Source organism: Amphiprion ocellaris, chromosome 19, assembly GCF_022539595.1.
Source record: "Amphiprion ocellaris isolate individual 3 ecotype Okinawa chromosome 19, ASM2253959v1, whole genome shotgun sequence".
In the NCBI taxonomy this organism is placed as follows: Eukaryota; Metazoa; Chordata; class Actinopteri; family Pomacentridae; genus Amphiprion; species Amphiprion ocellaris.
The window spans coordinates 18,091,782-18,163,870 of record NC_072784.1 but is presented as its reverse complement, the minus strand read 5'-3'; the positions used below and the strand labels follow the sequence as shown (position 1 = coordinate 18,163,870).

General features: G+C 40.6%; 3 protein-coding genes and 1 long non-coding RNA gene across 4 annotated transcripts; 2 read left to right on the top strand and 2 right to left on the bottom strand.

The window, feature by feature from the left end:
- Window positions 1-29,126: 29,126 nt before the first annotated feature.
- Window positions 29,127-55,909, bottom strand: LOC111576409 (uncharacterized). The gene is made up of 3 exons (XR_008599842.1): window positions 55,425-55,909; window positions 29,567-29,626; window positions 29,127-29,306 (listed from the first exon to the last, which is right to left on the bottom strand). It is a non-coding gene; the product is annotated as an uncharacterized LOC111576409 (long non-coding RNA).
- A 139-nt stretch (window positions 55,910-56,048) lies between these two features.
- Window positions 56,049-59,056, top strand: ccdc43 (coiled-coil domain containing 43). Its single transcript, XM_023282071.3, has 5 exons — window positions 56,049-56,250; window positions 56,819-56,912; window positions 57,626-57,761; window positions 57,935-57,990; window positions 58,184-59,056. Exons 1-5 carry the CDS (start codon window positions 56,077-56,079, stop codon window positions 58,369-58,371), a joined length of 648 nt encoding a protein of 215 aa, XP_023137839.1. The 5' UTR covers window positions 56,049-56,076; the 3' UTR covers window positions 58,372-59,056.
- Window positions 59,057-59,209: 153 nt separating this feature from the next.
- moto (minamoto) lies at window positions 59,210-65,142 on the bottom strand. Its single transcript, XM_035953651.2, has 7 exons — window positions 64,501-65,142; window positions 63,971-64,143; window positions 63,655-63,756; window positions 62,004-63,495; window positions 61,432-61,566; window positions 60,580-60,757; window positions 59,210-60,435 (listed from the first exon to the last, which is right to left on the bottom strand). Exons 1-7 carry the CDS (start codon window positions 64,561-64,563, stop codon window positions 60,245-60,247), a joined length of 2,334 nt encoding a protein of 777 aa, XP_035809544.1. The 5' UTR covers window positions 64,564-65,142; the 3' UTR covers window positions 59,210-60,244.
- Window positions 65,143-67,618: 2,476 nt separating this feature from the next.
- On the top strand, window positions 67,619-70,290 carry fzd2 (frizzled class receptor 2). Its single transcript, XM_023282063.3, has one exon. It carries the CDS (start codon window positions 67,799-67,801, stop codon window positions 69,440-69,442), a length of 1,644 nt encoding a protein of 547 aa, XP_023137831.1. The 5' UTR covers window positions 67,619-67,798; the 3' UTR covers window positions 69,443-70,290.
- The last annotated feature ends 1,799 nt before the right edge of the window (window positions 70,291-72,089 follow it).

The following is a 72,089-nucleotide window of genomic DNA, read 5'->3' as shown; positions in this document are numbered from 1 at the left end:
CTGTTGTCACAGGCAGCAGGTGCTGATTACTAAGGATGTCACCCATTGCGCCCTGTGGTATCACACAAAGGTCTGTGATCATGGGGAGTGCAGAAACTCACACTGTGTGCTCAATCCAACTGGGTGATAGAGGAAAAATTGCGAAATGTAGGCAGCTAATTTGCAGCCGTCCTCACACTCAGGTACTACATCAAACCAATTGTTTGCCCTTTTATCTATTTGATCAGTATATGATGTATAATATAGGACACATTTCTTTAAACTCCTAATATATTAAAACCATCTGGTGTGCAGTCAGAGCTGCACAGTGGTCTGGTGGTTAGCACTGTCGCCTTGCAGCTAGAAGATCCCTCGTTCATGTCCCAGCCTGGGCCTGGGATCTTTCTGCATAGAGTTTGCATGTTCTCCCTGTGCATGCGTGGGTTTTCTCTGGGTACTCCGGCTTCTTCCCACAGTCCAAAAGCACGCTGAGGTTAACTGGCGATTCTAAATGGTCCATAGACGTCAATGTATATGTTTCCTTGGGTTCTGTAAAGTGTCTTCAGACAATCAGAATTGTAATTGCCGCTATATAAATAAAATTGAACTGAATTGAATTGAATTGAATTGAATGTGAGTGTGCTTGTTTGTCTCTATGTGTAGCCCTGTGATAGACTGGTGACCTGTCCAGGGTGTCCCTGCCTTCACCCTAAGTCAGCTGGGATAGACTCCAGCCCCCTGCGACCCTAATGAGGATTAAGGGATGGATGGATGGATGGATGGATGGATGGATGGATGGATGGATGGATAGGTGGATGGATGGATGGATGGATGGATGGATGGATGGGTGGATGGATGGATGGATGGATGGATGGATGGATGGATGGATGGATGGGTGGATGGATGGATGGATGGATGGATGGATGGATGGGTGGATGGATGGATGGATGGATGGATGGATGGATGGATGGATGGATGGATAGATGGATGGATGGATGGATGGATGGATGGATAGATGGATGGGTGGATAGATGGATGGGTGGATGGATAGTGTGCAATCACACCTGAAAGCCGCACATAGTTATTTGTGCATCCTCTCAGTGGTGACTTCTTAGGAATCCTGTAGCACCTACTGCTGGTTGCGATAAGTTTTGTTTGTGAAGAAATGGAAAGTCCGACTAGTAGTGCTGCTCTGGGTCAAAATGTGTCACTTGGAAGGTGTGAGAGTGGATGTGGTAGCCATTTTGGTATTGAAATTTGCAGTGCTATAAGCTTAGCCTGTAATTCATCAACAGCACAATTTGAAAACAAGAGTTGAATATCACAACAACTTGGACAGATTGTGGCAAACTACACATTGAAATTAGCAGATTTCCTCCAGTAGTTTTGCAGTTATTAAAGCTTGCATGGCCAAGGCCTTCGAGAAAATGATGCATCCCAGTAGGATGCTGTTCACAGAAGTTTTGATCAGAAAGAAAAATACAATTCTTGTCTGTTTTCTGAACAAATTGTAATCTTGGTTCTTTTTACCGCTTGCTGTGCCACAGTCCAAACCTGTGTACAAAATGTAATCACATTTTCCTTGAAACAAAATGCAAACAATGAATTTGTGTATAACTGCAGAATCATCGTGAATAAAGCTCAAAGCAAGAGAAGCAAAATTAAAAATGCAGAGAAGGAACATGTGCTAAAGTTACAGCACAGGCAGTCCATTTGCCTGTCCCTGACATACAAACATAGATACTGGCTCGGTATTGGTGTTGCTTGGGGTTTGAATTCTAAGCACATTTTTAAAAAAAAGACATATCTTTACAAGAAAATGCATACACTTGTGGTTTAAAAGCAAGTACAAAGGAGACTAAAAGACAGATTCCCGTTGTGGACAGCTCTTCTTTTTAACTCGTAAGCATCAAGCATGATGTCTCGTGATATATAATATCACAGACTGATGTAAATGTAACTAATCAAGATTTCTGTTTAGTACTTCTTATTACACAGTTTGTAACTTTAAATTTTCAGTCAGTGCTTAACAGAAAAACAATGTTTCCTTAATGCAGAACATTTATTGGGAACAGCCTGATCAGCTGTTCTGAATATTTGTGTCTGCCCTGAAAGTTCAAAAGAGGCTCCACGTAAAGTTTCCACTATCAGAATTTTAGGTGCAAAAAAAGACTATGAATAGTGCAGTGCACAGTGTAGACTAACTGTAACAGATCATAGTGTTATAATGCCAATTTTAAAAAAAACAACACGGTGTACAGTACACTTCTATGTGCTGTGAAGAAAGCCAATATGATGGCAAAAAGAGCTAAGAGATTTTAAAAAAAAAACTGTCATGCGAGGTTTTGGTATATTTTTGGGAGTGACAAAACTTTCTGCTGGAGTCAGTAAGTGAGAAAGTTGTGTGACACCAGCAGGGGTGTGCTCAGCACCATTGCACATACAGCAGCCGGTAGCCAGAGCAGTCGACTGTGCCAAGCACCACAGAACTCTGCAGAGTGGTCTGATGATGAAGCTATCTATGGCATTGTCTGCTGTCACTGAAGAATAGTGGGTGGCTGCTGTCCTTTGATAAGGGCAGCACCCCGAAGGACTGAAGAGGATCATTCAGATAGTCTGAACATGGACCTGAGCGACTAGAAGAGACACTGAGAGACACTTGCGTATAAACAGAAAATATAGATTTGACTTTTGATGATTCGTCACTGCTCCTTTTAGCTTTCCTATCCCCCTGTGCTGTGCTCCTTTAAACCCAGTCCTGTGAGGTGAAATCACTGATGCACAAATGTCTAATCAGTGATGACATGGAAATTCTGCCTATTGTTTTGCTGCCATTCTGTTAAAACTGGCCCATGTGTGTGTGTTTGTGTTGACTAGAGTGCATAAAGTTCAAAGTAAGTCATCAAGTGTTTCCTGAAGTGTGATACACGCTTGGCCAATTGCAGTCCTTTAACTGAGTCCAACATACTGAGTCAGTTGTCATGACAAAAGCAGCAGCACAGCAGTTGATGTCATGCTGTTGCGTTTGTCGAGGTATGAACAGTGAAGAGTAGATGCGTAAAAGTCACATGGAATCTAAAAAAGGAATAAAATTACTCATCCTTTTACCCTGGTTCTTCATGAGTCACTAATGTAATGAATCAGCCTGAGCTGAGATAGATGGTTTTTTTTGCAAATTTGACTTTTACAGCAACTTTACCATTTTTTAATCAAATTTTTATTCTTCTAATGTGGTGAGCATGTGTAAAAATTGAAGAAATAATGTCCTGTAACATCCTCCTAAAAGAAAAACTAAAGTTTAGCCCATGTACAAGGAGCATTTTAACCCACTCTTCCTTTTTTTTTACTGGAAGTATCATTTCAAAGTCACTAAATGTAGTATTAATGACAATAAAAGGCAAACTTGGGATCGGTTTATCCATAAATTAATCTCCTCTAATTGACATTTTTACGAAAAACCTCAAATTCAAGAACAACACTGACTATCTCTACTATTGCATAATCAAGTGTATAAATGATGAGGAGGGGATTTCTGCATGTTTGAGTCAGCACCGTCTGCCCATTTCTGCAGTTAAATCTTGGCTGAAGTGCTGGAGCTCAAATCCCCAAACACAATAGCTTCCACGCTCTGACAACCACACACTTCTTATTTTTATTAACTTTTTATTTCAAGTGGCAGAGCAGTAGATATTGAGGTTTATCATCGTTATTCATGAGGAGGAGAATGTATGTAGCAAGGCCCCCTCAGCTGAGCGGAGAGAAAACGTGAGACAGAAATAGAGGGCCAAGAATAAGGGCCCCATTTTCATTTTAATCATTCAGCTTGTTGATTCAGTTGGCTATGAGCACTCTACAAACAAAACCAAATGGCAGCTCCTGGCACTGTCTGAGGCACAGAGGCTTTAGGAAGAGAGATGAGAGAAGAAACATACAGAGAGGGAGTTTGGGAAATCAAGGTTTCATTAAGCTGGCCAAACAAAGTAAAACTCAGCACTGACCAGCCACTCCAACGCAGGACTGCTGAAGACAGAAGACTGCACAAAAAGTGGACATTTCTCTTCTCTGAGCCCTGCAGTGTCTGTGGCAATAGCAATAGCTCAGTACAAACTGAACGCACAGCAGGACCTAAAGAAACTGACATGGCAGACAAAACAGAAGCGTTTTATTACCCTGAATGAAGAAGTGAGATAAGGCAGTTTCCCCACTGTCTGTTTGAATTGCCCTGTATGGTCAATAACGGGAGTAGCAGATCCCATGTCTGAATGACATGTTTGGAGTCATAATGAAGATAAATGCACTCCTTCAAAGCTAGTCATGTCTGATAACCTCTTTTATTGATAACAGCTTCATTATCCCTCCTCCTCTTCCCTCCACAGCTCTTCATTTTAAAGACAGCGCCGAGGCCTCCTTCACTCGTACAGGCACAGAACTGGAGCCTGATGAAGTCCACGTCAATCACAGCGCTGCGATGTACCGAGTGCTTGCGCAGGTCAAGCTACTCGGTCATTTGACTACATGTTAAACAATTAGGGAATACGCCGCCTTTGCACCTCGGCTTAATTGGGAAAACGTCAAGCTGAACAGCAGAAAGCGGGCTGATATTTTACCCAGATTACTGTCTCTTTCGAAGGCTTCTCCATTAGCGAAGGCATGTCTTCTCATCTCTTTCTCCCTGTCCTCTCACTCCTCTTCTGTCTTTCAGCGTTTCTCTCGCTATCTTGCTCCTTCATTCTGAGATCACTCTTTGCTTCCCCATGTCAGGACCACATTTATACACACCTGAGAAACAAAGATAGCAAGCTGACAAAGTGTTTCCATAGTACTCCTAGCTGCATTATACCTGGCATAAATTATGGACACAACTTCCAGGGCTGGTTTTACTTCAGATAGACAAATGTATTTGTTGCACAGAGCTGTTTTTGTCTCTTTTAACTAATATAAATTTGCTATGAATTCTGGATAAAATATTCCTTTTTCTAACTATGAAACTGAACATGTCACTGCTCTAAACTGTGTAGCTCTGTTCAACATCAACAGCCCTGTTGAACATCTCCATTCAGAAAGAATTTAACGATTACAGGGAGAAAATTCAGCATACAACAGTGGCATGAAGAAGATGCAGACGTGGTCCAAGATGCAACAGAGGACATAGTCAAAAGAAGAAAAACAAATCCTAAAAACAGAAGCAGAACTGCAAGAAAAGCTGAAAGACACGACTGAAATGGTGATGAAAATTTACATGGGCAGACGTCTCTGTTTTAGGGGATAAATGGTGGATGTGAAAGCAGAGTTCATGGGGTCAACAGTGATGCTTCTCTCAGCATTCTTCCAAATTGTCCAGCGCTGTACTGACAGCTCTGAGCTGACAGAGAGTGACAGAAGCAAATGACAGCCAAGAGGTGAAAAGATAAGGAGCAACCATTTTCATGGTTACATCAAATTAGGAAAAGACAAAAAAAAAATGCTTTGTGGTGGTTTCTTTGGGAGGATACTATTAAGAACAGTCTGGTGAACAGTTTAGGGGCTGCCACATTACTGTAATCACACTATATCTATCTGTAATGCAATAATACAATGCATTACTGACCTGAAATTCAGTCATCGCATTACAGTTACTAATTAGTTACAGCTAATTCTATTTGTGCCACCTTCAGTATCTTAGATATGCAAATGATCCTTGTTCTTGCCACAATATTTGACTGTGAAGTGTTTGTTGGGCTTGTTTTCACCAATGTTGCTATTGAATTTGAAGTAATACTTCATAAATAAGTGGACATATGCAAGATTTAACATTTTGTTTGTCTGGAACAAAATCTGACTACAGTGGGTACATGACTACATAACATAATTATAGTTAAGGAAAAATTAGGTCAACAAATTTTTTTTGTGATATCATTAAAGACCAAAAACTGGGAACAGTCACACATTATATTACACCATACATAACTATTGTTCGCTGCTGGTATTGTGGGATATTAAGTTCTGATCTGAGTCTGTTTCCAGATTGGGGGGGGGTCCTGTTCCATCTCCTCTAACAAAACACACCGGACCTTCTTACAAAATACTGATCAGTCTCTGAGCTTCTCAGATTGTTCATCGCTTCACCAGTGGTAACAAAACAATCAATAAAGCGGCTAAATACACCGATCTCAGGAAAACTTTTCAGGTAATCCTCCCATCCCCTGGAGCATCATCCTGTTTAGAGCAGCAAACAAACTGAAAAGCTGGGTCCACATCAGTCAGCAGCTTCTACAGTCCAGTTATTCTGAGTTGAAGTAGGTCAGAATAAAACAATGTTGTGATATAAGTGTATATTTATCATAGTCTTCAGGTATTAACAGATGTATATATATAAGGAATTTGTTTTTCAGTCTAATGAGTTAAGCCAAATCAGCCACAACAACCAAACCACTGACAAATGAAACAAACAACATTCACTATCTTGTTACATTTGCACCTTTTAAAGGGTTGCATATATCAGGCAGCCATTGAACAATCAGTTCTTAAAGATGGATAATGGGAAAAACGGGTAAGTGGTGGCTTTGACGAGGGCTAGATGGCAGGTTTTGTGGGGTGTCTTACAACTGACCTGTGTGGTATGGTAGCACAAATGACTGAAAACCTTCATGTCGCCTGTGATAGAAAGATGTCAGAACACACAGTACATTGCAGCTTCATCTGTAAGAAGCAGCTGCAGACAGGTCAAGTGCCCATGTTAACCCCTGTCCACCTCTGAAGGCGCCTACAATGAGCCTAAGCATCAGAAATGGTGTATGAAGCAATGGCAGAAGATGGATTGGTCTGATAAATCAGGTTTTCTTTTCAACCATGTGGACGGCTGAGCATGTGTGCATTGTTTACAAGGTGAAATGATGGCAGTGGGATGCACTATAGGAAGAAGACGAGCCTGCAGAGGAAGTGCGATGCTCTGAGCAATGTTCAGCTGGGAAACCTTAAGTGCACAGGTTCACGTGGATGTCTCGCCAAAATATTGCTGCAGACCACGTACACCTCTTCAAAACAGCAGTATTCTCTAATGGCAGTGCCCTCTTTCAGCAGGATAATGCACCTTGCCACACTGCAAAATATTATTCAGGAATGATTTGGGGAACATGACAAATACTTCGAGCACTTAAACTCCCCAGATGTCAATTTGATCAAGCATCTCTGGGATGTGTTGGAAAAACAAGTCCGATCCATGGAGGCTCCACCTCACAGCATCCAAGACATAAAGGATCTCGTGCTGACGTCTTGCCACCTGATACCACAGGACACCTGCAGAGGTCTGTGGAGTTCATGCCCGGACTAGTCAGAGCTGTTCTGCCAGCACGATTGGGGACCTACACAATGTCAGGCAAGCGGTTTTAATGTTGTGGCTGATCAGTGTACTGCAATAAGTCAAACTGTTTCGTGATAATTTGACTCTCAGACACATTTAATCAGTTTTGTAAGACAACAAACAAGCATATTAAAACCATCAGTGCTGCAACAGCTGTGGGTTTATTTACGGTATTCCCTATCCAAAGTCCAATCTCATCGTAACCACACAGTGCCGCTGTCAGAAGCGATGTCCCACCACGATAAACATTTTTAGACTCTGAACTCTTTGATAAGCAACACAGCACAGTGTCTGAAGTCTGATAGCCATTTATATAACAGGGTGCAAATTGCCGGGACAGCTACATAAAATCTGTGCTGATCAAGATGAATTTGCAGCAAAAACATAGATTCTTCTCTACTGATTACATAGATTGTTTGTTTCCATGTCATATTATGCCAGTTTCAACTTACTCTGCCCAAGTTATTCAGTACATTTGATGCTACCTCTGCAAAGTATTAACTGCCATGTTATGGATATGCATGTTAACAAATGAATGGCACCTGCAAATAAAGCTCATAACTTCTCAGTTGTCCAGATGATACACTAGTTAGCAGGACTTACAGATGGGTGTCATGTTGCTGAAACTATCATCAAGTTTCAAGGTTTTGTTTTGCAAAGACTTGAACACTTGGAGGGGTGAGGACAAGGAATTGAGTACAGAGGACCAAAGACATCCTCTACTGAAAAAAGACAAGCATAATACACAGTCTTACTAAGTGCTTGGATCTATTTAAGTTTAGGGGAGGCCACAGAGAATTGTTAAAAGGACCTTGGGTCTTTTGGTTCTGTAGTTGGGCCTTTTCATGTTTCTTTTACCTGTTTGTCAGATTCAATGAATTCAGTCATGTTTGGACAAAAAACACAATCTTATGATTGTGAAAAGGTTTATAAAAAATGCTTCAATTTGTAAAATGAAAAGGGAAGCATACAGTGGTCTGATGTTTTGTCGATCCATCCATCCACCTCGACCTCGCCCCTACATGAACTTCACTCTGTACAACAATGGCATCGATTTATGATAAACTAATATTCTTTCTGGGAACTTGTTAAAACAGCTGATACTGTTTTTTCCCCCTTTTTTTGTCAGTAAAGGCTCAGTAGACCCAATATTTATACCATAAATACATGAACATTTGAAAATGAGCCCTTCTTCACTTGTTTATTCTGTCCAGGGCTGCAGCATTTCCTCATCAGTTGTCAGATACAGACAAATGTAACTCAACAAACATTGTTTTGATTTGATTTGTTTTCTTTTTTTCTCATCTGTCACATTCAATCTTGAGAGTAATAAAGACTACAGTTTAATAAATCTTCCTTAGGCTACAGCTGCACTCACTCAGTAGACTCTCCACTGTCTAAAGAAACTTTTTACTGACTTGACACTTTGAAGGGAGGCGAGTTGATAGAGGATAGGAAAGGCTTGGGGCTGAGGCACACACAGACAGTTGATGGACACTTCTTAACCCCTCAGGGACTTGCTGCATTTGTCTACTTCAGCTTGTTGTACAAGTCATTGCTTTTTAATCTTAAAGTCAGAACTAATGTTGTTTCTTGCGGTTGTTAGGGGAGGCATAAACACAAAAAGATATAATGCACATCTTAATTTGTTGTGAGAACTTAGCGCTGTGATGTTGTGTACAGTTTTGGTGGGCTCACTTTAAATGTGAAAATAAATTAAATCCAAAATAATCTTACTCCTAGAAAAATATTGTCCATTTTATGTTGCCAGGGTGATGATCACTTGTTCACAGATACCATAAATAAATAATGCCCAAACAGGAATAAAAAGAGGTGGCCGCTTCCGCACATCTGTGCAAGGTTACACAACAATGATCTCTTTGGACAAACTAGCAAAGGGAAATAAAAATATTGTTCCTGCTGTGTGGTTTAGCAGTCAAAGCCTTTTATATAGTTGCAAACAACACTGTCACACATTGGCTGTGCTTAGATAAACAGCATACGACTTTGTTTTAAAAAATAAAAAATTAACTAAAATGACACTTGCAATGCAGATCTAAATGCAGATTCAATACATTTCACATATTTTCAACATTTAAAATATCAAATTCAGCAAAGAATTGCGCAGCAACGTCTTTGCTTTCCTGCAGCTTTGCACAGCTCAGCAAGAAAATCAGTTTAGACAGTAACAACCTGTGCAAATTATTTGTCTTTTGCAGTTTTTGTCATTTGACAAGTACAAAGTAGCATTGGGTATGCACTGGACACAGGTTATAATGCCTACTAGTGTGATGCACTGATACTTGTTTTGTGAGATTTATAGCATGAGATCACATAAGTTTATGTCTCCGTGTATTACAAGAAAAGGTTTTCACAATTGTCTCTGCATGTAAAATATTTGTTTAGGTATAAAACGACAGCACACAAGAAGCAAACAATGTCAGCTGTTACAGGCAACATTTTCAGGCAGAATTTTTTGGAGGATACTGGGGAGAACTTCAGGGAAATAAATAAAATATTCTGGATTTACTTAAATATATTTTTTGCCATCCATAAATTCCCAAGTTTAATGCATAAAACATAAATTCATGTTATTTATTAAGCTTCTGTTTCTGTTTTGTTAAATGCTTTTCATTTAATGTTAATGAAATGTCCACTTGCCTTATTTATTCAGTCATAATGGTGCTGCAGAGAGGCTACAAGAAAAACTAAAACGGTGTTGGATTTTACATTCAGCTCAAACATGGACTTAGCGGACAGCTAAGTTGTCCCAAGGTGTTTGAGATTTTCCACGCCAAGAACAGCATGACCTTTGCACTGTCAATTAGCAAACATTTCATAAGCCAGCCTGAAAAACCCAGTGTTAGATTACTTAATTTCTACCACTGCCAGCTCATTGCACACACAATTAACCTTATAATACCCACAGTGTGTATTCATTAAGCCTTAAAGGAGCACGCAGTTGGAGCAGTTCAATATGCTTGCATTGTCAACAAATCAATTTACATACGTGTTTCTGAAAATTCGGGGATTTTTATTTTTTTTTAAACTGACATCTGTGGCTTCTTAACTTCCCTGGCATAGACAGTACACACAGCAGATTGAAGAGAAGCCCTGAATAAATGTCAAACTGCGAATATTTTCTTGGCATTACCCACTGACCCATGGAGAAGCTCCTCTCACAAAACATTTCCCCATAATGTAGTGTTCATCCTTTCACAGCAACTGCCTTTAGAGAGTGGGACTGTTAACATGCTGGAACGAACATCAGATTCCTTTTAGGGGAGCTAAAAACCTCCAATAGTGCCATAAAGGCCTGTCCTTTTTTTAATCACTATCTGAATCCATTTTTAACTATTATTTTCCCAGTGAATAAATGGTAAGTAAACCAAGTCGAGTGACGGAAATAGCTCAACGCAGAACTCACGTCATTTTCCTCCAGTTTCTTGATGCCAAGTGTGAAGGGCTAATGAGTTTAGTAAGGGTGAGAAACACGTATCCAACAGAAAAGAGCAGGACCGGGCCTTGCATCTGTAGAATCTGCCTCCAGTTCCAAATAGCACTTCATGTTATTTTTGAAATTCACCACTTGAGAAGTTCTCTCTCGCAAAAGCCTGCGCACTTCTCCTCCGCCTTATCTTCTTGTTGTTAGAGTGGCAGATTGGCACAATTACTACCAGCAGCACGTTTGTAAGTTGGCTTAATTAATATGTGGAAATGGCTGTGGCGGGTAAGGAGGGATTTACATGAGCGCACGATCCTCCTCAGCCAATAACCCCTGTCTGCTCTGACAGCCAGCCAAGAATAAACACACTTTTGGTTACAGACTATGTGAGAGTTTTTTTTTTTCCCCTTGTAGATATAGAGGATGTACAGCATGTACTCTTAGGTAACTGGCCTGTCTTTTAGTGTATCTTCTGTAGGTAAAGCCAGGCATTCATAGCAGTGGTAATATATGATTTTAAGATGTATCATGTTTAAGCTCTGGAAATGAGCAAAGGTTCTTCATGGTAAACTAACTATGATACTCCTGGTGTATTGCTGTAACATATGACTCTGGGAAGGCAAATGTTAAGCAAATTTTTAGCTCAATCTCCAAGGCAACAAAAGTCAGCGCATTTTTGATGTCTCCTGCCACAGACAACACAGAGCATAGAGAGAGAGTAACGGGAAATAACTGAGGAGTGTGTGTGTGTGGTCGCTAATCTGTCATCAGTCAGTGGGGACTATCTGTTACTGCAGGTTGCTCCCGAACAGCATGGACGAATTTCATCACTGCAACTGAGCCAACTAATGTAGGTGCTTGACAGCAAGTGGAACAACTGATAATCAAAGTGAAGTCAGCTGCAGACTACAGACTGACATTGTTGTAAATATAGCCAATGTGTAGGAGGTCCAAACTGCTTGCAAATGAAATACAAGCGCAGACATGACCCAAGAGAATCAGAGAAAGAGCACGGGGGTACTGCAGCATGAAACATGGCTCGGTTAGCAGCTCACGGGTCTTCTTGAACAACACTCTTGCCTAGAAAAAGATGGGATAAAACAGGAAACAATGCTGATAACAAACAGAGAACTTTATTGGTGGCATCCCCTTGTGGGCAATGGCATCGCTCAGCCATTTAATTGGATGGGACTGACATTTGCAGAGCAGGGTGTCGCAGCGTTTGTGTGACTGCAGAGGCCCAACTTGCTGCCATACAGATGCATCACGCTCCAATGATCCAAGAGGCGCCATTTCCCTCCTCCGAAAAGGAAACTCAGTCACACGCAGCGGATGCAAACACACTCGCTCGCACATTTCAGCTAATGGGCAACTTGGGGAGACATCAAGGTGCGGCTCGGATAACATTCAATAAGCATGTTCAACAGGCCCACACACTTTCACCCACTGGTGTTTGAAGACATTCTTAACTATCAACTCAACACAAATGCCACAAGGCTCATTAATCAAATTAAATAGATATTAAAGTGCCTCTGACTTATCTGCTGTATCATTCTGTAATTAGAGTCCTTAGTGTCAAAGATTAGAAGGAGAAATGCCACATGCTTATGGTGTGCATCTCAGTTATTCCAGTCAAACAGACCAGATTTCACCATAAACTGAAACACTCTTGCATTATCTAACAGATACAGATCCTTCCTCTGGTGCTCATGTGTAACCAGAAAAGACAACACGCATGAAAAACATCCATTTATGCTGCTTGACGAACACAACCAAGCCTCTTCACTGGCAAAATAACTATGGCTCAAATTTAAAAATGCCTCAAATTAATTCCTGCACACTTGTCAGGAGTACTGCCATTGCACCTTAGTATCAAGAAAAATCAAGAAAAACCTCAAGATGTACATGTTTTCAATGGCTTTTGGTTGTTCTTAAGAGTCCTAATATTTTAGATTTACATCCTACAAGTTGCTATCTTGCTTTAAGGCTTTTAGTTTTGTACTGTTTTATTTAGTGTTGCAAATGGATTTTTACAAGTTTTCCATTTTTTCTCCTTGCTGCCTGTCTGATTACGTGTACAGCACTTCGATGAGCTCAGGTTGTTGCTATATTGATACCCTTGATTTGATTTAATTAGCGTGTTCATGTACATCATTAAGGCATAAAATAGCTTTCTTTGTGTGCAGGATTTGTAGTTTCACAGCATTGTAACTAGATGATCCCTTTTATTCACTTAACCTGTCAGCGGTTTTCATGTTGTAGCTCATCATTATATTCCTGATAAAGGGTTTTATTATGTTGGCCCATTATTAGAGAGACATATTTTGTTGCTATTTCCATTCATAAAGATTTTATTTGGAAGATAAGAAATCCATTAAAATGAAGCTCTAAAATTAATGAGATTTCAAATGTAGCCAGTAGATACAACACACAACCTCCCCGTGATTCCAATTCCACGTTGCCACCCCAAGAGAACCATCATTAACCGCTGGATTACTGTTTTAAGTAACCATCATCAACAATCACGGAAGCAACCAGTCGAGTTAAATCCAGGTAACAACTCCCTCACGACTGCTGCTATTCTAATCTCCTCTGGAGGAAAAGAACGGAAAATAGAGAGAAAGACGGAGAGAGAGACGGGGAGGCAGCACAACAGAGGCTGAGACACAGACAGCAGCAGTCAAAGAGACACACAGTTTAATACGTAATGACATTTATGTGTAGTCTGTGAATATAGGATGACCCCGCGTTTTCATGTGTAATTTACTGCGAGAGAACACTGTTATATTGGTGCCCGTGAGATGTAACACATAGACGCATGATGTGAGAGAAAGTTTAATGCCTTATACATTTCCTCCTCTATTTCATCCAGTTCTGTGGCCCCTGTTGTTATTCTCACCTCAGCTAAAACATCCTCCCTGCACACAGCTGAGGCACAGACCCTCAGCTTTTCTCTGACAGCACTTGTCTTAATAAACTTCATCTTTTGGAAAATGAAGTTTGTCCAATTCTATTTCAATGTCCTTATTGTGTTGTATTTCATTTTAACAATGGCCCTGGTGGCTTAGGAGTGAATCCTAACATCTCTGGTTTGTTTTTAGATGTGGACCTTTGTTGCATGTCAATGCCCTCATTTCCTGCCATTTCAAAGCACAAAAAAGTCTAGATTCTGACACAAGTGTTAAAGAAAATAATTAAGTACACTTAAATAATGTAGGTCTGTATTTTGAGGAGTTTTAGCCATGCTAGTGGCATAATTCTATGTTGGTCTTTTTGGTCAAGACTGAAATATCTCAACAATCTCACCAATTCAAACACTGGCTGGTACAAAACTTTGTGCAAATATTCATGGTTCCAGTGTTAACTTTGGTGATCCCCTGATTTAATACATTAATGTCCCTTTCAAAATAAAATATTACCACTTTGATTATTTCATCAATTTTCACAAAGCAGCATTATGTGGTCACAGTTTAATTTTGTTGAATATGAGGATTTTTTTTAATCAAATATTTGCAAAACTAATTAAATTCCCCTCCTTCTCAGTTGTACTTTTTGCTTAATTGTAGCAGTTGTTTGACATGAGCTTTTACCTACACTACCAGTCAAATGTTTGGACACACTGCTCATTCAATGGTTTTTGTTTAATAATTTTATTTATTTTTTATATATATATATATATATATATATATATATATATATATATATATATATATATATATATATATATATATATATATATATATATATATATATATATATACACAAAACAATACAAAGCATTGAATGAGAAGATGTGTCCAACTTTTGACTGGTAGTGTATGCAAGTACAGCTTTACAGAGCCAGTCTTCTTTGTGATTAATGACCATGAAAATTATTTTCCCATTATGTCATGTGAATTACTAAGAGTATGTAATTATGGCGTAATGTTTTTCCTGAGTAAAAATCTTAAAGATATCAAATTGCAGGTACTGAGAATTAGTCTTATCCAGCTAAATAGCAACACCTTTGGTGACATTATCAATGTTTTGAGCAGATTTTATATGAAAAACTACATTAAACATTAAAATTTAACATGCAAAGCTTTCATACCTCAGAAATAAATATGTGAGTATGGATATATAAGTCTTTGTGTATGTGTGCATTTGCAGCTGCTTGACAGTCTCAGGCTGTGTGATTACATAAAGTCTGCACACCAGCTGTAACTGACATTGCTGTATGCCTGGATCTAATAAAGCCAAGCTCATAGGCTCAGTGTGTTTCCTCTAGCATGCAGTGTACCAGGGTGTGTATAATGCCTTCTGTACAAGCACCAAACACTTCTCCTCCTTCCTGATCCCACATCACCTCAACTCAACTTCCAAGATCGCAAAAGTTGGCCTTGCGAGAATTTCTTCACGGCATAACTAGAGAAAAGAGGTGAGCAAAACGTGTGGCAGTAAGGTACCAAAGTCAATAGCCAGGATTTTAGTCCTTCTTTCAGTCCATGCTGCCTGGAATTGTTTGGACTCTTTATATTTCATTATATTTTACTTCCTTACATGACAATCTAAGATAGCAAGAAATACATTTTTTGTTAAAAATGATGTACAGTTGTTCTGTTATCTTTAATTATTGCTGGATATTTAATGCTATTTCATCTTCTACAAAGTTGCTGCCCTTCTTTTATCAAATTCATTGTGCTTTGTGTTTTAAAATGTGCTTTATATGTACAGTGCATTACTGTTGTACATGTCTTGTTTGTGCTGACTTCACAGGCTGACATCACTTTGGGTGTAGCTGATGTCAGCCTTGGAAGTGAGCAGAGACAAGATTTTCAGCCGTTGTTAAGTTATTCTTTAAAAGTATGTGTTGCTCAAGTGTTAAAGATTCCTTAATCAGTGGCCTCCCCAACATTTATCTTCCTGAAAAAAGAAAACATCACAATTGCTCCTCCTCCAGGCCAAACATCTTCACAGGTGGAGATGATCTTATTAAGGGACAGGACAGCATGACAGACAGCCTGTCCCCTCCAAGCAACGAGTCCCCTGTCAAAGTGCTGCTCTGTTTATTGTATGTAATGAAGCATAGCTTGAAGTGTTACTGAATAGATAATGCAAAGGAGCGACTGAGCACTGGATGTACACTATTCAATGTAAACTAGCAAACAGAAAAATCCATCATCTTACAGAAATAAAAAAATTCTCCCTTGGCAGAGACAGAAGAGACCCTGAGGGGATGCAGAAAAAAGCAAATGAATTGTAGAGTTATTGTAACCAAACAGGCCAAGTGGAAGATATGGGAGCTCCATGATTTATAAATAAAGATGTGTACTTTCTCACTTCGTAAATGGAAGGCCAGAGTATGGCCAGGAAAAGTAATGCAGGGAGAGGGAGGGAGAGAGAACTTCACAAACGTTTATCCCTCCGTAAACATGGAGTTTCACTCAGCTCACACATGTGGAGCTGCCTCTCTGGTCAGCAAGACGCACTGATGGAGATAAACCAAAGTGACATTACTGCTGCATTTGTGACAGCTCAACATTCTCCTCCATCGCTTCCTCCGTCTTTCTTTGCCTTTTCTGTCTCTGTCCTCTCAAGGGCACCTTGCCACTGCGAACAGAGACATCTCTATTGTTATCCCCCCTCATCCCTTCCTCCCTCCTTCTGCTCCTCTCTCACCCCGTATCTTGTTGTCTGTCCACTGATTATCAATGCAACACCTTTAATAAGATCCATCAGCCCACTGCCTTCCCGCCCTCTCACACCCACTTCATTTACACGGGGAGTGAGAATCAGAGACGGCAAGTAATTTGGGATAAAAAGAAGATGGATGTGCCTCTGTGTGAACAACATGCTCAAGAGCCCCACTGCAGACAGTAGATGGAGAGGAGAGGACCTTTGGGTTAGGGACTTGTTAAATCCTCGTGCTATCTCCATCTTCATTCAGGAAACATTACCTGCTGTTGTAACCTGTTCAGACATTGTTAAATTTTGCTGCAAAAGCTTTGCTTCTACAGAATTGGAAATATCCAACACCAATTATCAGCAGCACCAAAGAGATATCTTGTCACTGAAACAAAAAGAAAAACATGGGAAATGTGAGATTTATTACTGGCAAACATGCTTCTAATTGCCAAAAATATCCAAACTTGAAATTAAATTAAGGAATTGGTATTTCCTCACCACTCTCCAGTCAGGCCAGAAAAATAGAATATTTGAAATGAGTCAGAGCCAATCTATTATGTTATTAATATGCTTTTCCAGCATGATTATGGCTTATGTTTGCATGCTTTTGATCTATTATTTCAGAAAATTGCCCCATGACAAACACATGAGCCAGGTGGACAATCATGACTAACAACATTTCTCTCCTCTAGCGATGGGTAGACAGGAGGGTTCCAGTTGTTTCTCAGCATCGAACAGATCCCCAAAAATGACATGATGGCTCAGTGTCACCGTTTGTGTGACTATTTTTAACACGGCATGGCAAGCAGAGAGAAACATTGAAGGAGATCCCCTCCTAGTGCCATCGGCATTCTGAAAAAAAAAATAAATAAAAAACACTCTGCCACTCTGGCAGCTAATCTGTCTTATTGTCAGTGTGAACGCATCGGTAAACAAGTAGTTGATAAACATACAGTGACACCTATCAAGAAATGTCTGAATATCCGTGCTATTTCTTTAAAAAAAAAAATCAATATCCCATTGTTCCACACGCTGAAAATACACAGTACAGTATATTCCTCTAGCATGTGCGTGCTCACCTGACTGCAAACATTATGATACCAAAACAACGGTGGCAGAACAGAAGACAGGAATTTTATGGTCTCCAAGCCTTAAAACAATACCTACAATCTATAGCCCAGTCCACACTAAGCCATTGTTTGATCCAGTTTCTGAGACTAATGGTATCGTGACTAGATGAATGAAGGTTTCTCAGCAGCTCATCCATAAGCTCAGGGTCAGTGTCTTCTCAACATATTAGCTGCCACCATTAAGAGAAGGAGGTTAGCAACACCACTGACATCAAGGCTGGGGGAATACCTGGCTTTTTCTTCCTCACAAGGCTCCAATTCAATGTATGCACATGTAAAGTAGGCTGCACCTTGTACGAGCTCAGACAGCTTGGAGGAGAGAGTGCAAATAAATAATACACTTGGAAAATGAAGCTTCTCGGAAACAGAGCAACTGTTGGAGCTGATCTGCCATGTTGGGTCTTGTGGTAAGAAGTGCAACCCCCACAAGGCCCTGTGACATGGACAACTGCTGAAGGGCTGTCCCCAACAATTACATCTTCCTACAAAAGGCCTAGGCCAGGGAAATGAATAACACACAGGGCAACAGCCTAAAAATAATTACCATCCCTGTAAAGGTTCGCTACTAAATATGGCAGCAGTGAATGATCATCATCACAGCTCTACATTAAAGGAAACCACGACTTGTTACGGACAACGCTGAAATATAGCACATAGTTTAGTGTCATATACCCTTTTCTTGCTGAGCTGTTTCTTATGCAGTCTTTATCACTGTACAATTGTTGCACTTTAATTGGAAGAATTGTTTTCAAATCACACCAACACTGGGAATGGAAAAACTGTTGTTCCTCTGCAGAATTAACCTGCAACAATCTCTAGCTTCACTTTTTTCACGCTACCTCCACCGCTCAGCTTCCACCCCCCCTCCAACATGCACATATATCCCGCTGCTACCCTCCCGTGTTTGCCCGTGGACACTTATCATCGATGCACACAACATCTTTTCCTGCATCCCCATCGATCCCCTTATTGAAACAAGCCTCATTTGCAGTCTCCTTCTTGACATTTTTTCTCTCCTGTCGCTTTCTTTTCCAAACTCTGACAGGCTGTGCAGATTTTGGCAGTTTGCTGTTCTCCCCTAATCCTCCGCCAGACTTTCCTCCTTCACAAATATACAGGGATTTCAGAGGAAATGCAGTCAGACGTCAGATGGCCACAAAGACATACCAGCTTGTGATATACAGTTTTTAAAATTGTAAAGAATAAAAAAAAGCCTTTTCACTCGCAGTCCCTGAAATGATGCATAGACAATGAAGCACATCTACATATTTTGATAACTTTGACTTCCATGGTTAACAAAGAAAGCAAGGGAAAAAAAATCTTTTGACTTACATTGTGCCTATTCTTGGCTTAAGAAGTGAATCTAATTATGGACATAGTGTAATGCATCTGTATGAAACCATTATGGTTCCATTTAAAGTCATATAGAGCAGGCTGTCAATCACACAGACAAGTATTGAAAATGTCCTGATATTTAACATTAATGGACATCTGACAGCTGGTATTCATGTTGCTGTATTATGACATGTGCTTTTAAAATTTCAAGAACAACGTCTCAGTACTACCTAGAGGATCTAATACTTTAACTCAGGCTGTATGTAATGAACTGAAACGCAACTGATTTTACACATTAGTCTTTTTACAGGCCTGGAGGAGCACTAGAAAAAAAAAGTGGTGTAAAGCTTATCAAGGCTCCATTGAGACCAGTGCAAAATCTGATAAACTGCCTCCAGTTATGTCACTTGAATCAGTGTTACTGCACTACAGCTTTGGAAATTAAAGTACCTTTGGGGCAATGTGCATCACGTGATGTACGCAAAAGTCTTATGTATGGGGTATACCTGCTATGACACAACTGATGCATAGCCTAGGGCTGTTATGACCTCAAAGGTACATTTACTTCTACTAGTATAACATTTCCTACCTACCTGTTGGCAATTTAGTTGTATGGTGGCTATGGTGGTTTTAGCACGGAACGTCGATTCTGTCGGCTCATCAGCAATCAAATACAGTCATGTGATATATTGTTGATATAAAAATATTGACTGTAGTCACATACAGAGTTGCAAAATGATGTTGCAAGATGTTGACACATATTGAGAGATTGTGAATACATGGCATGAACAGGTACACCAAGCGTAACTAAACAGCGAACAGAAGAGATGCACATCTTCAATTACAGCACCCAGAATTCCCTAAAAGAGGGGACACTGGAGAAATCACTAATCTGCAAGCTGACACACATTGCCTACAGCAGAACACTGCCAAGCCAACCAAGATACTTCCACCAGGGAGAAGAGTTTTTCTCTTTTCTCCATTTTCTTTGTACACAAACTCCACAGATGAGATCTCGTACCTACAGACCCACTACAGCAATGTCCTCCATATTTGTTTTCCTCCTTGCCTTTACTGTAATCCAGAAAAAGCATTTTCACCCCGAAGAAACACAGGGGCAAAAGAAGAGAGTGAGCGTGAGAGGTTGGGAGAGAGTGAGATTGAGGAAGAAGAGAGCAGGTCTTGCATCTCAAGCCCTCCAGAGATCAATTGTACAAACTTCTCCATGAGTGCTCTCTCTTGCCCCTGTACACTCTGAACTAGCCAAATCAATGCCCAGGCATGTGTGTTGCGTGTGTGTGTGTGTGTGTGTGTGTGTGTGCATGTTATTTAGACAGGAAGGGGAGCAGGGGGAGCACGGAAGGAGGGGAAGAAAATGGATGGAATAAGAGAAGCAGTAGTAAACGATAAGAAATTCCTCAGATCAGATATTCTTAAATGTCACCAAGCTGAAGTGTCTCTCGACGGTGTCGTGTGGAATATAAAGGCATCCTGGCAGTGGGGACGGCTCTCATTGCTTTCAGCGTCGCGTCTCACACTGGGTATTGCTCCTTAACATGCCAACAAAAACCTTTTCATGTGCACCCCCCCACTTAGGATCACATCTCCTCCATTTTCAACGACTACGTCCTAGTTAAGAAAAATGCTTTTGCCAAACCAAACTCAGACATAGAAAACATGAATATTGACAAGTTCCTGCACAGAGCTTCAAACGGAGTCAACATTTTTGATGTCACAACTGCATTGTTACTATAACACGGAAGAAGATGCATTATCTGTACCCTCCTAATTATTACATAACAGTTTTCTGAGATTTATGTCTTATGAGTTAATAATGATGGTGGAACTATTTATTCCTGCATGCTCTCAGTTTAAATATTGAAGGGAATTTCTTAAAAAGAAAGCTAGTTTCATATCTCTGAGGAAATGTAATCACCATTTCCATGTTTACATTTACAACAATTGTCTCAAATGTGCTTTTATTTGTTGTTGTTGTCGTACTCTGGTAGAAAAACTTGAAGTATGCATATATTACACACTCTTCTTTGTCATTTTTAGAACTTTCCACCGAAGAAAGCAAACGATAGAGCATGGTGTCTCCTTTATTAGGGCCCCTCACACTGAGACTTAGTGGGAGATTTTGGCTTCACGCCTCCCTGCCACGGTTTCAGTAAATCGGCTTTCTGTGGCCATGACAGTCATTAGCCTTGCCCCTGGCAGTAATCCTCTAGTTTCTGTCTCTAATGGAAGCAGGAAGGGTTAGTAACATTCACTCCGTTACTGGTTGTGCTGCTGGGCCCCGTGGGGAACCTACAAGCTGTCCAAAGCCAAAACCTGATGCACCTCTCTACATTACAAAGCAACACCTAAACACATCACAGGCCTCGACGACACTTGGTGTAAGTTGTTGACAAGTTCTGGACAAAGGTACCTATGAGGTGTGGTGGAAAGCAACCAAGTTCTATTACTTACATTTTTTTCAATTCATCTATTCCTATATGTAATAAATGTGGCGCTCACTGTTGACGGCATTTGGTATGTGCACGAACCATGCAGGGGGCTTCGAGAAGAACTGCACTTAGGTGATCAGGTGTATCTGGTGACCTTCATGATGGGCCTGACCCCTATGTTGGACACCACTGGACAATGCTATTTAACTTACATTGGATTTTAAACACAGAACTTCTTCTTGCAATGGAATATTTTTACTCAAGTGCAACATGTGACCAATAGAAATCTACCGAAGCAAACATTAAACCCACTATACATTTAAATTCGTCCCCAACGTATCTGATAAGTTCCAGCTGCTCATGTTTATGTTGATAGTCAAACATCATAGAAAACCCACGGCAAAGAAATGTTAGAAATGGAGAGGACTACTGGTAATGAACAGCAAACAGAGTCAAAAATATTTGATCTTTACAGTGTAGGCAGTAAAGTCAAAACAACTGGGAAATATTACTGCACGCAAGAAACTGCTGATGCTGCCCATACTATAACAGTAAAGCCACAATTTGATGAAATCAAGAAACAGTTTTGCCTCAAGTTAGAATGTAAATGTTGACGAGAACTCAAAATAGGCTGTTTTTAGAGCTGCAGATGGAAGGCAGAGCACGCACAGGGAGAATCAAAGAAAGAGACTGTCATCATAAGACACTGATTTAATTTAAGCAAGACACCCATCAGAGCACACACCTAAGGCCATATACTGATGGTGTTGATTTGAACTGAAACACATGACAGGACCTTTCTTGTCTGCAGTGTCCGAGCGAGTCCACCAGCTGTCCGTGAAAACCTACGATGCAGTTGGTGACAGAGTGTAAATTGCACGCAAGCGTGTCCAAGAGTGGGTCAGGGCTGTCATCAACTATAACTTCTATCACCTAGATATATGTATGACATGAGCATACAGTGTTAGTGTCTATGTAGTATATTACTGATTTACACTCATTTGATTACAAACACCATACTTATATGGAGTAAGGCCTCACTTTGCTCTTAATGCACCCACTGTTATTGGTATCATGACTCTAAAGAAGGAGATTTTGCTCGATTTTGACATGACTGCATCACATATGCTTTCAGATTGGTCAGCTGCACCATAATGCAACTACTTCTCTGTTCTTCCACCTTGAAAAGGTGTTGTATTGGATTCAGATCAGGTCACTGAAGAAGCCCAATGAAGTCACTGGCATGTCAGTGAAACCAGTTTAAGACCTTTATTCTGGTAAATTGTACAATTTCATAAAAGTAACCATTAGAAAATAAATTATATATGTAGCCATAAATAGATGTACACCAACGCTGAGATAGGATGTGGCATCCAAACAATGATTGACTTGTATTAACGGGCCTAAAGCGTGCAAAGAAAGCACTGCCTGCAAAGTGACACCACTACCGGCTTGGACTGTTGACACAAGGTACGGCAGGTCAGTGAATGCATGTTATTGAAATTCTGAGCCTACCATCTGCATGCAGAAATTGAGATTCATCAGACTAGGCTACGTTTCTCTTGTCTTAAACTGTCCAGTTTTTGATCAGCCTGCGCCTCAGTGCCTAGAAGTTCTGTTTCTGGCTGACAGGAGTGGAACGACGGAGTCATCTGCTGCTGTAGCCTTTGTATCTTAACGTTTAGTGAATTGTTTTTTCTGCTCAGACATATTTTTTTTGACTAACTTGATGTTTAATGTCAACATTAACTGAAGCTCCTGACCTGTATTTGCATGATTACACGCCCTGCACTGCTGTCACATGATAAGTTAATTGGATAATTGCATGAATTAGCAGGTGGTCCTGATAAATGTCTCCCTGAGTGTACATTCCACTTCAGCCAGCCTTTTTGCACTTTGTGCTGCAGCACCTATATGAACCCAAAGAGCAAGTGTGCTCAAAGACACCTACGCGTCTGTGGCCAACATACTGATTTGTACTTGTTTCAATTTGGCCATTAAAGCAGGGCCATTATCTTATAATTATGTTACTGAGAAATATCTAGGATTTGAGGTAACATTTTCAGGGGCTTTTACTTCCATTCAGTCAGTGGAAAGTTTACCAATGTGCCCTCTATCTTCAGGTCTACTCTTCAAGGGTCCCATGCTGTTCTGCAGCATCGAGTTGTGGCATATGTCTGGCCAGCAGGAATCCATATTTAGGAAGTACAAGTTGATGTCACGGAATGAATGCATGTTTACTGCTGTTCAGTTAAGTAGGGAAAGACTCAAAGGGTGCATTTTAATGAGCAGGTGCACTGTCTTTTGTGGTCTTTGACTCTTCTTGACTTGTGTCTATTCTGCTGCAGAATATGGGAATTTGATATATTATCATGCCACCTTTAATACCACCGACCACATCTGGGAGTATGTGGCTGACAGATGGCTATGATATGCGGCCCACTCACACATCTCTCTGTGGACAGTCCAGGAAGGAGAAAGCAGACAGCATTAGGAAATGTGAAGGGGGTGACTGTGAACCTTTTGGACCTCTGCAAGAAAATTTCAGTCAAAGGCACATCACTTTACTTTACTCAGCTCTTTAAAAAAACACTCCCTCTCTCTCCTCTGGCCACATCAGTTATTGTAGCATATGCACTGCTATCAGTTCTGAATGCATGCTCTTGCATCAATGCACATTTGTAAGATATTATACATAACAAATGTTATTCTTATTAATTACTGTGGTAAATCAGTTAAGCACATGCATCCATCTGAACAGAGCTAAACATTAGTTTGTTCATTTTGCCTTACATTAAGGTTAATAAGTAGAGTTGATATCACCAGCCCACACACTATGCAAAGTAGTATCCACACACTGGTGTATTCATAGAAGGTTCTTTTAAACTTCAGTTTAAAGAATAAAAATTGCACAAAAAAAAGGCAAACAGAAAAGATTAAACATAGACTTTTCAAAGTGTAAAGCAAGACGATATAGAACAGGACATACTACTAGCTGTGCAGACAACAAGTTTCTTAAATCTTGCATTTTGTATTTATTGGTACCACTTGCTTTATTTTGTCGTGATGCTAACTGTGTGGCTCAGTAGTGAGATAAACCCAGATATGTTCATCCAGTCGCAAATTCGATCTCTCAACAATATGACTCAAAAAAAGAGAGAGAAAGGTAGCATTACTTTAAGCAATTCTACTATGACTAGAAAGTAAGGGGAAAAAAAGCTACATGGAAGCACAGGTACTTGTATTTGTTAGGCATTGGTGCCTTATGCATCTCTGATGATGTCATTGACCAGTTGTAGAAACCAACCCTCCACTGATTTTATATCCCTGGAACAGCAGTCTGTGCTCTCTCCTGAGCTAAGCCCACAAACTCTCTTGCTCTTCCTCCTCCGCCAGGTCCTTAAGTGTCTCCTTGAGCCTGGAGCCAGTAATTTCAAAGGACTTCAGGAAGTGCTGAGTGGAAGTTCCAAGGGAGCCTCTACAGCCGACTTCCACAACATAGAGGACTGTCATCCTGCCTCTGTGCACACGTTTGCCTGCTCTATGTACAATACTTCTTCTTCCCTCTAAGGCAGCCTCCATTCCCTCTTCCTATGGGAATCAGCTAAGCCCTGATCATCGCCCTGGCAGAGGTGAACCAGAGGATGATGTGTGGCTGCGGAGAGGCTGTGGCAATCGGGGTCTGCTCTCAGGCTTCACTTGCATCTGGGTGACAAGCAAAGGGTGACTGTTTCTCGTTGTGCCTCAGCCCCTTGTTTGACAAGGAGGATCAGCCGTCTCAATGTTACAAGGCTGGCCCTCTTCGATTGTAGTCTGCATGCCTGCGAGACCTTTGCTAGCTGTCGTATAACCTGATCCTGAGGAAATTCGTACCTGCCTGGGGTCAATGCTTCTTTGTATTCAGAAAGAATGTGTGGCAAGCTTTGGATGTAGGTGTTATAGAGTCAGCAAGTTGTTTCTGAGCCGAAACAAAGGTGCAGGTTTCGCGTGTCACGTGGTCCTAACAAGAAAGCTCAGTCTTGCTTCCGGATTCTTACACGTCAGCCCATGTTACTGTTGGTCAAAGCTTCCCATGTTGCTCTTGATTCACTGCTCTTTCCTCTCCATTTTTGTGGCTTTAGACCACATCAGAAAAACAAGGAACAGCAGATGGTCAGAAGATGTTGTAAGATAAAATCTGTCTACTATGCAACACAGTTTTATATCCCAGCAGTCTCAGCCAAAACTACATTAAGAAGTAACATGAAAAATACAACTTTATTATAACAAGCTCACTATAGTTTCTAACACATCCTTTGACACCAGCCTTGTGGGAAATTAGACAGTGGAACTGCTCAGACAGCGAGACAGCTGACCAAAATGTCTGACATGCCAGAAATTCATCTGTCTAAAATGCCCATCGCTGATCAGGCAAGTCATCAGGAACTGTGACCCGTCTCAAAGTGCATGTCAAATGGCAACTGATTTGATTGGAAGTGCAGCCTGATTCTAATTTAAGTTGGAATTCTAGTGTCTGCATCAGCTTTATATGCTAATAGGAGGTGTTTTCAATCAATTCATCGTAACAGAGCAAATGACGTCCGGGTGTCAGACGCTAATTAGTATAAAACTAACATCTGAGAGAAAACAAGCAAGCAAACAATAACTGAAAGCAACTGCATTCCTTAAAGGAACACTTCAAGTATTTACAATAGACTGGTGTGATGCATGTATAGTGCTAAACTGTACAAGTGTGCATCATAGAAGACTTTTTTTGTCTAAACATTGGGTTTTAAACAGGAGTCTTTAACAGTGAGAAGTAAAAACACTGATTGGTGATCCTCACAGGTAACAGACATGGGAATGAGAAAAAGATCAACAGACATTTATACACTGTCTACAGGAAAATTTCAATATTCAAAAGCCATCTATGACTCTCATTATTTTATGTCGCTAAATTGCTATGCTTCCCCGAATAATTGCAGTTTAAAAAATTTGAGCCACATAATATGTTCACTGGAATTGTAATGCCAGACATTATCTAAAATTTTACAAGCAGGATTCTCCAAAAACAGCTCACAAAAGTAGACAGGAGTTGCATTTACCTCTATCATGGGGTTTTGATAGTGTGTATGTTACAAGGTATTATAAGTACTGATTATTCAGTTGATCATAAGTAAAATTATTACCTAAACAATTGATTACAAGCTGGTTAAATCCATCAAAAAGATCCACGTGTTTAATTCAGTTTGGTCTTTTTATTATTTTACTCTTGAATTTACCTTTAGAACATTTATCAGCAAAACATTTGTGCCTTCCAAACTACTTGTAACACTTCCCCTAAGAGACACGTTCAGAAGATAGAGCACATTAAAAGCACATTCTTGTTTTATTCCTACTTTGATGAGTGATTAAACAATGCCTTTTGCTGTCAAAGTAAAGCATCCTGTACATTAAGAAGAAAGAGAAAACTGTGATTTTGAATAGAGGTTCTGCCCTGGGAGACTACAGGCAAACAGACTGTGACTGATGCAAACACACTTTGCTCATCCCTATACTAGTGGCTGTAGTCCATTCATTATTTCATTTATTTCTTCAATCAGTTGTTTCGTTGCTCTTTTGCTTTTGGTGGCTCATTTGCCTGTTCTTTGTTTGTTCATTCATTTGTTCCCTTTTTGTTTTATTGTTAATTCATTCAACTGTTTATCTGTAACACACCCTGAAACAACACTGATCAGATTTTAATGAAACTTGAAGAAACAACTGCAATACATCTAAGCACTATGTCTTGGTTGTAGCACATCAACCGCCCCTAATCTCGGCTATCTTGAATTACAAGTCGATAAAAGCATAGATTCTTGTTATTTATTGGTCTAGTGGGACAGTCTATCATTTGAAAATGACAGGTCTGCTGTTGAAATGTTTGTTTGTCACTGCATTTAACTGTTTGCGCTTCCTGGTCTGTGTAATCAAATTGATTCTTTCTTTCTGGGTTTATTTTCTTTTTCACTGTCATATCTGAATGGGATTTCTAGAGCGGGGTCCCTTTGTTCTTCTTCCCTTTATGTTTGAACTGTTTCTATCTCTTTGCGTGGGATCCATGAGAGATAAGTCTTTGAGGTTTGTAAGGAAGCCTTTGTTGTATCTGCTGAATGCTACAGACCTGACATTATTGAACAGATTCCTCGCCAGAACAGGACATACAGAGCTCCAGGCAACACCACATGTGAACACAAACACATATTCACTGAAACTAGGGAGGAAAAAGAGCTCCAGAGAGGTGACCAGGGCAAGGACAAAGTGTGGCTCTACCGAGCATCGCAGATGAAAGTGGGATTCTTGGATAAAAGGAGGAACATATTACAGGAGCCACACGAGCTCACCTCTCACCCTGTGGGCTTTGACAGCCCAAGTCAGACCCACTGCTGACTATTCATAATCAATCACATCTCAGCCCAGGCCTGCAATTAATCAATCAATTAAAAACCCACACAAAGCCACAGTAGTGTAATCAATCAATCCAGCCTCTGTGGAGGGCTGTTACTGAGAGCCAAGCATCAGATCTATAGGCGCCGGTCCCAAGATGCCACTGGCCTGAGTCGCTTTGCCTTAGTGTGCATAGGAGGAAATAAAGAGGAATAGAGAGGTGAGTAAAATGCTTGGGTGTGATCCACTATTGGGTAGAGAAGAGGCTCTCAACACTCCCATGATACACTACCAGTGCCTGAATATTCATGCTGACGAATCGGGCACCATGGAGGCGCTCAGTTATTCATTATGCTTCTGCAAAAAGAAACAGACCATCGTCCCACTGCGATGGAATATTAATAGTCCCCATTAATAAAATATCCCACTCCCATCTTAAGTCTTGTCTTCAACTTTCTTGGCCAATGCACATATCAAGGCCAGGGACTTTTGGGATGTGACCATGAAAGTAAGCCAGTCAATTGATATTTGTTATATTAGTGAAGTGAAAAAAAAACATTTACTACACCCCGACCATCTGGTCCAAAGTGAGAGACAGTGTATTGTTTCTCATTTGGACAAATCCTTATATGTAAAAATAGAAAAATAGTGTGGGAGGGGATGGCACGGCTAGTTCTATAGCTGTATACTCAGAAGGGATGAATGTTTAATTTAGAGCAGCCTGAAAGTATGCTGACATTTCGCCATTGTTAGGAGAGATGAATACATGGGACATTGTCTGCAGGAGAAATGGAAATGTGCATCAAGGCTGTTAAAAATTCAGCTGCATACCCCACCCCGATCTAGGTTCAGAATAAAGTAGGTAACCCAGCACATGTGCCACTGTACGTCTCCCTTGATTTAGTCGTCATCACGTTACTCCACATCAGCAACAAGACACATGTTTATGCAGCTTGAGCCCCAGACTTTGCTTTTACTTATCTACAGAGCAGGAATCCATCTCTCCTTTCTCTCGTCTTCTCCTGACCTTTGACTTTAGCTCACCCAAAAATCCTCCCGAGACCCGAGACCTTACCCTCTGCAGTAATATGGCAGAGCATGCATGACTACACACCAGCAAGATCAACAGTACCACATGGCTTCCGCAGTTGTACTTATGGAAAACAGTGGGAGTGAACAAACAACAAATGCAGCCGCAGCACAGCGGACTGGGACTGTTAGCTCTCTGACAACACCCAAGAGGCTGGGGGCGAGAGTGGTCAGCCTGTGGCCAAGCAGCGACACCGAGCAAGAGAGTGTGAGAAAAGAGAGAGAAAGAAAGAAAGAAGAGCAGAAGTGAGAATGAGGAAAAAGCCAGAGAGAAGGTCAAGTACCTGCCACTCCTGTCAAACACTTCTTATAACAGCTGAGCTGTGTCCAGCAGGGTGGCTGGCTGCTTCCAGGGCCTTTCATCTCACAGAGGTGATGGGTGATGAGAGCTCCTCTTCCTCACATTTAAAGTCTGTCACAATACATCCTGCAGTCCTGGTAACTTTAGGACACTGCTGGGCTGCATGGACCTGAGGGAAAATATGCATTTTGTGCGGCATAACGACAAAAAAATCTCGGATACACACACAGTCTTGCATGTTAGTCTCAGAATAAAAGTTCCTCCATGGTTGCTGCATCAGAGAGTTTTAGGATACAAATCAAAGGAGGTATTTAGCTGTTGTTTATGCTACTACTTTGCAGCAAGTGGCTTAAAACTCTGCTGCGTGTATATGCGAATGTTTTTATGCCTTTGTGCAAGCAGAACTATCACTGGGCTTACAGGCCTTACCTGAAGGCAGGAGGAGCAGCTGGAACGGTGGTGTGACCAGTTCAACACAGAATCACAGCCCTGGATCGGAAACAGAGGAAGAAGCAGAGACTGAGGTTTCAGAGTTGAAAGAAGTGTCTGGCCGTCAGAGAAACATTCAGACAAAGACACCAGAAAAGAATGAACTCCTGCCTGACCACTGGAGCTGCAGACCAGCAGACTGTGACTGACTGACAGACTCTGAGCCGAAGATGGCGATGCGGTCACTGCGCCACACCAAGCCAACTGGCTCACTGAAACAGGATCTGCTTTTCCGACCCCATGGGGACCCACTGAAGAACTCACTGCCATCCCTACATCTCAACCCCTCTCTGGGCTAGCGCAAAGAGGAATTAGGAACGGGGGTTTAGTTTTGGTGGGTTGTGTTTTGCCACATGTCAGCCAACTTCAGGGAGTTTTCGGGAGAGTTTTTCTCAGAGGTAGCTCCAGATAGCCTCATCTTTAACCCCCCTCTCCTCCCCTGCTCTATCCATCCCCAAGACAGAGTGTCAGAGGACATATGGTTGAGCCAGAAGCACCTGGCATCCCCTTCAAACCGGCAGGCAGATTGAAATTGTAGCAATGGGGGCTGGGAGCAAGAAGAAAGCCCACAGATATCTCCAAAGAATGGTCTGGAATTCATGGGCTTACTGCCACTGAGAGCACAGGGATGAGTGTGTGATGACGGGAGCAACAGACTGGGAAAAAGGCAAAACAGAGTAGAAATGAATGGCAGTTTAGAGGATAGGGAACTCAACAGAGCCTGTTGATAACCACTTCATTAATTAGACAGACATAGATAAAGATTTCTATTAAATAAAGTTGTTCACAAAGAGAAATGACACATTTTCATCTGATAAACTGTTGCAGGGCACACATATCTAGAATTTTGAAATGTCATGGGCTACATCAACGACCAGCGTGACTGGACAGTGGCCACGTTGCCATGGTAATACATGCCACTTGTTTTAACAATTCAAGCAAAGACGAAGACACAGAGGAAGAACATATTGTCACTTGAATGACTGATCACGAAAAGAAACTGCAGCAGGTTAGTTCTATTTTCGAGTTCTACATCCTTACTGTCATAAAGGTGCACATCTATTTGTTTTTTCAGGGTTACAAACAGCGATATATACAATCAGGACTTTGGGGATATTTGCATCATTACTTATTTCAGTATATCGTGCAATCCATTGTACTCTAATAGGATGGACGTCAATTAAAAACACTTTGTTAGACGCATTTCCATCATCATGTTTCAATGTAGCCTTTGTCTGTATTGTAAAACTGTGAAATACAGAGAATCACAATGCATATTTTTCACTAAGTTTAAAGACTGCAACAGAGTGTGACTCCAGGAAAGACATTTTTTTTTCCTCTGCAGTGGTTAAAATGAAGAAAATTGATTATCAATATGCACGTCCCTAAGTTTGTATACTATATAGCCTCTTCTGCCATGCATCATCAGCATCACACCCTGCTGTTTAAAATAGATTACTGTGTATACTTGTCATAAATGATGGATTGTCATGAACTGGATCCATACTCTCACCAAGCATTTCACCGATGAGAGTGATAGGAGGGAATAGATAAACACAGTAATGCTGACAGAGGAGGCAGTTTGCACGAAAGCATTTCTTTGTTTTTACAAGCCGCACAAGATAGACTAAAGAAACCATAAGCTGAGGGAAAAGATGTGCATGTTTTGTCTCCACTGTCTTAATCTTGCAAGGTGCTAAGTGCTGCTATTCACATGGGATATTATTGTTAGCTTGTAGTGAAATCACTGAATAGATTTATGGTAGAGATTAGTGAATGAAGAAATGGAAGACTGTTGTTTGCTGTAGGTGCACTGACAAACCAAGGCAGACATATCAGCAGTGCCCAGATATGTACATTATACCTTTGGGATGTTAACATGGATGACATTGCTAGTTTTCTTTTTTGAAAAACATTTATTTTTCAATTTTAGATTTAACAACATCTGTAAGAGGCATCGCATATGAAACACATTTATTACAACCAAACAAACAACATCATCATCCCTCGCAAGTGTAGTATCTAATTATAACAGTGTTAAGCATAAAATCATGCAGTTAAGAAGGTTAATAATGGCAATAACGATAACAAATAAAAATAATAATACAAAAAACTAAAGCAAAAAGGACACAATAAAGTCAACTTGCACTATCAACTTTTAAAAATGATACTGTAGTAATAAAAAAATAAATATCATTATCATAAATGACATATAGAATTTCCAAAACCAGTGGATGTTGTGTTATTAATGGTGTGTTATTTTTATTTTCACTTAGTGTGTGTATTTTCTTTTACTGTAGCTATTTTTCTACTGTTGCACATTAGGATGGTGTGTTATTGGACAGCTACACTGAAAGACAGCTATTCTGTATCCTGGAACACAACACTCAATTCCTCCACTACTGGCAACTATAATCAATATTTTTTAACAGTAACAATGTATCAAATGCCACTGTGGAAAACATTGTTTTGGTCTTTCCCTCTCTCTGCTGTTATAGCTCATTTTTGGCCACAGAAGGTATTTGTTTTCATTGAAAAATACACAATAGTACAGACATAGGTAGTGACTTGCTGTACATTTAGCTTAAGAGTCAAAAACAAAAAAAACAAAAACTAAACTAATACAATACTGGTGATTGTTTGATAAATAAGCAGCTGTTTGCAACAAGTTTGCCACATCAGCCAGAGATGGATCTGCTAAAATAACAAACTATTTATTATCAAACACAAAAATGTATTCAACATAAAATGCGAAATAAAACCCTCAGTGCACCGAAAAACAATACATTTATGTGCAAGAGACCTTCCTCCAAGTGGACAGTGCCTCTTTTGGCAGTGTCTAACCATGTGGTGCTGGTTCATTTCACTCTGACCAACCCTCTCTTCCATTTTCAATCAATCAATCAATCAATCAATCAAACTTTATTTATATAGTACTTTTCATACAGGTAACACAACAAATGCAACACAAAGTGCTTTACAATATTTAAAAACATTAAAAACAAGAAAACTCATCCCTCCCTCCCACCACCCATTAGATGCACACAACTACACACGCATGCCCACACATACACACACACACACACACACACACACACACACACACACACACACACACACACACACACACACACACACACACACACACACACACACACACACACACACACACACACACACACAAATGCACACACACTCTCACCACTGACAGTAGGGAGACATGGCATGGCACTGACAATTGTGGAAAACGCCTCCATTGGGGTCGTCCACACCGGGAGGAGTCGCAGGCCATGACCACCGGGGGCGCCGGCACCCGGACCCCCACACCCCCACACCGAGGTGGGGAGCTCCCCAACCAGCCGGGCCGAAGGGACCCGTGGACAGCACCCCCAGCAGCAGACCAGATACAGCCCCCAGTGTGGAGGACCCCGAGGAAACACTAGAGTTAAAAAGGAAAAAAAAACAAACAACTTTACAGTATAAGATTATGATGGATGTGAAAAGGCAAAACCAGGCACCCCCATCAACCTTTATAAGCACTAAAGATGGGGAGGACCCTATCCTCCTCCCAAATAGTAGTCTTAATAGGAAACATTCCCATAAAGTCATGGCTATCGCCGCTCGCAGATTGCCTTTGGCTGTCTGTTATTTGCCAGCCCTCAGGGCCACTGTGTCCCTCGGCTATGTTTGTGACTGTATTTCTAAACAGAGTGACAAAGGCTAAGAAAGTCTCGAGACTGAAACTTTTAAAAAGGAAAGCCCTTGTTGCTGAGTTCTGTTCTCCTCTATCCCTCGTTCCGTTTCTACAAAACGCTTCACTTGTCACCACAGACTCCCAAGCTCCTTTAATAAACGCTGCAAACGAAAATGTCTGGCTTTGAGTGGCAGAGTGTGACTGTTTAAAACCACTGGGATTCTGGTGTAATCCTACGGAAGACACAGGCGTAACCCGACTTTAAAGTCGCCCTGTCGCTCCACATCCAAGTGGCGAACCTGGAGAGGAGAGGCTAAGGATTGTGAGGAGACACTCTCGTGTAAGAAATCAAGTGTACATGTTGGCTTTCAGGGAAATAGTCCATATTTGATACATGTTGAGGAGAGAGACCCATATGTTTTGGTAAGACCTTACATCTGACATTAAGCTTAAAATAGAGTGAAATGTGGGTTACTTCCACTGAGGGGGTCCCATAGATGAAACTTTGAGGACTGTCAGTCAGTAGTTGCAGCTTGCGTCAAGTGAACAGGTTGCTTAGGAACCGATCAAGTGGAGAGTACAATTGTTCCGTGTTTGTAAGCAGAGTATTGTCATTAGACAGAGGAAATTTAACAATACAAGTGTTTTTAAAAGCATTGCTGAGACCCATGGGTCAAGGACTGAGAATGGTCACAGGGTTTAGCTGAATGTAACTGTCGATCACTGTGCAGTGAATGCATCCACTTAAGTTGTTTTTCATGCTAAAAGGGGGGGAAAACAACTTTTTCCAAACTTTCCTTTTCCTTTTTGTTTTTTTCTCTTCCCTTTGTCTTTTTAGCAGACAGCTGTCTGAGACAAGATGCTGCTTCCACTGGAGACCTCACTCTTTTCGCTCACACGCTTGCTGGATCCTAGTTGCCATGGAAAAGCCCAGAAATGGGGCAGATAACAGTTCAATGAGGGAGCAGAGACTGGAAGGTCTGGAGGGATGCGGCAAGTTTCTAGGGCCCGTCCTGTCAAACCATCAAGCTCTTTTGATGCGTGAAAATGGAAAGGCAAGTGAGAGAAAGATTTAGAAAAACTAAAAATGAGAGGAGGGTGAAAAAAATGGGAGAAGCTAACTAATCTGTTGACTGAAGTCAAATTTGTGTGTGGAGAGTTAACAGCATTTCAAATGAACTGATATATGACTAAAAGAATGAAGATCTATCTGTGTTGGGAATACTATAAGCACCAGGTGTAATTTTAAGGGAGGAGAAAAAACAGATAGAAAGCCTGATGAAATATGAACAAGACAGTCAATATTTCGCAGCCAGAGAAATGACTCACTGAAATACTGAAGAAATCCACGATATCCTGTCTCCTATCTAAGAATTAACTGTCTATTACTAAAGTATTAATAATCTCATAAGTACAGGGTTGGTGATTAATTACTACACGCTGTCGGTCAGAGAAATGAGACTGGCTGGCACCAAAAGCCTATCTATCACACCAACAAATCAAAACGTAATCATAAAAGCCAGAGAAAGGCCAAATGTTCTAAAGGAATTTGAGTAGGTTCACTTTGCCTAACAGATGAAGCTTCAATAAATGTCAGAGGCCAGAGTATCTTTAACATCCAGCAGCAATGGTGGCTGCAGACAGGATCGAACTTCTTACTGGGAGTTAAAGGTGTGAAATCATCAATGGACACTAATGACAAATTGAGAATTAATCACCCACTTTTTGCCAAGATGAACTCACTGATTACGTAGGGTACCCGTAACCCCAAAGCAGAAAGCAGACAGTATGAAATATGCAAACAAACAGATACGGATGAATAAGTAAATACTTACAAATGCGAAGCTTCGTGACACGTCAGTGGGGACTTGCTAGTGACAGCCCCACCTCACTTTTTACAAAGGGTTTTGAAGTTACGCTGTCAGAGAGGCCCCTCAGAGGTGTTCGAGTAAAACACCTGTCTGAAATCAAATTCCCTTTCATTTCCCTGCCTCACTGAGACTAAGCAGCAAAGACACAGGACTCGCCTGCCTGTTTCAAACATGCAGCACTATTACACGTCCAATGAGCGCAACAGCCATTCAGTATGAGCCTGATAGCTCAAAGTTGTAATCTACAAGATCCTCATTTTTGAAAATGTTTGTTGCATCCTCCAGGCTAAGTGATTATTGCTGCAGGGTTTGGGCCATGATTTTCTTAGATAAATAGTGTGTATAGTTCTCTGACGTGCTTTTCCATTTCTTTAATGCAGTTTTTCTTTGACTTTTCAGACTCTGCGGCAACTGCAGGTAGTGTCACCTGCTGAGTTCTTGTACTGATGAGTTCTATGTGCATGGAAAAAAAACATAAACTGTAGCTGCTGCTGCTGGTAATGTAAAATGCATCACTTCCTGTGCACAGCAGTTACTTAGATAGCAGCAGTAAAACTTTTATGAGTTGGGTATAAGAGTGAAAAACAAGCTTTATAATAATGGTCAGTCAAAAGAACCAAACCAAAAATGTAACAGTATTTCATGTGACACTGGTGGCTTTGGGCCATAGGTGTCAGTGTTGGTGAGTTGATCCACTACTATGATCTAGACAGAAATATCTCAGCAACTAGGACATTATAACCTGTACACATTATCAGGTGATTGTCTGACTTTCGTGATATCACTATCAGTACATCATTTCAATTTATTTCCATGTAGAAAATCCGACACAAAGTTTTGTTCGGTACAGTCATGGTGACCAGATAACTTGTTACGTTGATTTGAATGATTTTCTGACTTTTCTTCTATCACCACCAAGAGGTTGACATTTGTGGTTCTGAATGGATTTTTAGAATGCATATTCATCAGAATCAACTATGATCTCTTGGGTTATCCTCAACCAAATGCCCACACTGGCACAAACCTCCTCAGCCTCAGCTTTACTTTGTGTTTGCTAATTAACAAAGCCTAATACAAACACTATACCTACAAGACATAAGCAGATTAGAATTATATTTTTGATGCTAATTTTAGCATTTTTTTTGCCAAAGAAAGTGCCAAAGTATAAACTCACAGAGCTGCAAGCTGGGCTGTAAACTCCAACACTACGTCCATGAACAATTTTTCATTTTAAAATGGCAATTTAAAACAAATACAATCCCTATTTACATCATCTTAGTATATTATCAATAATAATCTATATATATACTAAAACACCTGCAAATACATATCACATGACCATTCACATACACTGCAGCATGCCAGTGTAAAGAGGAGGCAGAGGGTTGGCTACTTAGCTGTAATATCACGAATCAGGGAAGGGCACATTTTGACTGAAAAGACCCAATCAGGATGCAAACTCGTGCTTCTGGGTCATCGTTTCCTAAAGCCTCCACCTTGTCTACATGTCAACAATGCAAACAGAGTTTCTGAAAGATTTTCCTCATGGAAGGAGTTTTCTAAAAGATCTATTTGCAGTAACCAAAATCTATGTATGCATAGGAGAAAGCTACATTTTAAAAAATAACAATGTGCATGATGATAAGCTGCTAGCATTGTTAAAGTATAAAAAGTCATTTGAAAGTTTATGTAAGTGTGTGAGTGTCAAGAGTTTGGAAATATCACATGGAAAAACTAAACTCAAACTAGACTGTCACTTCGAAGCCTAACTTCTGGTAATGATTAAGATGAGAAGAGGTCAAAGAGGATGGGTAGGAGGATGAAGTCGGATGATGAATGACATGAGAAAATTGAGTGCATTTATAGAACCGAGAGATTGATTCTTCTAAGAGACCTAGGAGATCCGGGTGGCTCCTTTTCTGACACTAAAAATCCTTCAATTCTGACCGTATTCAACCCCTGTTCCTCAACCAAGGCCACCAGACACCATGATTGACATCATCCTTCCATCTCCGTGATTACAGCATATCTCCTTCCCCACCTCTGGACTATCTGTCTTGTATCTAAGTCTTAAACGCAGCTGTCTGCCAGGCATTTTCTGGTGCCTCTGTCCGAGGAGCAAAGCTGGAATCAAGAGATTGTTTGAAAGAAAGGCGATCAAACAGGCTGCGAAGATTCAGAGCCTCTGAATTTGTGAGTTTGACACAAACATTTAATGCAACAACCACCAGGCCATCCCCGACACTAAAACTGTTCACGTAACCTCACAGATCGGGTCAGCTGTAGTCTTCCATGAGGGGCAAAACAAGTAGCTGTAAATAAAACCTTGAATGATCTCTCAACCCCACAAACCTTTTTTTTCTGTTCTCGCTTTCGTACTGTTTAAAACAAGCGGGAAGCCCTCACGTGGTGACAGCAGGCTCTGGGGGAAAGAAACAGAGAGCAAATTTGATGAAAGACCACAGACGAGAAGAAACTGCCAGCCACGGATGAAAGAAAAATGTCATACTGAGTTGTCATGGGACCTTCTAACAGGCACGCATTGTCCAGCAGGCTTGGTAGTCCATGTGAGAAGATGATGGAGAACACAATGCTGGTCTCTGAGGAGTAGCCATGCTCTAGGGGGCAACAACACCAGCAAGGGAGCCCGCCAAATCCCAACACTAAGCAACACAACTGCACTCTGGTCTCCTACATTTCAGGCCATTTTAGTGTACAAACAAAACTGTCTTCCATTTGTACATATTAGTCTTGTAGTTCCAGTCTTAGGTATTAATTTTGAATGAAGAGCAAAGAGCTGCTCTATGTTGGCCCCCCAACAAACTCTGACTATACTGAAATCAATATAAAAACCTCTTAGTCTCTGTAGAATTACAAAATCAATACAAATGTACTCCTTATGATGTTTTCTTGTCATTTCAAATGTATTACTAAATGAAAATGATATAGGATCATCAATTAACTAGAAGCATATATTCCATTGCATTTCGTTTGACCAACTTCACTCCTTAACACTAAACCCTAGTGGTTGTCAGATACTTTCTCTTTCATCTGCTCTCCTGCTATTTCTTTGGATGAAATGTGCTTTTGTCAAAGTCCAAACAACCTAGAAGAGTAGAAAAAGCTGCAAAATGTAGATTTTAGAGGCTCATGAGTGATGTAGATAAAATATATTAATGTTTTCCCTATATATATACACACACACACACCGGTATTTCAGCACATTATTATGTGAATATATAATATCAACAGCATTGATGTTTGGACTGACCTTATTACTCTCTGCAAGCAAACCCCAAGCTCCGGACAGCAGGGAGTGGAGAATGACGATACTGACCTCCCTCTATGGATTCACAGAGCCTCAGTGGATGCTGCAGTGGAGGTTGGGTTTTTGAAATATTTTACACTTTACAGTGGTGGGTGGCATAGCAGAAAACGAGCAATGGCATAACTTTCAGGTGAATGTTGTGGAAGTAGGTATTTCTAATGCATTAGACTAAATGTGTAGTAGGTAAAAAAAAATCTGCTTTTATAAGATTTTCAAAGTTTGTTTCCTGCTACCTTCTTTGACGGAAGAAGTAAAGAATGGTGTGACTGCTGCAGATACAAAAAAAAAAAGAGGAAAGAAAGCAGACATTTTACCTTTGCACCTCCTTCTGTAAACTCAAGCAGCATCGACCAATGGGAAATCAATGCACTGACTGTCGCTGTGAGTGTAGTGTGTAGAGGTACAATCCAAAAAAAAGTACCCACGTGGCTTCAGACTCTGACAAACAGAATCAAATGAGGACACACATAGCACTAAACACATACAGATACACACACACACACACATATATATATATATACAACGACAATTAAATAAGAGACAAATCTACAGGGTGTCTTTCAGATAAATTGCTTCATTGCCAAGGATTTTTCAGACCCACGAGATAGTGTTTCATTAAGTGCTTCTGCATTAGGTGAAAAGACACAAGAAACCCATTTTAATCCAGGGATTAAACAAGGCAGAAAAAAGTTTTGGAGAAAACGTGTTACCTGTTTTGCTTGACTTTGGAAGGCTTTCTTTACTGTCATACAAACGGCAAGATGCAGCTCTGTACTGTAACACGTCGACTGAAATGTGACTCATATATTTCTGAATACCATCTGGGTGTTCTTAACATAACCCTAACCATCTGTGTCAGCACACAAGTACCTAACAAGAAATTCTACTTAGAGAGGTAAATATGACTGAGGCAATTCTTTGCATGGCACTGCAAAGAATAGAGGTAATTAGCAATTGAAGAAGGTAAATTAATCAGGACAAAGACAGAAGTGTAAAAAGTACAATGCAGTTATATGATGGGCTATTGTGAGATCCTCTCATGTAACTCTGGCAAAAAGTGAAGTGTGTATTTCTTGCAATGTCAAAATAATCCTTTAAGGGATGTATAAATCCTTGTCGGGATTCAAAAGGTACGATTTTCCACTTTCGTAATTCCCCTCAAAATTGGAGCCATGCAAACACTGAAAACCTGACATCACACATAAAATATATCTCCTTTTCATTTTGTAGTTCCCATACATGTAGCTACTGTAGCTCGACGGGTCGTTCTGACTTTGCACTTGTATTCTTCAACATTGTAGTGAAGCAGAATAAAACGCAGCTCACCCAGACACGCATTGTTTTGTCCAAGTCCTCAGTTCCCGAAATCTCTGCAACAAAGCTGGAGTGCAAAGTTAGCACACAAAGCCACAATACCCACATATAAGGCTAAAATAAACTGGCATGATCCTTGCATGGAAATATTCACAATACTTTAACACCTAAAGACGTCATGTCTCATCATGAGTAATGAATGCATTTTTCTCAGAAAAGAGCTCTAGGCTATTGAAAAATAATTCTACTGATATCCTGCAAGATGCCAGCTAGATTCCTGCCTACATTGTGGACAAATAACTTGTAAGCAGATCAATTAGATAAGTAAAGATTATGATAAAGATAAGCCAGGGTCACTCTCTGTGGCTCATTTTCCTCTCTGATTGCCTGTGAAGCTGCCGCCTTCTGTTGTTTCCTTCTTGCTCATGCTGTTCACTTCTTAATTTAGCTTCCTCTGAGCCCACACAGATTACAATGGCCTGCAACGGGCCAAGGTGTCCACCGGTGGCTCCACTCTATAAGCATGAGGTGGTAAAGGGACAGGGGGGTAAATCAAGATACATCCCTGGGTTGATAGATACTGAATGGAACCGATAGAGAACATGGAGCAAGGTCGACATCCATTAGCAATGCCTTGAAGTCACAGATGGATAACTCCACAACAGAAGGGTCAGCAAGTACCGCTGCTGTTAACACCTCTGTCTCACACTGGACATTTCACGGTGTCTGCCGGCAGACATGAAATCACACACATGCACAGAGGAAGCATGACATGCAACATAAACATGTGTATCAGATATCAGCTCACCAGGTTTGCTCAACTGATGCTGTGTCTCAAGTACTTTTTTGTGTGTGAGGAACAAAATTCACAAAACATATTCAGCAGCAGACACGCAGTCAACACAGACAAAACAAAAAAGTCATTTTTATTAATAATCAGTAATAAATGCATCACACAGGGCCATGCAAAGCAACACTGAAACTAAAACTGCAACACACACGCAAAAAGATGTAACCACATTCTGTTAAATCAGTCACCAAAGAAACAAGAACTCAATTTGAACTCATACTTTTTTTAACCAGAGTAAGTAATTATACCACTCAAGAGAGTAAAAAAAGACTAAAAGCTCGCCTGTAGTTAACACAATCACTAATAACTACAATCCTGTAATTACCTATATTATATGATCCATATTAATGCCCATTACCAACAAACAAGCACACAGCAATCAATAGCAGACTTAGCACAAGACATTTATGCGTATACATACGTTTAAATAGTAAAAAGAAAAAAAAGTTTACATTTAGACACATGGGTTCAATGCAATGAAAAAATCCTGATACTACATCACATTTTGACTTCACACAGACAAAGCTTTTCACATCTGCCTGACTGGAGTGGAGGTCTTTCACCAACAAAACAATAGACGGCCTAACAGCTTCTTAGCTAACAAAGCCAGATCTGTCCTCTTTTACTGCCCGCAGTCCTCCAGGATCACAAACGTGCACAGCAATGACGGTGCCAATGTCATGCTGTCACCTGAGCTGAGCCATTATTACGCAGGCATTCTTAATAGCCCTATAGATTAAAGTCCAGAGGAACAAGACACCAACAGATTAAAAAAAGAAAGATAGGGAAGAGGATGATGAATTGCCCCAGATTGCGAGGCAATCATGCATAAATTACTAGGATGTTCTTAGGTATAATAACCAGCCCTGTTTTAAGTGATCGCTCACTCTTGGGGAGCTGTCGTGTAAGGAGGAGTGGGTGGCGACATAGGGGGAAAGAGATGGGTGGCGGGTAAAGAAAGGAGCGGGTCGCAGCTGTCTACTCAATCACATCACCGTCAAGGGTATCGCCCTGACACTGTCTCCACTCTGTGCCCTGAGCATCCACACAAATCTCCTGATAGACAGACGCAGCAGTCAAACAGCACCCTCGTTCCCCTCTGTCGGGGCCCACAAGGTTCCCCGGGCATGTCTCTGTGGCCCCAGAGGCTGCCACTGGCAGCACCAGCACCAACTGATTATGCAGGATCTAGACTAACAAGAATATGCCATGTGGATCTCAAAACAACATGTTCGAGTTGTGAATACATCATGAAGCAGGGAGGAACAGGCTGTCTTCAGTTTCTTTCTCCCTGGATGTGCTGCACTTTCAGCTGCTGAGCAGATTCAGGAGAAGCAGCTTCAGGTAGGAGGATTCAAACCAAATTCGTAACTGTAGCATCTGGGTCCTCGCTCTACTGAGTCTACAGTCTGTATATACTGTGAAATCCAGACGCATCACCATCCTCAGAGTTCTCTGTGTTTTATGGCAAATAACCCTCACTTGTTATTTAATAAAAGTTGAATGCTCAAAAACCCAACTAATCTGCTTCACAAGGACTGCTAAGCAAACAATCCCAAAACAGTCATGTGATATCAGTTTCACCTACTTGAAGTTAATGAAAGAGCCACAGACAATGCAGAAAATACAGAACAGGTTTCAAATTTGGCTTGAATTTATATATTCATGTTACGCTTCATTGATTGTTAGTACAAGCAGATTGAGAAAATACGTATTCATGATCTTAGTAAACATGTCAAAATCTTCTACTGGTCTGATTGTGGATTTTAAAATGTCAGGACAAGAAAACTAAGAAAACTAAATTCAAAATTTAGAGAATTTTGAATGACTAATTTTGAAAGAGAATACAATGAACTCAGTAGAAGCTGTAATCAAGTTTGTTTTTGTAAGCAGCCACATGCAGATTTTTTTATTTTGCCCTAAATTTAACAATCATAGTGAAACAAGAAAAGCAACCTGTAGTATTTTGATTCTTTTATTATTGTTAAGTACTATTTGTCTGAATGTCTAACACATAATTTCCAAACTTAGCAACATATCACAAAAAATTCCTTATCTTTTACCTGTTTTGAAGACTAATAATTTGAATGCTTGTGTCCTGTGATGATTCCACTAGTTCCACTGGTTTCATTTAGAGGCCACGTGAAGTATAAATGATACTGTATATAATAATCTCTCTCCACTTCCATTATGTGCACCCTGCAACACTGGTAATGCTGTTTGTGCCATCTGAACTCCAACAGCTAGTGAGCTTGGCAGGAGTTCAGGCTAGCCACAGTTGACTTTCCACCACAGGGGGCCTCGTGGGGACCATCTCTCAGACTGGTACAACACTTCTGGGCCGAGACATTCGTCTCCCTTCACCACATCCTTCTTCATCAGCATCACTTGGTGTTCTCTTCACTTAAAGCATGATACTGCAGTCCCTGTTCTTTAAATCTCCTCATCTCTCTCTCTATCTCTCTCTGATTGCTTATAGCGCAAATGGTGTAGTAATGCTAGCGCAGCAGGGAGCTGGGGAGGAAAACAAACTTGGGCCACTTAACTCAATAGTATTCACAATGGCAAATTAGGCAGAAATACAGAAGTGGTTGCCAACCATCCCACCCAGTCAAGCACACGCACACACACACAGGGAGCGCTTGAGTGTGTCTCTCCTCTGTGACTCATTACGGACCTGATAATAAGCACAAAATGCGGGTGAATGGGCAAAACTGTTAAAGGATACATTGGTTAATATTTACATGGCACTTTGTCTCCATCATATTCTAAACTCCGCAGCACAGAGTGAGAGAGAACGACTAATAGTCCCACTTTTCCTCCCATTAATCCACGAAGATGTTGTAGAGCAATTCCCCTCCACATACTCTGTGTTTTTCTTTACCTCTTTTATATCCCCAATGACCCTGAGTTGAAAGCAGAAATACAGAGCAGAGGACTTGTGTTTGCACAGATGAGGGCTCTCCAGCAGTATCTGAAGGAAATGAGAAGGCAGAGTTGAAGTCTGTCAGCCTTTGTCTCTAAATAGAAGGTGGCAAAGAAACAGAGACACCAGCAGGGTATGTGGGAAAGAGGCAGGGGGCTGTTATGCCAGTACAGCCGGGGCCTCAGGGATGAGTTGGGAAGATAGTGACTTGGAGCGCCCAAATAAAAACATTCATTCAGCCCCTTCAAACACCACATGCATGCACACACACACACACACACACAAATGGACAATCAAGCAGACATAGAGAGCTCATCTGACGCTGCCAAACTTCGTGCCTATGAGCTTACACTGCAGCCTGAGGTCCATCTTAGCTTAGCTACATAGCTTAAGTCACTTAGCCAAGGTTTACTCCTCTGGAATGAGCTCCAAATGAATCACACCAAAGGCTACCGCTCCATTCTGGTGCACAGAATAGAGGACCCTAACCAAGACGTGAGTTGCCAACTCATGAAGCGTTATGGTGTTCCATCCAAGCCTGGCAGCACACAGATGCAGGACTGCCATCGTTGGTCTCTGCAACATCACAAATACGCTAGGCATACACACAAAGCATGCAACATGAAGAGGCAGCTGACCTAAGAGGCCTGAGCTTGCCTCCAGGGTAGAATCAGGCAGTATCTAACACTCTCAGGTACTAGTAGCAAATAGTACACCAAAGTACATATTCATTGACCCGCAGAGACGCACAGAGGACAAACTGGACCTGTATCTGGTGTAAGTGGCAGCTCACTACTCTACCATTAACCTTGGAGAAAGGAACTAATAAAAGAGTGCTTTGTACCCTTTCGTTTTCTCTATTTAATTTGTCCTATAAATGAATTTCCCTAAGGTGGTGTGCCTGAGCAGACCTAAGAATAATGCAACACAGAAATTCTTCTGGTCTTGTGTGAAGTTTTGCAGAAGCAGACAAAAGCGCAGAGCAGGGAACCAAGAAAAATGAAGCAGGCTACAGCAGCAACCAAGAAATCACGCCAACCAGTAAACAGGGTCTGGAAACACTTAAAAATTTTCAAGGAGGGTGAGTTCTGTGATACAGTTCAAGAAGCTGAAGACTTCCATCATCCTGACCCAATGTACAGGCATTTATGCCTGAAACAAACTGCAGAGTGTCTGTGCAGATTCTCAGTCATCCAGGTCATGGTAATCCTAAGAGCTTCAGTAAAAAGCAACTATAAAAAGCACAATAAGAAACACTGCTACTGAAATTTATTCAGATTAAATCCAGTGTAGGGCCTGACTGATTAGCAGCATCACTGCAAAGTAATACAAAAGAAAGAAAATAGGATATGGTTCCATTATTAAGCTACAAACACCTGGGCAGGCCAAGTTTTTATTTTAACAATGCCATCAATGGTTGATGCCTTAACTTGCTTTTTGCAGTGCAGCGCTCTCCTGCCGTCCTTTGGCCTTCTCCACTAGCCACTTTTAAATGTATTGTTTATGACTTCACACAGTGCAGGGAATCCAGAATGCACATGAAAAACAAAGACAATGTAGGTATCTCAAGAAAAAAAGAAAAAGGAAAACCGAGTGCAAACACGGGTGAGAGACTGACATGTATCGCTTTGTATTGATTACTATCTTGGTCCAAATAGACTAAATCAATACAGAGTATACATTTTGCCTCTCCTCACCCAGAATCGCAAGTAATAAATTCAGAGATTTTTGAGAGAAGTGCAACATGAAGAAAGAAAGGCAGAGGATTGCTGTCTTTAAAGTGGGAGCTTTCTAGTACACGGAGTAAAGCACAAAACACAGGTTTGAATACTCCCCAACAAATGGACACAAATTAATATAATAATGCATATAATTATGTGACAAGCATATGTGTCCCTGATTACTGTTGAAGAAAGTGTGCCTGTGACATCAATACAACTGTAGCAGTTAACATGCCAGACTGCCATTTTGCCTGCCGTCCATTCTGAACCAATAGACCGAATATTGCACTTGGTGGACGGAAGAATGGAAAAGGGGGAAGGAAAGAAAAACAAAAGCGATTGATATAAATGATCTGCCGGCCGAGAGAGGCCCCTAGGCAGGGGCGAGCGAAGGTCTGCTCGATACCAATTGATCGTGGGAGGCCCAGGCATTCGTCTTAATTCTGACTAATTAGGGCAGCGGCTGACGAGGAGGGGGTTGGAGGCAGAAGTGTTGGTGTGTGTGTATGTGTGTGTGTGTGTGTGTGTGTGTGTGTGTGTGTGAGCATGTGTGTCTGTGCGTCAATGGGACCTCCCAGATTACAAAATTACAAAATCAAGCCCCCGTGTTTACAAAGCGTGGAACAAGTGGAGGATTAAGGAAATCAGTTTAGGAAACAACAACCGTCACCACATTAGTGTTGCTGCCAAAATAATTCCCCTGTCTTCAGTGGGTTGCCTGACAGGCAGGATGGGAGTAAATCCTTCCTTCACTTTTTTTTTCTTTTTTTTATCTTGTTTGTGCGAGCACTGCTGATTATCTTCTGCCAGCACAAGTCTGGCCTTTGGTAGCCAAGAGGCAGCAGAAGAGAGCTGCTTTTGTAGCCTCGCCCATTCCACAGATAGACATCAAATGTGTTTAACTGGCAGGAAAGAAAAGTTAGACTTGATCACTGGAGCGATTGGGAAAAAGCATGATTTAGATGTGTGGTCCTCAGTGTGAAAAATGATTGGAAGTAAGCTCCGGGTGCAAGGATGAGACTGTGGACACTTGAGATATTGCTTTAGTGTCCAGTAAAACAGAAGTAGATGACACTGGGAACCTAAGAATGGGAGATGTGAGCTGGTAGGTGTCTCAGATTTTAGAGGCAAAAGCCCTTTCAAAAGATCGGAGCATTTGGGAACCGACACTGAGCAGGTGCTGAGCTGCTGCGAGCCGAGCGTAGACTCTGATTTCTATCTGTCACTCCCCGAGGATGCTAACGGTGTGAAGTGTGAAGGTGGCAGCCCGGAGGTATCGCCATGAATGAGGGGCAGCGGTAGGGACAATTCTCCCTGACTGGAGATCACAATCTGAGGACAGAAACACACACAGGCATTCATGTGAAGGTGCACAGACCCGCCTCACGCAGACAAAAGTGACAAAATATCAGTGAGCAAAAGTGACAGACAGGCAGCGTATCTGTATCAGACAAGATCCTATTGTTGAGGGGAAACAAAAAGGAGAGTTCAGACAGGCTAGGCTGACCTGTGCCCATTGTCGCTCATTCTCATAGGCCAGGAGAGACTGACAGATACACGCGAATATCAGCTACTCGCTCTTGTTCTTTGACACAAAAACTTCACTGTCCTTTCCACCTCTGACTCCCCGTTCCCTGCCAGCTATTCATATCCCGGCCCGCCTCGGTTGCGCCACAAGCACCTCGTCTATCAGGAGTTCAGGAACAGAGGCACACAAACTAGCGGTGGGTGTCTGGATATCCTCACATAGCCTATAAATACCACGCCTGCTCCAGACTGGGTGTCATTCTATTCACATCAAATTAACCAATCAGGATGGACATGTCCCCTGAAATCTCTGCTCGTCAGCTCAAGTGTGATGTCCTAATGACTGCCTGGTTGTCGATACCGGTCCACATAACAGCGGGGCCCGCAGGGGGACAATTAGGGAGAGTAGGAGATGTTTTCCTTGATAAATGTTGTCACTGCTGGTATTGGTACTAATAAGCTGTAATTTGCTGTTGTACACTCTGATGACACACACTGTAACAGCACAACCGCAGACAGATGGGTGAGTCCTACAAGCCTTTACATTAAAGTGACACAAATGCTTTCATTAACTCGGAGAGGTGGGAGCCACAAATATGTACACGGTGTTTATGAGATTTGGTTCCTTGTAACATGCTGGAATTTCCCCAATTGTGCAATAATGTGCAGCCAGAGGAGTACCAAATTCTATTTCCCAATCCTACCAGGAGTTCTGTGATTATTACAGCACAAATTAGTTAAAAGTACAAAATCTGGAGCAGCATTTCGGCAGGTTAGGTTATTTGAAGACTCTCAGTTCAGTGCCTTAATTTAATTAGAGAGGGATTTTTAAGTATTAGGTGATGGGTTTTTCTAGTTTGTGAATGCACCGCACTTATTAGGATGGTGGTGGTACCAGAAGTCTTTTATATGTGTAAGGATGTTCGGTTGTTGTGGGTGGAGGTTGATGCTATGTGACCTAAACTCGATTATTTTCTGCAGTAAAGGGCAGTGATCTTCAAGCATTGTTTTAAAACTTATTCTTTTTTGATGAATCCAATAATTTAATCTACAGAAGCACATCAAAGCAACGATCAGTCAAAATCGCAGCGAGATTACAATGAAAAGACACATTACCACATCTAAGGAGCTCTGACCGGCAGATGTATGGCACTTTCATTGGATAAATGACTTTAATGACGAAGCTATTAAACTGCCACTGGAAATTTTCTGCTGATCAGATTTATTGATTAACGAGCTCATCGTTTCAGCGTCGCTTGATGGTCGGAGAAAAACTTTGATGGATTTCCTATTCAACATGCATGTGCTACACTCACTCTCCCGTTAGAACAAAAAAAAAAAAAAAAAAACCCCTCTTCTTGCTGGCTCTTAGCACAGGGACCAGATGAAGAAAAGAAGGGCCGGAGAGACGGATCATCACAAAGACACTGAGAACGCAGGTGGCATGAGACTGCACCGCGCTGTCTGATGTGTGGGTGAGTGACGGCTACCAGTAGAGCAGGGTTGACTCAGCCCATCAGCAGACGCCACACCAGCGGCAGTCAGCAGCACCAACCCACATTCAGCACGAACAACTGAGCATAAGCCTCACCGGACCACTCTCTCCCTCTCTCTCTCTCTCTCTCTCTCTCCCATTCCCTCTCTCCAACTTTTACTATCCCCTCTGTGTCACCGTCCTGCCAGAGCAGTGACAGGAGGATGTGCATTGTTGTCATTGTGGCAACGCTGTGTTAACATAAACTGTCACGTGCTGATTCGCTTGAGTCAATATTTACCCTGATTTGAGTAGCCTTGTTAGGCAGTCATCTGACAGCAATTCATCTGATTACAGACTTATTCAAATGCGGCGTACGCAGGGGGAGAAAATCCATGGGACGCTGCTCGGATTGGCAGTGCATTTTGGCGAAATGTTGGAGCTCGCGTGTAAACACCTACAGTACCGTCAAATACCACCCTGACAATGTTTTGCAAAGGCGAGGGGGGAAAATCGCTTTCAGCTATCAACAGCAAAAATAACAATTCATTTTAAAATGAGGTGACTCATGTGTCACAGTGGATAATAAGTGATGACTGTGGGGGTTGTTCTGCTTTCAATAGGCTCACAACTCAGTCAGCATTTCATGCATTCATTTACAGAGACCCTTAAGTACAGCTAAATCTACTGTATCCATTTCCTTTTCATACCCTCTCTGCAAAGCCACCAAAATATATCCTTTATGCCCCGTACCAAGCCAGGTCTTCAATTTAATTCCCCATCTGTGGCCAGCTTGAAATATTATACGAGAAATGAGATCCGTGACCCTGAATACAGAGTGTGAAGCAGCAAAGGGAGCTGGATGGAGACATGGCCTGATTTTGTGGCTAAGAGGCATGCCTTAGTGTGGGGAGGAGGACTGGATCTCCTCCCCAAGTGGCATGGCTAAATATTTGCCCTCCTCCACTTGGCTGTCTAGACACATCCACTCAGCCTCCTTCCCATCACTCCTCTGTTTTGCTCAGAAGCGGTGAGAGCTGGCACGGTCAGCCAGGCAGGGCGCCAAACCCACGACAAAAAGTTCCTCCTCGCTGCCAGAGGTCATGCGAGTTCATCAACCTGGAAAGAATAGGCTTTGCATTTTTAAAACCTCTGGGCCATCATTTGGGGAGTCACACGCACACCAAGTGAGGGACAGGAGGAAAAAAACACTGTCAAATGGTCTTTGTGCTTCCCAATGATTTGGAGAAAGGAACCCTCAGAACTCACTGAGCGGTCTCCGTGGACTTCTCCGAGTTAGTGTTCCATATTCATTACCTTTTTTTCCACACTGGCATGGTGGGGTTTTAATTGCCTACAATTCAGACTAAAAAGCTAGATGAGCAGAGTGAAAGCGCCATGCCTCCTGAGAGGGAGATGTGGGAAGTCCACCACCAACACATTCAACCTGATAGACACATAACTACTAATAAGAGCCCTCATTACACATAACCAGATTATTCCCTCAGCTATCAGCTCAAGTTAATTTTTCTCCTCCAAAGACACCCGTAATCACTCAGCTCCAATAAAATGATGAGGTGGCGTGCATCATTGCTATGTAGCATAAATACTATTAAACAAGTCCAAAAAAACATCTTTTATGGAATGATGGGTTCTCTTCTTATTCTATCTCAGGTGAGGTCAGACTTTCTATGAGTTGCTGATGAGACATTTCTGTTCTAAACCTCTTCCACAGTTTAAATTTAAATAATTGTTCAAAGTCCAAACACAACATATTACACAATGTTTCACAAAGAGTGAAGATTAGAAAAACAGCCCAAAAAATTTATCCAGATTCATATTGCAGTACTTTCTTTTCTTCTTTTCTACCACATTAATAATCTCAGATATATTCTGTGACTGTTTGGTGGCTGCATATCAATACACTGAACAATCTAACAATAAAATGTGCATTGATGCTTCAATAATATCCCTTTAATAATTACTCAGCCACTAGAAAATTAGTTGCTAACTGTTTTGATTAAATTTGATAATTCAAGAGCTGATGTCTAAAATATGTTTCAGTTTCTCAGGTATTGGGATTTTCAGGTGTTTGCTGTTTTATTTTGCATTTTGTACTTATTTGTTGTCTTTTTTTGTCCACTAAATATTGTATCTTTAGCTTTTTATACAGCTGGTCAGACAAGACTTTTGCAGACGTCACCTCAGGCTTTATGATAGTACAACACTACATTATGGTCAACTATGGCACAAATAAATGGGCACCAGAGAATTGGATTATACTGTTGAAACTAGTGTTGCACACTCATGATCCTTTTTTTCTCTGAGAAAAAAACAAACAAACTTCTAGACATCGTAAACGACCTGAATTCCAGCTGAGCACAGCTGTTGTTCTCTGTAGGAGGACACTCAGAACTCTTAAAAGCCACCTTTAAAAGGAACAGGAATATTTAAGCATTTTAGGAGACAAATTTGCTTCTTGGCAGCAATGAGGGGACAACTGTGATGCGTGACAGTAAATATAAAACCGCAGCCAGGAGCCAGTTAGCTTAGGTAAGCACAAAAAAAAAAAGGAAAGCAGAAAAGCTAGTTAGTTATGACACTGCAAAGATCAAGGAACTTGATGCAACTTTTCTAACATGATATTAGCGAGCCTTTCACACAGTAAATGCAGTGAGGTGATCTTAGCAACCGAGCAAGATTTAGTAGCCTTGATGTTTAGTTTACACAATCAACAAGCAATCAGAAGCACCAACAATGTGACAACGATGGTAGTACACCAGTGATCAAACATTACCTCTGTTCTTAAAAGCACTGACATTACTGGATAATGTTGTAACACATAACCCATCGCTCGCACTGTCTGTCTCACTTCCCTCACTACCTTCCTATTAACCACGGAAAGATGGACTTTGCGTGTCTGTCAAAGCCTGCGTGTGGGTGGGAGGGAGGGGAAGCAGACCGAGTGAGAGTGTGTATGTGTGGGAGAGAGTTGTGAGAAGTGAAAGGGAACAAAAATAGAAGAACACAAGTATGATATCTTAGCAATTAACGATAACAACTGCAACACAACGTAGTAATATTATTATATTGTTGTGTTGTGACATTGCCGTAGTTACTGTGAATAAACATTTTAAACAGCACACGCGTCTTGTCTGTCGTCAGGTGTCTCACAGATTAGATCACTGTGCAAAACTAGGAAAATCAATAATTTAACACTTTAATAGGACTTTCGGTTCTATCAAATAAAATGTTACAATGTTGTCATCAAATCAATTTCACTCATCAGTATCTCCCGCAGCGTAATGGAGTTAAGTGAGACGTGTTACACAGGAATCAGGATCTCTGCTCCACAACATGCTAAAGAAATCATCCACAGTTGATTTAACAGCCTTATTCAACAGAATTACTAGCATCTCAAACTTTGTGTCACTGCATCTTCAGCTACTGTGTGACGAGAAGGCAAGCTACAGCTAGAGAAGATGAGGAAACATGCCTGTTACACATGCTGTTTTCCGTTGTGCTGCACTGCCTGGTTGTTCTGGGCTCTGGTTATATTCTGTCACATTAACACTGCGATGGAGGATATGTTGACAGAGAGAGGACATTGCACATTGAGACTGTAGGGCTTTTCTAAGGCTGGTGGCATTGGGACACAAAGACAAGTGTGCATCTGTGTGCGCGCGTGTGCATGTGTGTGTGTGAGCGTGTGTTTGTATGTGCACATGTATATAAGTAGAGGGTTGCCTGTGGAGCAGAGCATGTGGATGCCCACCCACTCAGCAGCCTCGCGGCCCTCGTCATTTCGCATCAATCCACAGCCCCTCAATATAAATAGGACAGGCGTCCTAAAGCTACGCAATACTATGAGAGGCAATGGCATTATGCATCGACCCTGGGCCCCTCAGCTTGAAATATGACTACGCCAGCCTGTTTTAATAGCAGTTTTCCTCTCACTAGCGCACCACTCTGCTCACAGGGAACTATTTTGGCAGTTAGAATACATGAAATTAATGTACTTCACCATTTTGGTACTGGCTACAATAATTCAAGACAAGTGAGTGGCAAAGGACATCAATAAAACTGCAACTTTAGAGAACCTAATTTCAATTATGAATTTGAAAATCTCAATCGTTAAAAAAAAGTTTTCCAAGTGTCTATTACTTTTCGTTCATCTCTTTTTTGCTACTAGTACTTCTGTTAAACGTATACAATTGTGTCCATCAACACCATACGCAAACTCAAACTGTACATTTTGGGGTATTTCTTTGAATGTGATACTCAGATTGTTAAAATTAATAGATAATCTGCAGAAACATATTACGCCTGTTTAGGTTCAGCTTCATCTTTATGCATAACACCATTAGCACAAAAAAAAGAACTAAAGGAAGAAGTACTGAGCATGACACACCAGCTTATCAGTTTAGTTAACGACTGTTTGGTGAACGTTACTTTAAATTTTGCCTGAAGAAAAGACAAAGTGAACTAAATATTTGAGTAAATATATCTTAGCTGTAAGGAACTGAAGGTGGTGCACTAAAATAGAGGGTACAGTTCCACACGGCAGCTTCCCTGTGGTGTCACAGAAGCTTCACACTTCATTACTGCAAGGCCAGCGACGTGTGAAGCTATTATGTAGGAGCAGTGGGAAGGGGAGTGAGCGTGTGTGCATATATGTGTGTTAGGGGTGTAACTCGGGGATGTAAGTAATAACAACCCTTGCACAAAGTGCTTTCTAGAAGCGGGATCAAGCCATTCACACGGAAACATTGTTTAATATATTCAAACAGCTAGGAGGTGTTGTCTACTGTCCCAGTGTCAAATGAAAGAGGATGAACAAACATCTGACAGGGCACTTTGGTGCTGCACCGCATTGCTTACAACTGTACTTTAACAAGCCGACTTTGATGCACATGCATAGAGCAATTTGAAACGAATCACATCCTAGATAAGGTCTGAGGCACTGTCATGCAACTGAAGCCAACTATATGCTGCGTCTCCATCATAAGAGTAAACAAATCTGTCTTCTACTTCCACCCAGTGGCCAAAAATAGAATGTCACCAAATGTTTCTACTACTCATAACCCCAAAACATCTGTGTATCCTCTGTGCCTCCATTTACACAGACAGTGAATCCAGTGATGCAAAAGTTAGTGATAAATTCTAAAAATTAATTTAACTTTAATCAAATGATCATGCAGGATTATTATAAGGAATACTTGCGTTTCAATTACTTTCGCTTAACCTCAGTGCCATTGAGGCATAAAAACAATCTTTCAGAGGTTTACAGTGACACAAATTTCTCCTCAAAGAAGACTTTCTTTCATTTAGAGGATGGAAACAAATATTTTTTTCCCAGTATTTTTGGTAAGTTGTAATCATTACAGTGTTCTGCCAAAGAGCTATTTGATTGCCAGCTGCCCACTGAGTTGAAAAAGAATAGCTTTTTATTTAGCTCATTATTTTGAAATCAGCATTTCAGTTTGACGAGTACTGGCACACCTAGTGCTCAGAGCCTACAAGTGAGTGTATAAGTACTTCTGTAAACTGTGAGGACAATCAAAGATTAATGTTCAATCAAAAGCGTTGGTATTTGTGGCAGTATACCAGGGCACTTATATGACTGCCAACGCTGGGCATTTTGCACTGATTGAAATTTTGGCTAGTGAAATGAATTTAACAAGCCAGACAAGCAGCAGGACAAAGTTATCACAGCAAATTTCATTCAAACGGAAACTTGACAAGACCTGTGTTCACAGACTACGGGTAATAATTTAGCTTAGGTGCTTTGTGCATCAGAATTACTCTACAGGGAGCAAAGTAAGCATCATTGATGTAGAGAAAGCACACACCAGAGACAGTGGTGTCAGAAGTATTTAGACCAGGGGTGTCAAACATGCGGCCCAAAACCAGCCCGTCAGAGGGTCCAATCCGGCCCGTAGGACAATTTTGTAAAGTGCAAAAATTACAGAGAAGACATTAACTGCAAACTGTAAATTTGTAAAACTGTAAATTTAAAATAATTTCTAGATCATGACAGGTTGTTTTGATCATAAAGTAAAACACTAGATTGCTCATTGTTGTTTTGTATCTTGTTTTTGTGATATTTTGTCCTGTTTTTGTTGTTTGTTGTCTTGCTTTCTGTCTGACTTTTGTTTGTCTCATGTTTTTGTCGTTTTCTCATTTTTGTCATTTTGTTTCCTTTTTGTCTCGCTTGTGTTTTTTGTCTTATTTTTGTCACTTTACTTGTTTTTCTCTCGTTTCTGTCGTTTTGTGTCTTTTTCTGTCTCGCTTTTGTCATTTGTCCATTTTTTTTCAATTTGTGTCTGTCTTGTTTTTGTAATGTTTTGCCTTTTGTTGTTTTTTGTCTTTTTTTGTTGTTTTGATCATGAAGCAAAATACTTCATTGTTCAGTTCCAGATACCTGTGACTAAATGTTTTGTGTGTTTTTGTAGGTACACTGTGATTTGGAAGTTGTAATGTGTAAATGATAAACTGAGGCATAATGTTTTTGAAATTGAACTTATTTTTCTTCAGAAATTTCACGTTGGTCATGATGTTTTGTAAAAAGGAAACTCTTTAAATGTCAACATTTTCAGAACGTACTTTTTTGCTCTAAAACAAATGAAAATTTGGAGTTGTGGTTAATTATAGGATATTATGCTCAGATTTTTCAAGTCCGGCCCACTTGAGATCAAATTGGGCTGAATGTGGCCCCTGAACTAAAATGAGTTTGAAATCCCTGATTTAGAAAAGTTGTAATTATATGATGTAAAAAAAATAATAATTAAAAAATCTCTTTCACAAGAAAATATAATCAAAGCATTCACAGTCATACTGGAGTAAAATTTCAAAACTAGTAGTATCAAAATATGCGTAAAATACCTAAAATAAAAGTGTTCACTATGCAGAATGGTATTGATCCAGTGATGTGTACATCACTTTAACGTTGCAGTTGGTGCTAATTTCACTTTATTGTATAAAGGCTATTGCTTGGTGGCTTAATCTAAAATAAATTTTTTGGCTGAGATTCATGTCTTATCCGAATATTCTAAATCTGCAAAATAACTAACTACTAAAGTACAATATTTACCTTCAAAGTGCAAGGGCGTAGAGGTAGACGGCAGCATAACGTGGGAACACAGAAGTAAATGCATCAAAACTGGAATAAAGAAGAGTACTTGAGTGAGTGAACTTTATCTTTTTCCATCACACGATTCAATAGGATGAACGGAGGGGATTGAATAGGGAACATTTGGTTATTTCAAGGAAAGATGAGCATAGAGGAGAAAAAAGTAAACAGAGATGTGGAAAAATAATGTATCAGTTTTGAAACGTGTAATTTAGACTGAGTGATAACCTTGTTTAAGACAAATGGTGAGCAGAGGCTAAGGAAAACAATTACACGTATCGCTGCATCGTTCAAAGAAACTTTTAGGTCAAAATACAATCTCTCTTGAACTTAGTGCTGGCAGTGGACTGCTACAAATACTTACATATGTAATACAATCAACCCAACAGCTCTCGAATTTGTATACTGGCCTTTTACAAAGGGACGCAACTTTGTTACCTGAAACCGCGTGATTACTTCTTCGTTGGTACGAGAAAGAGGTGAGCCTGCCAACAAACACCTGTATTTTTTTTTTTTTTTTTTTTTTTTTTTTGTAGTTTTTATTTTTTTAACATTTTTCACAGGCAATCACAGAGGACAGCCGGGCGGCAATGAAGGACCCGAAAGGGCCAAGATGGCTGCGCCCTTGACAGACGCCGGGGAGTTTGAAAGCTGGCTAAATGATCGGCTAGACTCGTTGGAAGTAGACCGAGAGGTGTACGGGGTGTACATTTTAGGGATTTTACAAGAAGAGGAGAGCGACGAGGAGAAAGAAGATGCGCTTCAAGGAATTTTATCCGCATTTCTGGTGAATATCCAAAGCGGCATGTTCCGCTCAGCCACCGAGCCTGTTCTCTCATTTGTTGCTGTCTGTCTTGTCTGCCGGGTGGTACCTAATGACAGTGCTGATGTCAGCTGTTATTTCTGGAGCTAAATATCGACGTTTAGACGCAGGTGCGTTTCTTGAGCCAAAGTCCACACACACCCTAAGGCAGTGATCTGAGTTTTTATTTCCTGCCACACCAAACCCCGTTCAAAAATCTGGGATTTGCAGATAGTTTTCGGCTTGATCAGCAGTGACACGCACCAAGCAACGAATGAGTCAATACGCTACACTTCCTCAAAGCTTTTTGGCGTACACGGTTTAGAAATGTCACTGTCAAATCCACTGTGCTGTTTAGTAGATGCATGTTAATAATTGCTTAATCTTATACGTGTTCATTGAGGCTAAAAATTACCTGTGTCTCCACCTGGTAATCAAATAAGTAGTGGGATCACAATACCACTTGATTTATTTAATACCAACAGCAGAATATGAGCTTTTTTTTGTAATTCAAGTACTTAGATTACTTTGTAATGTTGTCATTTGTATGCAGGATGAGGACACCATGGAAGATGTCTGCAAACAGATCATCAAGCAGTGGACAGAGTGTTGCAGTCGATCAGCAGCCAAAAGAGATGCTGAAGATGGTATTTATGTAACTTTGATTCATCCACTTTCATGATGTCACTGATTTTTTTCTCTCTCTAGCTAGCTTGCATAAGTCAGCAACTCTTTGGGAAGAAGCCATCATGTTGGCAGGAATTCTAGTGATCTTGCAGAACATCAACATTCAGTACTTTACACTTAAATTGTACCTGTGAGTTAACGCACATTAAAAAAATACCCTACAATCCAAACACACTATGTATATATACATGAATAGCAATCAAAAAAAAATCAAGCCAACAGGCTCATCAGCTCATTTAAATCTTGAGTAAACAGAGAAAAGACAGCTTGCTACAGAGTCTGTCTTTAATACTAGTCAAACATACAGAGGCATTAGCTCTTTCCATAGAAGATGCCTTCTTCTCAGTTTGAAGTGCACAGAGAGACTTGTCTTGGGAAGAGATTAACATTTCCAGGGGAAAAAAGAAACAAAAATAGCTCCTGAGATTGCAGAAAGTTTCTCTTGTCTGAAGAAGGGTTTATGCCAGAAAGTAATTACTGCAGTTTCTTTTGTCAGTATTATTGGAATGAGATTGTTTAGTGTAGCCATGATGATGTGCTATACGGTCTGCTGTTTCTGTTAACATACCTTCATATTGACAGCATAAAGCAGGTAGTTTTATTGCAGTGGATAGTACTAAATGTTGTCATTATTTGTTTAGTTTGAATGTGTTCTGTCATTCCTTTTCTGTAGCTGAGGTCCAGGCCATTGCCAGTATGATCGAAAAACAAGCTCAGATTGTGGTGAAGCAGAAGGAGGTGTCTGAGGAGTCAAAGAAAAGGAAAGAGGCCCTTCTCGCCCAATACGCTAACGTAACAGACGAAGAGGAATATCCTTGATTTTTGTGGATTAAATTGACAGGAAGGCTACACGCTTTTTGTGCACTCAGAGACAGGGTCCGTGAGCATATTCATTGAAAGAGGTAAGCAAAAAAATGAATTGTTGCATCATCCTATACAGTTATGATTTCTAGGATGTCAGTTCTTTCCTTAACAAAAGCACTGAAGCTGAAGAAGAGGAGCAAACAAGTGGAAATAACTTTACAGGAAATGACAAATGTATCCTTTTTGAAATTGTATGCGAACACATGCTTTTAAAAACACGTTATTAAGTCCTACTACATGAATGGATAATGCCGTAGTTGCAGAACCATGACTGCATGATACAGCGTTACAATCATTCACACCATCTTAGTGATCATATGTAGTAATGATAATTTTGCATCCAGCTGTCCTTTACTCAAAGTGTCAGCTCTGTTCAAGAACACCAATGTGGAGGAGGTGCTGAACAGACAAAAGCAAAAGCGAGACCAGGCTCGTGAGGATGCTCAGAAGAAGAAGGAAATGGACAAGATGCAGCGAGAGAAAGACAAACTAGCCAAACAAGACAGAAAAGAGAAGGAAAAGAAGCGTACACAAAAAGGTGAACGCAAAAGATAAAACCAAACAAGAGGACACTTTGCAAGTGAAAGATTTTTCTTACAAGAAAAAAAGATTGTCGTCAACTCTTTTTAGCTAAACCTCGCCATCACTCATGTTCATCAGATCCTCCTCGTGAATTACATTCTGTATCTCATAGCATGTGTAAAAAATCAGTGAATTGGATGTTGTGCAGAACCAAAATTCCTTATATTTAGTTCTCCCTGATTTAAATCAGATACAGAAAGATGTCTGGGAATAAAGCTGCAAATCTTAAACTAATGACAACTGTGATAGCGTCATGTTGTTGGTCAACAAATGTGACGTGGTTTAGTGTTGACTGAATTATCCCAAAATTATCAGAGTGTACACCTGAAACACAAATTGGACTAATCACGGTAAAAGTGGAGAAATCCTTGTGAAGCAGCTCAGTCTGCAGTTTCTGCTGTTGTCATTTGTGCCAACACCTTGTAAATGCCTTTTATTTCTGCACAACTTCTATGTAAAGGCTGGTGCTGCTGTCAGACATCATTGCTTGCTTTTCAATGCTTTAGGTTAAAGTTTTACTGTGTAGACATTTTGTTGAAGAATAGAACAAAGGAGCAGTTGGTAAATTATACCTCAAATATATCATGTACCATCATTTCAGTGTTTATACTGAGGTTCAACATCTTTTTAAATTAATAAAAAAAACATTTTTCAACAATTTGGATTGTTTTATTTTGTATTTTTCAGTTGAGAAAACAATTAACAAGAAAAAACACAACCAGAGCATTAAAACTCAACAGAACAACCCTGCTCATATTCATGAAGATGAGTCCCCCTACAGGATGTCTCAAAGCTAATGTCAAAATTTTCTTCTTGACTTAGCTTTGTAATGAATACACACTTTGGCCCCTTGCTGACAAACTTTCACACTTCACTGATGATAATATTTTATAATGTAATAAATGCATTTAAATTTTTAATGCTGAACTTTGAATGCTTTAGTATGTTTGCAGTTCTGACCCAGAAATTTCATATAAATTAAACAGATTTATGATCACACATTTAACAGCAGAAGAAAAAAAGTTTCAGATACTAAATGGAACACTTTAGGAAAAAAATATAATTTAGTATATTCATTGTAAAGTACTTAAGTAGAACAAGTCTTCAAAGACCCCTGCATTCAGAGAATTATTTTTTTTTAAACTTAGCTATGTTACATTTCACTGATACATTTATTCATGTTACGCTTCTCACTGGAAGTGTGATTATTGCCTTTAAATGTAAAACACTGAACCCTTCCTCCAGATATTTTAGAATTGTTGGCACATTTCAAATTCCACCAAATTGCAGATTAAAAAAAAACTTTTTGATTACAGGATGTTTAAGGTTAGATCAGAAAAACTCAAGCTGCAGAAATTAATGAACTTTAGAGAAAACAGGTTAATGTTTAGCATGCTACTGCCCTGGTGATTCAATTATTGCGTGGTAATTCTCAGAACTGAGGTTCCAATAAATAAGTAAAACAATGAAGAATTCACTGAAATCTTCCACATAAATAGTGCCTTTAAATACAACAGTGATGGAGCAAGATTCGTGTTGATTTGGAACTGACACTTATTAAATGAATTTAGGTTAAGATGCAGCAGGACAAATTACATTTCATGCAATTCCTACGAAACAGAAGAAGCCTTTCGGTGCCAAAAATGCAGTCACTTAGCTTCACAATACTCATATCATGTTCTGCAATGATCCATGTGTTGCAGATAAAATGTCATGTTGACTTGCAGGTAAGTAATACTATAAGAACATTAATTTTTGTCTCTCTTCTGACTATGGGACACTAATAAATAGGGCACTCTGGAGTGATTTTAATTTAACCGATACCTTTAACTTATAACCTGCTAAATCATAACTTAAACGAGCAAATTTCAAATGGAGAGAAGCATTTCTCACTACATGTGTCCTCCTTGTTAACATGGTGGTCCTGCACCTTGACAGGCTTTGGCAGTGTCATCCGGAGGGCACACCACAGAGCTGTACGGAGTTTTCTAGTGGTAGTAGCTAGGTCCTTCAGTGAAATGATCATCAACAGGGTGTCTAGGAAGCAGAAGCAAGTTAGGTCCAGCAGCATATCATAAAAACAAAGACAGATAGATAAAAGTTTATTGAAATTTACAGTGTAACAGCAGCAAATAGAAGAACAGTTTGAATAGAAAAATAGAAATATGAAATATGGGTTACCCCTGTCCTCTGTGAAATGAGGTTTCTGTCGCTGATGTTTGGTCATGTTTGCAGTGTCCTCCATGCATCTTGCCTGCGTGATGTAAATAGCCATATGATGCCTCTTCAGTGCTGTGTGAATGTTGCTGTGTAGGGGAGTGCTACACAGACACTCCATTCGTTCCAGAAGGCTTTCCACCTGCAACACACCAACATAATCTGCTTTTATATTCCTTACTCAGTTTGTACCAGAGTTTAAGAAAAACTATACTAACATTTACTTAGTTTTTATCCATGTATGCTTAATAATTTTAAATAAATTAACTTACTGTTCCAAACAACAGTGACATAGCATCAAAACATAGGTAAAATCTCAATAAAAGGAATATAACTTTTTAACTAAACTAGATTTGCAAACAGAAATGTAAAACTGGGTCAGGTTCATTTACATGCCAGTTAATGGTATTTTTGATCTGTGGAAATCAGTACAAAAAATTCTGGGATACCAACCAAACCCAGGATTTAGCCTTTCTTACCATGATGGCTCATTAATCAGCTATTACACAAATACAATGCACAGAAACAGTTATTTATCAACAAGACATTCTAAAAGATTAACTGTCTTATTGGGTCTATACTTTGTACACAAGTATGTTTTTTTAAATTATGATAGTGACGATAAATGAAAATGAGAAGAAATTCAATAATCATCTAAACTAAGAAAATCAGCACAGAAATATTTAGGGGAATAGTTGTTTCTCAACAACTCAAATATTTGCTAAATAAATCTGTAAAATTTTCAGGACACAATGCTGCTGTGACAAAACACACCAGTAGGTGGCAGTATGAATGCAGTTACTTCAGGGGTCTCACCTTTGCTTGTTCTCTTGTCTGATTAACAATCAGGTGGTCGATTCTTGTGGGGTTTGGTGGAGTTTTGGGCAGGTTAATGTTGGTCACTGCTGCAGGCCTTTTCCCAAAAAATGTTTTGTTAAGGATGGCCTCTATCTAAAAAAAAAAATTTAAAAGTGACAACATGACATCCCGATATTAAATAGTTTCAAACAATAGTTGGATAAATAGTAATTGTCTACATGAGAAACTAAAACTAAATTCACCTCTATCTCAAGGTGGAGTTAAATATTTGTCAGTAACCTGGCTTCAACCTAGGCCCAAACTGAAAAAAATGTTTTCCTCCCAGCATAGTAAGGTGCACAGCCCTACAGTAAAAATCTTAGAATTATAGCTGGGCCAGTATAGGTATGTTTGGCAGCTGAATACGCTCAGTACCATGTTTTTATTAACAACTGAATGGGAAGAAAGTAAACTCTATACTGCCAGTGCTGTTCCATTGAAAACACAAAAGTGGCTGTGAAATCATTCCCGATAATGAACCCCAGACAGACATATTTTATTAGACACAAAATCAGACTTCAATAGCATACCTTCTTTCTCTCTTTCTCCAAACACCTCCATTGCTCATAACACTCATCCAGGTAGAAGCACGGCTGGATCACAGGTCCCCCTTGATTCGTCATCACTGAAGTCATCATGGCTGAGGCCGGGACACGATGAGTGCTCTCTCCTCTGCGGGTCCTTATGTCACCAATATAAGACTTGAAAACTGGAGACTCATTGGCTGACATTACATCACCCACATTAGCACCAGGAACCCCACATCCATAGGGTAATGTGGATTGAGAGCTGACGTTTGTGTTGATGGACATGCTGGACTGTCTCCTGAGGTCATTTACAGGATACATGAAAGGCATGACCTGCTGTACATTCCCTCCACTGAACATGCTGTTTTCTCCATCAAATCTTTGAGACTGCATGCTGCCCTGGAAGTCAAAGTATGGGCTTTGTGAGAAGTGCTGTTTATCCCCCTCTCTCATGTGAGCACTGGTCTGGGGCCTCCTAGAGAAGAGTTCTCCCTGTAGTCCAGACATATGCATCCTCTTCTTTTCCTTCTGCATCTGTGGCTTGATATTGTTCTGTATCTGGCTCTGCTGGATATGATGGTTTAAATATTGGTTCATGCTTACGTTAATGTTCTCTCTGTGCGTTGTCATCTTGTTTTGGTATTGATTTGGGAAGTTTAAAGTTGCAGAGAATTGCTTTGATTGCTGGAAACCCTCTGGGTTTTGAGGGGTGAAATCTGGCAGACCTTGAAAAGCATCATGTTTAAATGTTTGTTTCCTCGCTCCTTCATTTCTTTCCCTCTGCACTGTCCCAAATTCTCCCACCAGCTGTTTTGGGATCTGCATTGCGGGAGTACTTTGTGTTGACATCACAGGGCTGGTAGTTTTCCATTCTTCAACCAGACTATCTTCAATGTGCATGCCCAATGCCTGCTTGTGCATATTTGGAAAGTCTCCACGACGTACGCTATCAGCCATGAATGACTGAAAACTGCTGACCAGCTGGTTTATGTCTTCTGGCACATACTGCTCATTGCAAGTGGGCTTTATGCCGCTCTGGATCAAGTGGTCTTCATAGAAAGGATCAAAGCTGGTGCTGCTCATTTCATTTTGAGGTCTAAATATGTCACTGAGGTTGAGAAAATTATTCATAGGTTGTCCAACCTCTCTGTCATTATAAGCTGACATGCTGACTGGTTGTATCTGTGATGGGTAGGTACTTCCTGCACTGGGCAATGGTAGAGCTGGTGGCAACTTCTGGGGAGGGCGGCAGTAGCTGTCTCCATTAGGCAAATTAAAAAGCCATTCTTGATTGATAGCAAAGCCATTGGACTGTTGACTCAACTCTTCAACATCTTTGTCCACTGGTGCTTGCTGTGTTTTACTGAAAGTCTCATGGGATACTTGGTTTGGAAAAGAAGGATTATGCTGTGTGTTACCTTCTGATTGAAAATACTGTAGCAGTTCTTCTCTCAATGTTTTTGGAGACCAGATGGGACTGCATGTAGGTAGGCTCCTAAAATAACAATAGAGGACTTTCTTTAATGCCAGAGATCACAAAAACAACACATTCATTTTCAAAAGAGTAAAACATACAAATCAACTCTGACGCAAATCATACAATACATACTGTAATATAAACCAAAATCTGTGAAAATGTCAAACCTTGACATACCCTTGGCTGAAGTAGCTGCGCTGTGAATCTGCTTCATCCAAAATATTTGACACTAGACCTTGCAGGTCAGTCTCCTCGTCACAATCAGCGTTATCAGGTTTCCTTAGAGTAAAAAGGCATGTTCTTAGAGCTGCACTCATTTTTTTCTTTCACAACTTCCCTCATATTGCCACAATAAGAATTAAACCCAGTGTGTTTCATTACATCTGAAAAACAGAATAAAATCCCAAACCTATGATTGCATGTAATAGCAGTGTGATTGCACTAATGAACTATATTTTGGCTGAATGTTTCTGAACACAGTTAATAAGAATACCTGCTTTTAATGCTGCTCTGGGAGCAACTGGTAAGCTCACAGGGGTCATCCTGAGTATTGCAAGACCACGCCGCAAAGGATGTGGTATCCTGTTCCTGCCGCGAGGCATCAGCGACAGAAACGAAGGGCAAAGCCATGCTATTACTGTTTGCACCACTCACATTAACACCAGCCTGAAAGAGAAAAGCTGGACAACTGAATTTTCTTCATTACACAAAGCAGATTGATACAAAAATTAGAATTCATAGAACAAGTTTCTTAGGTTTCACTATTGCTTGGCATTTCATATGCCATGCAAGAATCAGAACGTCATTAACAGTTTGGGCTTGAAATTACTGAAATATATCTCAAAACTGAAAAAAGGGGGATCAATGGCATGATATTCGTCTGTGTTAGAATATACCATAGATAGATATGGGCATGTCTGATGAACAGTACTATTTCACCAATTGTCCAATTATAGACCCCTAACAGAGGTAAACTGCTACCGCAAATATGTCATCTTACTTATTTACCAAAGTATTTCTTACCTGACGCTGGTATGTGTGAAAAAGTGAATTTGCAAGTGTGTTCTGATGCCGGTCAAATGCCATCTTAAACTCCCTGATGATTCCTTAGAACTCCATTACTGGTCTGGCAAAATACAAAGTAGTCATTGTTAACTTTTGATATAGCCTTATATAGTAAATACGACAAAGATAAGAGAAACGCAGAAATGGTAGAAATGATGAGCTAACTGCTGTTTCAAGGAAAGCAAATCAACTAGCTAACCTACGGGACCTAACTAGCCGTTGAGGGACGTGCATTAAGCTAGCTTTGACGCTGCCTTGGCTAATTCGGACTGTAGTTTTAGCACTTTGAAACTTGTGCCCGGCCGGCAAATTTAGCAAACTTCCAAATAATGAAAAAAAACATGATATCTGAGTAACATGTACCCGTCAAACCCAGAGCCAACTTACCCGCATTAGGTTAAGAAACGGGAACTTTTGGAGTTTAACAGGTTTCCGGGCACTCGGTACCTTATCCTGAAACGCTCTCGTGGCACCCCAGCTTGACCCCCGTCATTGCCCTCGCGACCTGACCGCTCATTGGCTGAGCCGGAGCGATTCTGTTTTTAGTCCAATTAGCATAAAGATAGATATCCAGCTGCATAGCAACATCTGGTGTCACCCTCCCCCATGTTTTTAGGCCGCAGTGACTCATGGCGCAGGTGGTCCTGCCGCTCTACCTGCAGTTTATCCTATCATCATCATTCTAATAATAATAATAATAATAATAATAATAATAATAATAATAATAATAATAATAATAATAATAATAATAATAATAATAATAATAATAATAATAATAATGTTATTGTTATTATTATTATTATTATTAGTAGTAGTAGTAGTAGTAGTAGTAGTAGTAGTAGTAGTAGTAGTAGTAGTAGTATTCATGCATTCTATTATGAATATAAGGGGATTTTCTAATTCATATTACAATACTTTTTTTTATCGTGCATATTGCATCAGTTCTGTTCGATTGATGTCGGTTAAGGGATTTATAGAAAAGAGTAATAAGAATATTTTTGACCATTATTATTATTATCATTATCATTGTTGTTGTTATATATTATGTTTTGCATATAATGGCATCTTGTCACCATACTCATTGACACTTTTTAAAAATATATTAAAGCAGTTTGGTTTATTTGAGTAAATTCAGCTACTGAGTTAAGTGTAAATTTGATCAATGTTATTATTATTACTACTACTACTACTACTACTACTACTAGTAGTAGTAGTAGTAGTAGTAGTAGTAGTGCATTCTATTTTGCATATGATAGCATATATTTAACTATATATATTTACTATTTACAGTAGTTTTATATACATTAGATCAATATGAAAGAAAAAAACTTATTCCAACATTATGTACCAAGTAAAAAATGTACCATTATTGCTACTATTATAACAGTTATAATGACTAGTACTACTACTACTACTAATACTACTAATGTCTCTCTTTTTTAAACTAACTCAGATCACTAAAGTAATTTAATTATAAATAACCATTATAAAGATAATACAAGGCTGACCTCGCTCTTATATGATCAATGATTCCTTCTGTAATTTAGTCCTTGGTTTGTTTTCTTTCAGATTTTATATTCATTCATTTATTTATTTATTTATTGTTCTTTAATATGTACTGGGAGGATATGCCAATTTGTTTTAAATTTCCATTAAAGTATTTTGAAATTTTGTTTTAAATATTTTTTCTAGTGCAGAAAATTGTGGTAAATAATGATGGAAACAGGTTGAACTAGAACAAAAATACGTTTCTTTTCTTTAAGACAAGTATTTTGGCCGTACTCAAATCCAGACTTGCGTCATCTCTGATGTATTGGATATGATGCATTTTCTTGATTGCACATGTGCAAGAAATGTAGAAAAGATAAATACCTGAATAGTTTACGCTTTCACACGTTTATATCTAAATATTTATTTGTGATTTTTTTCTTTGGTTTGTGTAAAGTTTAACGATTGATATTTGCATTTAGAATGATTTATAAGCAAATTCAATCCTGAAACACGGGACTGTAGTTTTTAATTTCCAGTTCTAAACTGATTACTTATTTAGTTCGCTTTATTTGAAGCAGATAGAGTTCAGTCAAGTAATCCATATAGTTCACGGTTATTTATCTAGGAGTTAGACGTGCAGATTGAATGATTGGCGAACTTGAAGATGGAACGAGAACATGACGTGGACGCTGAAGTGCTCCACTAGGTGGAAGAGTGTACCTCCTCCTGGTCCTCCTCCCATGGACATATTAGATGAAGGGGAACTTGAAAGTCTGATTGGGCCACGCAAATCCAGCTGTGGAGTCAAGTTGAACAATATTTGTAAAGTACGACCAATAGGCAAGACATGGTACCTTCAGAATAAAAGCATACATAAGCCTCAGCATCATTTGCATTTTACTTATTTATAATGAACGTGACGATAGTGTGGTGTTCTTATTAGAATAATATGAACTGGATGGTGAAGAAGAAGAATTACTATCACTGTTGTTGTTTAGTTGTTGTTATTATTATGCATTAAAACAGTAATTTAAAAAAACAGCTTTTGTGTTAAACCTCACTGCAGGCAAACTCTTGTTGGAAAAAGCATTTGCTTTTTGTTACATCAAATATTTGTGTTACTGTAGCAGCTCACTGAAAGACTGCCATACCTCACTTGGTGCAATATCAGCACATTCAAATCTGTGCATTAGTAATATTTTGTCCCTTTAAAGCTTCATGCCATCTGTGCACTATAGATATTAGCTGTGCAGTATCAGTATTTCTTATATTGGTATTGCTACTCATGCAAAAATCTGTGCAATACCGATATGTGCAGTGTTGTCATTTTTCTTATTCAAAGGAATCAGTGCAATGTTTGAATAGTCATATATGGAAGAATCTGTACCCATGCACATTTTTGTATATTGTTACACTATCCCCTTCGTTGCTGTAACACTGCAGCTTTCCCCGTGTGATCCATGAAGGCTCATCCCATCCTATTTTCTTGTAGTAAAACGCTTATGTTATGCCTTTATTTTGAAAGGAACGTTGCAGCTTATTTCTTACTATGAGTGCCTTGACAGTGCTGGAGAAATCGGAGTTGTGGAAAAGAAAGTCAGCCAGCAGTGTTGAAGTAGAGACTAAGCACAAAGAAAACAGCGTTCAGGTCTTTACCATCACACTTTTTGCATTAAAAAAAAAAGTTACCGAGGAAGTGCTTGCAGAGCTGACGATACACGCGAAATAAACTTACAAGAAGTTAATCGGCCTTAAACTTGGAGAGATGACTTTTTGCAAGACTTGGGGTGTTGCGGTCCTGCTTATGCCTCTGCTGATATCAGCTCAGTATCCAGGGGACAACGGGATAGTGGTCCCAGAGCATGGATTTTGTCAGCCGATTTCGATCCCTCTGTGCACGGACATAGCCTACAACCAAACCATCATGCCCAATTTGGTGGGCCACTACAACCAGGAGGACGCAGGGCTGGAGGTGCACCAGTTTTACCCCCTGGTGAAGGTACAGTGCTCCCCGGAGTTGAAATTTTTCCTGTGCTCCATGTATGCGCCTGTGTGCACCGTTTTGGAGAAGGCCATTCCTCCATGCAGGTCCATCTGCGAGAGGGCCAAGCAGGGATGCGAGGCTCTTATGAACAAATTTGGCTTTCAGTGGCCGGACAGACTGCGCTGTGAGAACTTCCCTGTCCTGGGAGACGGACAAATCTGTGTGGGCCAAAACGACTCCTCCACATCCACCGTCCCCACCACGGCTGTAACAGGGACCCAGGACCCCTCCACAGGGACCCAGGACCACTCCTTCCGCTGCCCGTCAGTTTTAAAAGTTCCTCCATATTTGAATTACAATTTTTTGGAGGAGAAGGACTGTGCAGCTCCCTGTGAGTCATCAAAGAGCGGTGGGAAGATGTTTTTCAGTGATAAAGAGATTCATTTCTCCCGCATATGGATTCTAGTTTGGTCTGTGCTTTGTTGTGCGTCTACTTTATTCACAGTTACCACTTATTTAGTTGACATGCAACGCTTCAGATACCCTGAGCGGCCCATCATCTTCTTGTCTGGCTGCTACACTATGGTCTCCATAGCCTACATAGCTGGCTACTTCCTCGGGGATAAGGTGGTGTGCAATGACAGCTTCAACCCTGAGGGCTACAAGACCATCGTCCAAGGCACCAAAAAGGAAGGCTGCACCATCCTCTTCATGATGCTCTACTTCTTCAGCATGGCCAGCTCCATCTGGTGGGTCATCCTGTCCCTCACCTGGTTCCTGGCAGCAGGTATGAAGTGGGGCCACGAGGCCATCGAGGCACACTCTCAGTATTTCCACCTGGCAGCCTGGGCAGTTCCAGCTGTAAAGACCATCAGCATCCTGGCCATCGGGCAGATTGAAGGCGATGTGCTCAGTGGTGTCTGCTTTGTGAGTCTCAGCAACCTGGACCCTCTGCGGGGCTTCGTGTTGGCCCCTCTCTTCGTGTACCTCTTCATCGGCACCTCTTTCTTACTGGCCGGCTTTGTGTCACTATTCAGAATCCGCACCATCATGAAACACGACGGCACCAAGACGGAGAAGCTGGAGCGACTGATGGTGCGCATCGGGGTGTTCAGTGTGCTCTACACCGTCCCTGCTACCATTGTTATCGCCTGCTTCTTCTACGAGCAGGCCTTCCGCCCCCACTGGGAGCGGAGCTGGGTCATCCATAACTGCAGGAGCCTGGCCATTCCCTGCCCTCTGCAGGCCAGAGCTCACACTCCACACATGACCCCTGACTTCACTGTCTACATGATCAAGTACCTGATGACACTGATAGTGGGCATCACCTCTGGTTTCTGGATCTGGTCTGGAAAGACTCTGCACTCCTGGCACAAGTTCTACACGAGGCTGACAAATGGCAAACATGGGGAGACCACAGTGTAGAATAAAGAGGCAAAGTGTTGCTGGGACTAATTTGTGTTTTATTACCTTCCTCGTGTGATAGGTGAGTAGCACAGTGAGTAGCTATAGGTTTTTACAGCATTTGTGTTTGCCTCAGCTTTATAGTCACTTATGCATGCCAGACTGAGGGTTAGGTTTTGACAAAAAAGACAAGCTGGATAAACACGGACTCAACCTGACTGTCTGAACAAATAACAATCATGGCTACGGATGCCATGTGCTGAAATACTCTCCTCATCCTCTCTGGCTCTTTCTTAAAGCCACCATAAACTCCAGGGGAGTGATGATCCAGCAGCCAAGACCACAGAGACTGAGGAAATGAGCTGTGGAAGAATGACTTTTTTTCCCTATTTGTACACATTTCATGTAAAATTTAATGGAATTGTAAATAGTATTTGTAAAAACATGAAATTATATATTTGTATTTAAAGAAAGTAAATACTTTTTCTTATCTGCCAGTGTACTTTACTGCTTTACTTACTTTTGCACAGCCCAAATGTAGACATGCCTGTTTTTGTTAATTCCTGTTGATAAATTATGTCTTTTTTTATGACAACAATACTACAGTGTCTACATTTCAGTCTGTTGGATGACTTTCAAGAAGCTTTTTTTTTTTCGATTAGCACACTGTACCATTACTCTTCTTTAACCAAAAACATGTGCTGAGTTTCTGCAGAATGTGCAGATATCATCAAACAGCTACATCAAATGCCTGACACTTAATTGTAGTTTAAGGAGGGAAAGCTTGCTTTGTGTTTTTCTTTCATTTCTTTTCCCTTCCATATGTTCAGTATTATTTTTAATGATTAAATGCTCTTGATAACACGTTATTTTCTTTGATAAAAGCACAGTTATGTTGTTTTCTCAAGGGGGCAAGGGTTGTGTCACACCTGAACATCTGTTGCCTCAGACTGGCAGGCAACAGTAAAAGAGATTATTGGAATTCTTAATGGAAACACAAGACTGGAGCCCTCTGGGAAATACAAGGAATGAGTTTATACTGACACTGCCAGTTGAACACACCTCTCCTGTTAATCACACACTCTGTCAGTATATTCTGAGATATTTCACATCTGTGTGTTTTGTGTCTGAGAAACTGGTGCCAACCTGTAAGAATGTGGCGGAGGGCTGCTTCTCACGTGTACACCAACATCGCCTTCAAGTGCTAAACAAAACAAGAAACTTTTTTTAAAATCTTTTTTGGCCTGTTGTGAGAGAGGCCTCGGTTAAACCAACAGGAATCATGTGGCAGGAGAAATCTGTGTCGTTGCATAGGTGTGAAAATGTTCCTGCCTGCCTGTTTGGTGAAGGGAAAACAAGGGTATTGAGCTGTGCTGCAGTGTTCCTTCTCTGAAAGTACTGCGCTTCGTGCCAAGTTGGAATCCCCCAAGCCATGCACTGCTGAAACCGAACCTTCTCTGCAGTGATGTCATGAAGTCAATGGGTGTGCTGGAGAAAGCTGATCCTCCTGCCTCAGAGCAGAGGCTCTGGGATAGAAGTGAGCATTTGAGAATGGCATGTACATAACGTATGGTGTGTGCGTTTACGTTCTTGGAGCAAAGGTTTAGAGGGGCTCATAATGCTGCACATAATATTTATATTAGGCTGATGTATGAATACTGTCAGGAGCATATGACAGAGCCGTAGTAGTAGTGGATCTCTCTTATATGTCATGACCTGCTGCACAAGTTGATGTTTGTCTTTTATGCATCCTTACCAGGGGTTAAATAAAGAAGGGTTGTAATAACAGACAGGTAAGAGTGATTAAAGGTAGGAACAGATACTCTGAGGGGGGAAAAACCATAAATCTACCTGTGGCTCTTCTATTCTGCCCATTTACACCCCCTCTCTGCCTCCACCCTCCCTCCCTCTCTGCGCTCAGATGAATGGGGGGAATGCTAGTGAGTCAGTGGAGCGGTGCTGGGCCTTTGCCTAGTGACAGACAGTCTCCTGTGTGCTGCTCACTTCAAAGCACCACTGAAACCTGACTAGCTCCTTGTAAACAGTGCCGCCTGGCCCGAAGGCCCACTTCCTGCGCTTAACTCAACTTAATGGCTGGCTTGTTTGGCTTTGCACTGAAGCAGAGAAACGAATGAAGAGCGAGAGAATGAAGAGAAGCGGCATGTGGGTGGGGTGCTGGTGGTGAAGAGAGTGAGATTGTTTTAGGGTTTAGGAGAGGAGGGGTTTGGAGGGCGTGATGGAAAATTCAGTATTATTTGGTTGCTTTTGTCTTTCTCCAGGGAAAGCAACAAAGAAAGGAAGAAAAGGAGAGCGCAAATGAGAAGAGACGTGATTGTGATTTTGTGAATATTTCATGAACTAAAACTGGATCTCAGACCATCAGAACTAAACGGAGTCAGATGCTGTGGTTCTAACTTATGCCAGGAAAAAAAAATCACAGAATAATTTCTGTCAGTAAATTGTGTGTGTTGTTTATGTTCTATGGTCCATCCGGGAGTTTATTTGGTGCACTTGACCTTCTCCATACATGCAAAGAACTGCTTGGAAATGTTACACAGTCAGGTTTATGATTAAAAGTATGACAAACCTGCTGCATGAAAGTGTTCATATTAACTACACAAGAGGTGGTAGCTATCTACAGTCAGTCCTGCTCGCTTTAATGTTGGTG

Coding starts and splice junctions, on each gene's coding strand:
- ccdc43 (XM_023282071.3), top strand. CDS start 56,077: ATGGCTGCGCCCTTGACAGACGCCGGGGAGTTTGAAAGCTGGCTAAAT. Junction 56,251..56,818: donor GAATTTTATCCGCATTTCTG/GTGAATATCCAA, acceptor ATTTGTATGCAG/GATGAGGACACCATGGAAGA. Junction 57,762..57,934: donor AACGTAACAGACGAAGAGGA/ATATCCTTGATT, acceptor TAACAAAAGCAC/TGAAGCTGAAGAAGAGGAGC.
- moto (XM_035953651.2), bottom strand. CDS start 64,563: ATGGCATTTGACCGGCATCAGAACACACTTGCAAATTCACTTTTTCAC. Junction 63,757..63,970: donor CAGAGCAGCATTAAAAGCAG/GTATTCTTATTA, acceptor TTTTACTCTAAG/GAAACCTGATAACGCTGATT. Junction 60,758..61,431: donor AGACAAGAGAACAAGCAAAG/GTGAGACCCCTG, acceptor GGTGTGTTGCAG/GTGGAAAGCCTTCTGGAACG.
- fzd2 (XM_023282063.3), top strand. CDS start 67,799: ATGACTTTTTGCAAGACTTGGGGTGTTGCGGTCCTGCTTATGCCTCTG.